This window comes from Salmo salar, chromosome 02, assembly GCF_965601325.2.
Source record: "Salmo salar chromosome 02, fSalSal1, whole genome shotgun sequence".
Classification (NCBI taxonomy): domain Eukaryota; kingdom Metazoa; phylum Chordata; class Actinopteri; order Salmoniformes; family Salmonidae; genus Salmo; species Salmo salar.
The window spans coordinates 71,420,490-71,492,578 of record NC_138292.1 but is presented as its reverse complement, the minus strand read 5'-3'; the positions used below and the strand labels follow the sequence as shown (position 1 = coordinate 71,492,578).

At 41.2% G+C, this 72,089-nt stretch overlaps 3 protein-coding genes and 2 long non-coding RNA genes across 5 annotated transcripts in view; all 5 read left to right on the top strand.

Annotated features, from left to right (window-relative positions):
- The first annotated feature begins 10,605 nt into the window (after window positions 1-10,605).
- LOC106591235 (sialic acid-binding Ig-like lectin 13) lies at window positions 10,606-18,080 on the top strand. Its single transcript, XM_014182453.3, has 11 exons — window positions 10,606-10,684; window positions 11,246-11,323; window positions 11,605-11,925; window positions 12,127-12,345; window positions 12,574-12,903; window positions 13,067-13,321; window positions 13,529-13,792; window positions 14,000-14,090; window positions 14,198-14,252; window positions 14,338-14,552; window positions 14,884-18,080. The coding sequence occupies exons 2-10, from the start codon at window positions 11,269-11,271 to the stop codon at window positions 14,512-14,514; spliced, it is 1,767 nt and encodes a 588-aa protein (XP_014037928.3). The 5' UTR covers window positions 10,606-10,684; window positions 11,246-11,268; the 3' UTR covers window positions 14,515-14,552; window positions 14,884-18,080.
- Window positions 18,081-22,518: 4,438 nt separating this feature from the next.
- On the top strand, window positions 22,519-30,277 carry LOC145862447 (uncharacterized). The gene is made up of 5 exons (XR_014381908.1): window positions 22,519-22,565; window positions 23,921-23,998; window positions 27,146-27,248; window positions 28,396-28,529; window positions 28,689-30,277. It is a non-coding gene; the product is annotated as an uncharacterized LOC145862447 (long non-coding RNA).
- A 1,942-nt stretch (window positions 30,278-32,219) lies between these two features.
- Window positions 32,220-41,584, top strand: LOC145864337 (uncharacterized). The gene is made up of 4 exons (XR_014382901.1): window positions 32,220-32,284; window positions 40,147-40,221; window positions 40,804-40,881; window positions 41,162-41,584. It is a non-coding gene; the product is annotated as an uncharacterized LOC145864337 (long non-coding RNA).
- Window positions 41,585-46,163: 4,579 nt separating this feature from the next.
- LOC106601635 (B-cell receptor CD22-like) lies at window positions 46,164-49,281 on the top strand. Its single transcript, XM_082969416.1, has 8 exons — window positions 46,164-46,168; window positions 46,284-46,531; window positions 46,647-46,910; window positions 47,017-47,280; window positions 47,441-47,531; window positions 47,642-47,696; window positions 47,780-48,015; window positions 49,096-49,281. Exons 1-8 carry the CDS (start codon window positions 46,164-46,166, stop codon window positions 49,154-49,156), a joined length of 1,224 nt encoding a protein of 407 aa, XP_082825542.1. The 3' UTR covers window positions 49,157-49,281.
- An 18,655-nt stretch (window positions 49,282-67,936) lies between these two features.
- The window catches only part of LOC106595102 (B-cell receptor CD22-like), a 6,229-nt gene continuing 2,076 nt past the window's right edge, over window positions 67,937-72,089 (top strand). The window contains exons 1-5 of the mRNA XM_082966657.1: window positions 67,937-67,992; window positions 70,720-70,797; window positions 71,082-71,420; window positions 71,584-71,838; window positions 72,025-72,089. The exon at window positions 72,025-72,089 is cut by the window's right edge and continues 199 nt beyond it. Of these exons, the coding sequence (XP_082822783.1) occupies window positions 70,743-70,797; window positions 71,082-71,420; window positions 71,584-71,838; window positions 72,025-72,089 (714 nt within the window). The 5' untranslated portion in view covers window positions 67,937-67,992; window positions 70,720-70,742. The remainder of the gene's footprint in view (window positions 67,993-70,719; window positions 70,798-71,081; window positions 71,421-71,583; window positions 71,839-72,024) is intronic.

Genomic DNA, 72,089 nt, shown 5'->3' with positions numbered 1-72,089 from the left:
GATGGGATGTACATTGTATATGTGCTTTCATATAAAGACTTGTGCTTGCTATTTTAAGGGCTCTGAGAGTAATAGATTGTGGAGACATTTTGAAAATGGCCTAAAGCAAGAGTGACAGTAAGATTAAGAGAGATTGAGTGGATGCTTCGTAAGAGCTTTAGGAGTAGTATTAACATGAGACACAGTGATGGTGGGTTGTGTTTAGAAGTAGTATTAACATGAGACACAGTGATGGTGGGTTGTGTTTAGGAGTAGTATTAACATGAGACACAGTGATGGTGGGTTGTGTTTAGGAGTAGTGTTAACATGAGACACAGTGATGGTGGGTTGTGTTTAGGAGTAGTATTAACATGAGACACAGTGATGGTGGGTTGTGTTTAGGAGTAGTATTAACATGAGACACAGTGATGGTGGGTTGTGTTTAGAAGTAGTATTAACATGAGACACAGTGATGGTGGGTTGTGTTTAGGAGTAGTATTAACATGAGACACAGTGATGGTGGGTTGTGTTTAGGAGTAGTGTTAACATGAGACACAGTGATGGTGGGTTGTGTTTAGGAGTAGTATTAACATGAGACACAGTGATGGTGGGTTGTGTTTAGGAGTAGTATTAACATGAGACACAGTGATGGTGGGTTGTGTTTAGAAGTAGTATTAACATGAGACACAGTGATGGTGGGTTGCGTTTAGGAGTAGTATTAACATGAGACACAGTGATGGTGGGTTGTGTTTAGGAGTAGTGTTAACATGAGACACAGTGATGGTGGGTTGTGTTTAGGAGTAGTATTAACATGAGACACAGTGATGGTGGGTTGTGTTTAGGAGTAGTATTAACATGAGACACAGTGATGGTGGGTTGTGTTTAGAAGTAGTATTAACATGAGACACAGTGATGGTGGGGTGTGTTTAGGAGTAGTATTAACATGAGACACAGTGATGATGGGTTGTGTTTAGGAGTAGTATTAACATGAGACACAGTGATGGTCGGTTTTGTTTAGGAGTAGTATTAACATGAGACACAGTGATGGTGGGTTGTGTTTAGGAGTAGTATTAACATGAGACACAGTGATGGTGGGTTGTGTAAAGGAGTAGTATTAACATGAGACACAGTGATGGTGGGTTGTGTTTAGGAGTAGTATTAACATGAGACAGTGATGGTGGGTTGTGTTTAGGAGTAGTATTAACATGAGACAGTGATGGTGGGCTGTGTTTAGAAGTAGTATTAACATGAGACACAGTGATGGTGGGTTGTGTTTAGGAGTAGTATTAACATGAGACACAGTGATGGTGGGTTGTGTTTAGGAGTAGTCTTAACATGAGACACAGTGATGGTGGGTTGTGTTTAGGAGTAGTATTAACATGAGACACAGTGATGGTGGGTTGTGTTTAGGAGTAGTATTAACATGAGACAGTGATGGTGGGTTGTGTTTAGGAGTAGTATTAACATGAGACACAGTGATGGTGGGTTGTGTTTAGGAGTAGTATTAACATGAGACAGTGATGGTGGGTTGTGTTTAGGAGTAGTATTAACATGAGACACAGTGATGGTGGGTTGTGTATAGGAGTAGTATTAACATGAGACACAGTGATGGTGGGTTGTGTTTAGGAGTAGTATTAACATGAGACAGTGATGGTGGGTTGTGTTTAGGAGTAGTATTAACATGAGACCAGTGATGGTGGGTTGTGTTTAGAAGTAGTATTAACATGAGACACAGTGATGGTGGATTGTGTTTAGGAGTAGTATTAACATGAGACACAGTGATGGTGGGTTGTGTTTAGGAGTAGTATTAACATGAGACACAGTGATGGTGGGTTGTGTTTAGGAGTAGTATTAACATGAGACGACACAGTGATGGTGGGTTGTGTTTAGGAGTAGTGTTAACATGAGACACAGTGATGGTGGGTTGTGTTTAGGAGTAGTATTAACATGAGACACAGTGATGGTGGGTTGTGTTTAGGAGTAGTATTAACATGAGACACAGTGATGGTGGGTTGTGTTTAGAAGTAGTATTAACATGAGACACAGTGATGGTGGGGTGTGTTTAGGAGTAGTATTAACATGAGACACAGTGATGATGGGTTGTGTAGGAGTAGTATTAACATGAGACACAGTGATGGTCGGTTTTGTTTAGGAGTAGTATTAACATGAGACACAGTGATGGTGGGTTGTGTTTAGGAGTAGTATTAACATGAGACACAGTGATGGTGGGTTGTGTATAGGAGTAGTATTAACATGAGACACAGTGATGGTGGGTTGTGTTTAGGAGTAGTATTAACATGAGACAGTGATGGTGGGTTGTGTTTAGGAGTAGTATTAACATGAGACAGTGATGGTGGGTTGTGTTTAGAAGTAGTATTAACATGAGACACAGTGATGGTGGGTTGTGTTTAGGAGTAGTATTAACATGAGACACAGTGATGGTGGGTTGTGTTTAGGAGTAGTCTTAACATGAGACACAGTGATGGTGGGTTGTGTTTAGGAGTAGTATTAACATGAGACACAGTGATGGTGGGTTGTGTTTAGGAGTAGTATTAACATGAGACAGTGATGGTGGGTTGTGTTTAGGAGTAGTATTAACATGAGACACAGTGATGGTGGGTTGTGTTTAGGAGTAGTATTAACATGAGACAGTGATGGTGGGTTGTGTTTAGGAGTAGTATTAACATGAGACACAGTGATGGTGGGTTGTGTATAGGAGTAGTATTAACATGAGACACAGTGATGGTGGGTTGTTTTTAGGAGTAGTATTAACATGAGACAGTGATGGTGGGTTGTGTTTAGGAGTAGTATTAACATGAGACAGTGATGGTGGGTTGTGTTTAGAAGTAGTATTAACATGAGACACAGTGATGGTGGGTTGTGTTTAGGAGTAGTATTAACATGAGACACAGTGATGGTGGGTTGTGTTTAGGAGTAGTGTTAACATGAGACACAGTGATGGTGGGTTGTGTTTAGGAGTAGTATTAACATGAGACACAGTGATGGTGGGTTGTGTTTAGAAGTAGTATTAACAAGAGACAGTGATGGTGGGGTGTGTTTAGGAGTAGTATTAACATGAGACACAGTGATGATGGGTTGTGTTTAGGAGTAGTATTAACATGAGACACAGTGATGGTCGGTTTTGTTTAGGAGTAGTATTAACATGAGACACAGTGATGGTGGGTTGTGTTTAGGAGTAGTATTAACATGAGACACAGTGATGGTGGGTTGTGTATAGGAGTAGTATTAACATGAGACACAGTGATGGTGGGTTGTGTTTAGGAGTAGTATTAACATGAGACAGTGATGGTGGGTTGTGTTTAGGAGTAGTATTAACATGAGACAGTGATGGTGGGCTGTGTTTAGAAGTAGTATTAACATGAGACACAGTGATGGTGGGTTGTGTTTAGGAGTAGTATTAACATGAGACACAGTGATGGTGGGTTGTGTTTAGGAGTAGTCTTAACATGAGACACAGTGATGGTGGGTTGTGTTTAGGAGTAGTATTAACATGAGACACAGTGATGGTGGGTTGTGTTTAGGAGTAGTATTAACATGAGACAGTGATGGTGGGTTGTGTTTAGGAGTAGTATTAACATGAGACACAGTGATGGTGGGTTGTGTTTAGGAGTAGTATTAACATGAGACAGTGATGGTGGGTTGTGTTTAGGAGTAGTATTAACATGAGACACAGTGATGGTGGGTTGTGTATAGGAGTAGTATTAAAATGAGACACAGTGATGGTGGGTTGTGTTTAGGAGTAGTATTAACATGAGACAGTGATGGTGGGTTGTGTTTAGGAGTAGTATTAACATGAGACAGTGATGGTGGGTTGTGTTTAGAAGTAGTATTAACATGAGACACAGTGATGGTGGATTGTGTTTAGGAGTAGTATTAACATGAGACACAGTGATGGTGGGTTGTGTTTAGGAGTAGTATTAACATGAGACACAGTGATGGTGGGTTGTGTTTAGGAGTAGTATTAACATGAGACGACACAGTGATGGTGGGTTGTGTTTAGGAGTAGTGTTAACATGAGACACAGTGATGGTGGGTTGTGTTTAGGAGTAGTATTAACATGAGACACAGTGATGGTGGGTTGTGTTTAGGAGTAGTATTAACATGAGACACAGTGATGGTGGGTTGTGTTTAGAAGTAGTATTAACATGAGACACAGTGATGGTGGGGTGTGTTTAGGAGTAGTATTAACATGAGACACAGTGATGATGGGTTGTGTAGGAGTAGTATTAACATGAGACACAGTGATGGTCGGTTTTGTTTAGGAGTAGTATTAACATGAGACACAGTGATGGTGGGTTGTGTTTAGGAGTAGTATTAACATGAGACACAGTGATGGTGGGTTGTGTATAGGAGTAGTATTAACATGAGACACAGTGATGGTGGGTTGTGTTTAGGAGTAGTATTAACATGAGACAGTGATGGTGGGTTGTGTTTAGGAGTAGTATTAACATGAGACAGTGATGGTGGGTTGTGTTTAGAAGTAGTATTAACATGAGACACAGTGATGGTGGGTTGTGTTTAGGAGTAGTATTAACATGAGACACAGTGATGGTGGGTTGTGTTTAGGAGTAGTCTTAACATGAGACACAGTGATGGTGGGTTGTGTTTAGGAGTAGTATTAACATGAGACACAGTGATGGTGGGTTGTGTTTAGGAGTAGTATTAACATGAGACAGTGATGGTGGGTTGTGTTTAGGAGTAGTATTAACATGAGACACAGTGATGGTGGGTTGTGTTTAGGAGTAGTATTAACATGAGACAGTGATGGTGGGTTGTGTTTAGGAGTAGTATTAACATGAGACACAGTGATGGTGGGTTGTGTATAGGAGTAGTATTAACATGAGACACAGTGATGGTGGGTTGTTTTTAGGAGTAGTATTAACATGAGACAGTGATGGTGGGTTGTGTTTAGGAGTAGTATTAACATGAGACAGTGATGGTGGGTTGTGTTTAGAAGTAGTATTAACATGAGACACAGTGATGGTGGGTTGTGTTTAGGAGTAGTCTTAACATGAGACACAGTGATGGTGGGTTGTGTTTAGGAGTAGTATTAACATGAGACACATTGATGGTGGGTTGTGTTTAGGAGTAGTATTAACATGAGACAGTGATGGTGGGTTGTGTTTAGGAGTAGTATTAACATGAGACAGTGATGGTGGGTTGTGTTTAGAAGTAGTATTAACATGAGACACAGTGATGGTGGGTTGTGTTTAGGAGTAGTATTAACATGAGACACAGTGATGGTGGGTTGTGTTTAGGAGTAGTCTTAACATGAGACACAGTGATGGTGGGTTGTGTTTAGGAGTAGTATTAACATGAGACACAGTGATGGTGGGTTGTGTTTAGGAGTAGTATTAACATGAGACAGTGATGGTGGGTTGTGTTTAGGAGTAGTATTAACATGAGACACAGTGATGGTGGGTTGTGTTTAGGAGTAGTATTAACATGAGACAGTGATGGTGGGTTGTGTTTAGGAGTAGTATTAACATGAGACACAGTGATGGTGGGTTGTGTATAGGAGTAGTATTAACATGAGACACAGTGATGGTGGGTTGTGTTTAGGAGTAGTATTAACATGAGACAGTGATGGTGGGTTGTGTTTAGGAGTAGTATTAACATGAGACAGTGATGGTGGGTTGTGTTTAGAAGTAGTATTAACATGAGACACAGTGATGGTGGGTTGTGTTTAGGAGTAGTATTAACATGAGACACAGTGATGGTGGGTTGTGTTTAGGAGTAGTCTTAACATGAGACACAGTGATGGTGGGTTGTGTTTAGGAGTAGTATTAACATGAGACACATTGATGGTGGGTTGTGTTTAGGAGTAGTATTAACATGAGACAGTGATGGTGGGTTGTGTTTAGGAGTAGTATTAACATGAGACACAGTGATGGTGGGTTGTGTTTAGGAGTAGTATTAACATGAGACAGTGATGGTGGGTTGTGTTTAGGAGTAGTATTAACATGAGACACAGTGATGGTGGGTTGTGTTTAGGAGTAGTATTAAGATGAGACACAGTGATGGTGGGTTGTGTTTAGGAGTAGTATTAACATGAGACACAGTGATGGAGGGTTGTGTTAAGGAGTAGTATTAACATGAGACACAGTGATGGTGGGTTGTGTTTAGAAGTAGTATTAACATGAGACAGTGAGAGTGGGATGTGTTTAGGAGTAGTATTAACATGAGACACAGTGATGGTGGGTTGTGTTTAGGAGTAGTATTAACATGAGACACAGTGATGGTGGGTTGTGTTAAGGAGTAGTATTAACATGAGACACAGTGATGGTGAGTTGTGTTTAGGAGTAGTATTAACATGAGACACAGTGATGGTGGGTTGTGTTAAGGAGTAGTATTAACATGAGACACAGAACTCACACTTACTGTAGGCTACTTGTTTCTCTGCACTGCCAGTAAGTGTTGTTGGTTTAGATGCTGAGTCAGCATCACCTTCCTGTTAACCAGGGTAGGGAGTAGTGTTGACATCTATACTGTGTAGGATGTGTGTTTTAACTTTTCTACATCCTTAACAACCAGCTCTCTAGACTTTGATTCATACTCCATAAACCTCATATACGGCATCTAGCAGACACTTCTATCCAAAGTCATTCACTCAGTCATTACAGTCATGGTGCATAAATCCTTCATATGTGTAGTCCCAGCAGGAATGGAACCCATTCACTCAGTCATTACAGTCATGGTGCATAAATCCTTCATATGGGAAGTCCCAGCAGGAATGGAACCCATTCACTCAGTCATTACAGTCATGGTGCATAAATCCTTCATATGGGAAGTCCCAGCAGGAATGGAACCCATTCACTCAGTCATTACAGTCATGGTGCATAAATCCTTCATATGTGTAGTCCCAGCAGGAATGGAACCCTTGAGTCACGCTGTACAAACTGAGTCACACAGGACTACTCTTTTCACACTTAGAGTAGGAGTGCTGATCTAGGGTCAGTTTTGCCTTTTAAACTATGATGAATAAGAAATGAACTTTGTAAATATTTAATAAGTAACTATTTTTTTTGTAATATTTTTTAAGTTACAGCAAACTCGGAATCTGATTACAAGAACTTTTGACAAAAACGTTTTATATCTGAATTAGGCAGCCTTGAGGTTCAGTTATATTTTACATAACTATTATTTTGTTATATGTTATCTGTCTGAAAGAATCATCAGACTTGTGAGACTAAATATGAATTACTGTAATACTTCATATGGTCCTGTAACATGATACACATAACATAAGTTTCTGTGATTTTTTAAATAGTTTTTATGACAAAGTTAAGGCACAATTTTTCCTCAATTTACAGGAAAGAGTTCTGCTTGATGCAACGTTTCTTATCGCTTAAAAAAAATTATGTGTGAAGTGTGATATTTTTTGTAATCAACTTTTCAGAATAAACTTCATTGTCATTGTTTCACCTTGTTATAACAGTATCTTCAGTGGAGAGAAAATGAAAAGCTTTCAACATCACACCTCTTGTACTGTACAGTACATACAGTAACTACAAATAATACATTTACATTGGTTTGTAGAGCAATAGTGGTTTATTCACCTTCATCATCATCATCAGTACAAAATAAACACAGACACTTTCAGAAGGAGCAATGTCCTGTTACATGAAATATTATTTATTACCATTTTAAAACACATCATGCAGACACAATATGACATCATGGATGTTTGGAGTGTTGAAGGTAGTTCCGTCAGCGAGGGCATTCCACTCCGGAACACAGAAAGATGGAACATACCGGAATGTTCAATGATTGATAATATTACATCTCACAGTTAACAAGTTCAGATTATTTCTTGATTTAAAGCCTTTGTCCTTAGATGAATATCCACCATTTTGTCCAACTAGTAGTTAGAGAATAGAATTCATCATTGTTTAGTGAGAATGTGATGTCATATGTTTCTTGATCCCCTAACTAGTGTCAAACTTTCCCAGGTAGGAAGAGAGGGGTTAGGGGTGGATGGGAGAGTGGAGATCCAATGGAGAGGTATCGTTTACCCCCCTGACAGCCCCATTGAGTCTGTTTTTGGGAGAGAGCATGGGCGGTGGCAGTGGGGGTAAATATGGGCATCTCTTCTGATAGGCCACACCCACAGGAAGTGTCACTAAAACACGTTGTTGAACAGATGCATGGACTGCATGATGTAATCATCCTGGACGGGAGGCAGGAAGGGACAAAAAGCATAACGGATAAGAAGCAGATGGAGAGAAGTTTTCATTCTATTTCCATGTATCTCTTTCCTCCTAGAAACCCTGTTGTATAAGAACCCAAAGTGAACCGGAGGGCCTTGTTGTGGTCACAATAAAACCCTTTGTCAGACGTCCCTGTGGTTCTTCACACATTCCTGAGTCAGTACCTAGGGATTAGTAGAGGTCATCCAGACCGTTTTTACATGTATAAACAGCTGGAGCTCGTCTGAGCGGTTAGCTGACAATGCGGAGACCCGCTACGTACTTAATGCTGATTGGTTTATGTTCTGTCCACTATAGTGCTGTCTGGTCAGAACATGGTGTTGAGGCCCGTCACTCTACTCTTGATGGTCACCACCACCACATACATGCAGACACAGCTGTTTCCTTTTGAAGATGTTTTATATTATTGTGTGGTTATATTCTCTGGTCTCACACTTCAGTAAGGAACTGCATGTCAAAAGTCTGTCAGCAACACAACACTTCTTCTCAAGACTGAAGATGCCGTGCACTAACTAAAGGTGAGGGGAGGCGCTGTCCTGCAGCGCATCCAAGCACTCTGATTGGTTGGATGAACAGCGGTGCAAAGGGTGATTGACAGGGCTGCAGGCCAGTCAAGTTGAGAGGGCATGCAAACGCACACAGTCATACCATGCCCATAGAGCTCTGGTCAAAGGTAGTGCACTATATAGGGATCAGGGTGTCATTGTAACAGAATGATAGTGGTATGTTGTACTACTACAGACATCAGTGTTTGTGTGATTAAATGTGACTTTGTCAAGTAGTTAGTGTTGTGTTTCACAATTCTATCTGATGTATTGTCAGTTTGTTATGTTGTTATTAGTCCAACATTATTGAGGACATTATTAATTAGGATGGTGCAGTAATGTTGAGATGCCAGTAGGGAGAGCTCTAGTCTAGAACACTGGAACCTTCAGTACCACTTTGATGCAGCTGATGAGGAGTGTCCATTGAATGTGTTTGTAGAATAGAAGGAAAATCTAATGAAAGGTGTAGACCATGAAATGATTACTTACAAGTCCATGGAACTGGCCAACTGTTAGCAGCATACCACCCTGCATCCCACTGCTAGCTTGCTTCTGAAGCTAAGCAGCGTTCACCCTGGTCAGTCCCTGGATGGGAGACCAGAAGCTACTGAAAGTGATGTTGGAGAGCCAGAAGGAGGCACTCTTTCCTCTGGATTAAAAAAATATACATCCCAATGCCCCATGGTAGTGATTGGGGACGTTGTCCTGTGTAGGGTGCTGTCTTTTGGATGGGATGTTAAACGGGTGTCCTGACTCTCTGTGGTCACTAAAGATCCCGTGGCACTTATTGTAAGAGTAGGGGTGTTAACCCTGGTGTCCACTGCTAAAATTCACAATCTGGCCCTCATGCCACCTAATCATGCCCAGATTTGAATTTGCTCATTCATCCCTCTTTTAAATATTCCCCAGATTGTTGCTGTAAATGAGAACGTGATCTCAGTCAACTTACCTGGTAAAATAAGGCTTAAATAAATAATAATAAATATATAGAACTTTGACCTGTTCCATGTAGAACTGAGAGGGGCAAGGCAACACATTCTAAGATATTATAAACATTTCAAATAGTAGACTATAGTAAACACATTCTAAGATATTATAAACATTCTAAATAGTAGGTTATAGTAAACACATTCTAAGATATTATAAACATTCCATATAGTAGGCTATAGTAAACACATTCTAAGATATTCTAAACATTCTAAATAGTAGACTATAGTAAACACATTCTAAGATATTATAAACATTCCATATAGTAGGCTATAGTAAACACATTGTAAGATATTATAAACATTCTAAATAGTAGGTTATAGTAAACACATTCTAAGATATTATAAACATTCCATATAGTAGGCTATAGTAAACACATTGTAAGATATTATAAACATTTCAAATAGTAGACTATAGTAAACACATTCTAAGATATTATAAACATTCTAAATAGTAGGTTATAGTAAACACATTCTAAGATATTATAAACATTCCATATAGTAGGCTATAGTAAACACATTCTAAGATATTATAAACATTCTAAATAGTAGGTTATAGTAAACACATTCTAAGATATTATAAACATTCCATATAGTAGACTATAGTCAACACATTCTAAGATATTATAAACATTATAAATAGTAGGCTATAGTAAACACATTCTAAGATATAATAAACATTCCAAATAGTAGACTATAGTAAATACATTCTAAGATATTATAAACATTCCATATAGTAGGCTATAGTCAACACTATTCTGACGTGCTGTTCTGGTCCTCATGCATGTTAATGACATAAAGAGGAAGGAAAGGACAGTTCTGCATCAGCTACTTGTGTTCTGACTACTATAAATATGTATCAACCACAGAACACACACTTACTAGCAGTTCCCACTCACTACCAGCCAGTTGACTCACTGTACAGACCTCTCCCCTTCAGTCTGTAAGTACTCTTGATATCTTGAAATATAGTTGTTTGTTTTTAGCCACAAGTCATGTACTGAAGGGTCTCAGACTTGGAGTGCTGATCTAGGATCAGGTCCTCCTGGTCCATATAATTATGATCTAAATGGGAAAACGAATCCTAGATCCTACTCTGAGACACTTTGGTATGTGTGACTTGCTGTTTAGCATCACAGCTTGGGGATAGGAGTTATCATTCAAGCTGGATGTAACTGCCTTGCTCAAATTGGCAGATTTTTCCACCTTGCCAGGTCGGGGATTTAAACCAGCAGTGTTTTAGTTCCCGGCCCAACTCTCTTAACCGCTATGCTACCTGCCGATACCGCTGACACAGACCATATTACCAAACTATTATGATGATGTTATTTACACACCATCCACTCAAGGCTGTGGTGATGATGTGTTGTTAATCTGCATCCCAAATGACACCATATTCCCTATAGGGTGCACTACTTTTGACTAGAGCCCTACCTGCTGCCCCTGATGGTATGTATGTAGTTATTCACCAGCTATAGAGTGAGTTGTTGTTTATGTTTCTAAGACTGCAGGGTGGGAGATGCAACAATGGCCTTGAGAACAACAGGAAGTGTGTTGGTGGTCTTTCTCTGGTCTGTAGCAGGTATGGTCTCATTCTTATCTTTTAGTTGCCCTGTTTAATAATCTACAGACATTTCTAAAAGGATATGAATCATAATGTTATTCTGGTGTGTTCTGTTAGGAGTCTCCACTTCACTATAAATAGTTATCTTTCACACCTCACTGAGTGATGCTTATCTGTGGTTTCCATTCACACTCAACTCAGCAACTATGGCAACAAAGTGTTAACAAACCCTACTGTCAGTGTGAACCAATAGGTTTGTGCTTAATGTAAGGTGCTTGTGTTGTCTAACTGTGTTTTAGTGGTACTCGGGAAAGATGGCTGGAGTGTGACTTACACCAAGAAGAGTATCTGTGCCTTGAAGGGGTCAACAATGGATATGTCCTGCTCTTACACATATCCCAGAGGTCATACAGTCACAACCACATGGTATAAATGGAAGAGTTTAACTTGGACTCAAATCCAAGATAAATATGAGGATCGTATAGAGTACCGTGGGAATAAGGAGAATGACTGCACCCTGAGAATCACAGACCTGAGAGAGGAGGATTCAGCATCATATTACTTCTCATTTACAACAGGCTCATGGACGTCTGGCTCAGATGTCACTCTCTCTGTCACAGGTTCTGTAATCTTTCATAAAGAGCATAGTTACCACTTCTAATGATTTATTACATTTTCAATGAGAACCTTGGAATGATGCTGACTGACAGATGTTCTCCATTGTTGTTTCATAACTTTCAAAGGCACCCTGTTTATTTTTTATTCCATCCATAATACCTGATTGGTTTAATTACGTTATTGTCATTTACCTCTGCATTCAGACCTGCAGGTGAAGATGACTCCTGGAACAGAGGAACAAAGGAGAACACTGACCTGTATCACCACCTGTACTCTGACTGACAAGCCCACCTACATCTGGTACAAGAACGGACACAAAGTAAAGGAGGACTCTTCCAGCCTGTACTCAGACTACTTTAGTGATGCAGACAGTTACTCCTGTACTATAAAATACCATGATGATCTCCTCTCTCCTGCAGTGTGTGAGTCTGGACTTTTACATTAAGATGTTATATAAATGCAGTTTAGTTCAGGTTGTGAGACTAATGTCAATTAATCAGTAAATATGGATCATTATTTAATAATTTGGGTTTTCACTACTGTAAACAGTAACTGGTTTTCTTCTACTTTACAAACAACACCAGTAGATATTGGTAGATATTGTAATTTAAGATGTATACAAGGTGTTATATGGTATTTTTGTCTTTCAGGTAAGAACTGTTGGAGTGTGACTTACACCCATCAGAGTATCTGTGTCTTGAAGGGGTCAACAGTGGACATATCCTGCTCTTACACATATCCCAGGTATCATGAGATCAAAAAAGCTTTCTGGTTTACTAAATGGGAGTCTGGTATGGATGCTGAAGATCTGAGCTCAGTGCCAGGGTATGAGGGTCATATAGAGTACCTTGGGGATAAGGAGAGTAACTGTACCCTGAGAATCACAGACCTGAGATTGAGTGACTCTGCTGGGTACAGGTTCAGATTCATAACATCTGGAGGAAAGTTTTCTGGCTCACCTGTCTCCCTGACTGTCACAGGTAATCTGTCACACATCTCACATCTATAACTGTAATTACCTTATTAAGGGCAGTCATACAGACACAGTAGTGGATGGATGTGATGGAAATATACCAAATGTAGTATTTCACATAAGAGGACATATATAGGAGGAGAATAATGATTTGTTTCCTTTAACTCTAGATGTTGTGTTGGAGATGGATCCTACATCTGTGTCAGAGGGGGAGAGAGTCACACTGAGATGTCACACCAAATGTACGCTGGACCCAATCACAGCCTACAGTTGGTATAAGAATGGACAGCCTATACCAAACAGCAACACCTACTCTCCTGTCTATAGCCTATTCTCAGTCAGCAGTGAGGATACAGGCAGATACTCCTGTGCTGTAAAAGGCCATGAGGATCTCCCCTCTGCTGAAGAGACTCTCACTGTCAGATGTAAGTACATGGGGTTTAAACCTTTAGCTTGCTATATTAACATTACAGTGACAGATATTAGCTCCAATGATCATTTAATTGATCATCTTCAATAAGAGGATGGATCTAAAGGTCATTGTGTGGAAAAGTACATTTGTGGAAAATGTATATAATATTTTTAACTGACCTAATTTGTAGTCTTACTAAATCCATTGTCTTTTACATCAGATGGACCAAGGAACACCTCAGTGTCAGTCAGTCCCTCTGGTGAAATAGTGGAGGGCAGTTCAGTGACTCTGACCTGCAGCAGTGATGCCAACCCACCTGTGGACAAATACACCTGGTACAAGAAGAATGTAACCTCACCAAAAGCATCAGGACAGAGTTTCAGCATCACTAACATCAGCTCTGAGGACAGTGGAGAATATTACTGTGAGGCCCAGAATGGAAGAGGATCTATGAACTCTACAGCTCTGATGATCATTGTAGCAGGTAAAGTTACATCTTCAATACTTCAATATAAAACTACATGTTTCAATCTGTTAATCACTATACTTTGTCTTATTACACCTTCGTTTATAACTATACATTTGGTTATAAGATCCCTTAACAAGTATTGCATTAATGTCCTGTATTATAGTTTATTTTTAGTTTATTATTTCATGCCATGTAATTCATATCATCCATATGTTATTATAGTGAAACAGACCTCAGTTATGACTGCAGCTGTAGGAATCATAGTGGTTGTTCTGGTTCTCATCCTCTGTCTCTCTGGACTCATGTGGTTCAGGTGAGTTAAAATGCATATTATTATGTTCATTATTTAAATGTTGTGCTCTGATTTATTGTTAACTTCATTCATTAAGTCATTTATTTATTAATTAATGTGTAAAACAGGAAGAAGGTTTCCAAATCCACCTCTGACACAAGACACACAGCAGACGATGGACAGGTTAGTCTGTTGGAATCAGAAGATGACTGTGTATTCTTTGTGGAACATTTCCTTCCTCATGTTGTCTGTCCTCTCTTCCCATCAGGGAGACTCTAGTCCAGTGTATGACAACGTCTCAAGCGTGGCCATGAGCCCCACAGACAACCAGGATGACATTCACTACGCCAGCGTCCACTTCTCTCACTCCAAAAAACAGGAAGTGCTTCCGTACTCCACTGTCCAAATGTCTCAAACCCAGAAACAGGAAGAAGATGTCCAGTAATCTGCTCTGAAATTCAACCGCCCCACTGCTGCCACCTGGTGAGCTTAACTGCATTAAGGTCATTCACATGCTGCTGCTTATTGTAGGAGATGTCATCAATATGTAAAACAGTTGACCCCTAGTGACCACTAGAGATGTCATTTCCTAAAACTACCAACCCAACAATGGACATCTCAATACAATTACTATGCCATGTCTATAATGAGGTAGTGATGTGATGATGATTTTTCTGCCTGTGTTCCAAATGGCACCCTATTCCCTATTTAGTGAGCCCTATAGGCCTTGGTCAAAGGTAGTGGACTATAAAGGGTATAGGGTGCCACCATTTGGGATGCATTCTTTGTTTCATTTCTGTTTCTCTCTCCTCAGACCCGCAGCAGCACAAGCAGCCGAGGAGGACCCCTCTGTGCTCTACAGTACAGTAAACATACCCAGAACCAAGAAGACCTGAACATAACATACCCAGAACCAAGAAGGCCTGAACACAGCAAACCCAGAACCAAGAAGGCCTGAACACAGCAAACCCAGAACCAAGAAGGCCTGAACACAACATACCCAGAACCAAGAAGGCCTGAACACAACAAACCCAGAACCAAGAAGGCCTGAACACAACATACCCAGAACCAAGAAGGCCTGAACGCAACATACCAAGAAGGCCTGAACACAACATACCAAGAAGGCCTGAACACAACATACCCAGGAGTCCTGAACACAACATACCCAGAAGGCCTGAACACAACATAACCAGAAGGCCTGAACACAACATAACCAGAAGGCCTGAACACAACATACCCAGAAGGCCTAAACACAACATACCCAGAAGGCCTAAACACAACATAACCAGAAGGCCTAAACACAACAAGTTAAACCAAAACCTTGTACACTATATATAAAAAAGTATGTGGACACCCCTTCATATTAGTGGATTTGGCTATTTCAGCCACACCGGTTGAATTGAAGACACAGCCATGCAATCTCCATAGACAATTGGCAGTAGAATTGCCTTAATTAAGAGCTCAGTGACTTTCGACGTGGTACCGTCATAGGATGCCACCTTTACAACAAGTCACATTTCTGCCCGTCAACTGTAAGTGCTGTTATTGTGAAGTGTAAACTACTATGAGAAACAATGACTCAGCCGCGAAATGGTGGGCCACACAAGCTCACAGAACGGGGCCGCTGAGAGCTGAAGCAGGTAGTCCGTAAAAATCATCTGTCCTCGGTTGCAACACTCAGCACAATAACGGTTCTTTGGGAGCTTCATGAAGTGGGTTTCAATGGCCGAGCAGCCCCACACAAGCCTAAGATCACCATGTGCAATACCAAGCGTCGGCTGGAGTGATGTAAAGCTCGCCGCCATTGGACTCTGGAGCAGTGGAAACACATTCTCTGGAGTGATGAATCACTCTTCACCATCTGACAGTCCCACGGACGAATCTGGGTTTGGCTGATGCAAGGAGAACGCTAACTGCCCCAATGCATAGTGCCAACTGTTAATAATGGTCTGGGGCTGTTTTTCATGGTTCGGGCTAGGCACCTTCATTCCAGTGAAGGGAAATCTTTACGCTACAGCATACAATGACATTCTAGATAATTCTGTGCTTCCATCTTTGTGGCAACAGTTTGGGGAAGGCACTTTCCTGTTTCAGCATGACAATGCCCCTGTGCACGAAGCGGGGTCCATACAGAAATGGTTTGTTGAGATCGGTGTGGAAGAACTTGACTGGCCTGCATAGAGCCCTGATCTCAACCCCATCGAACACCGACTGCGAGCCAGACCTAATTGCCCAACATCAGTGTCCGACCTCACTAAGGAGAAGCAGAAGCAGGTTCTTAATGTAACTGTCTGGTGAAAATCTCCCTTTTATAAGTTAATATTCTGTTATCTCATACCCAAATGAAGTTGTTGACTTGTCCTGTACTCATATTTGTGGCCAAAGCATGAATTGGAGAAAAAACACTGGCCAATCAGCGGTCTAGAGGAGGATGAGCTGGCCAATCAGCGGTCTACAGTACATTAATATTGTTTTATGACCAGTATACGCCCACACCATTCTGTTGTTGGGGTACACCCACAGCTTTCTGTTGTTGGGGTACGCCCACAGCTTTCTGTTGTTGGGGTACGCCCACACCATTCCATCACAGAAAAGCTGCTTTTTTAACATACTTAATTATAATTATTTAGTATGAAAACTATTTCACTTATATTGTAAGTAATTATAGGTCATATTTCATAGAAATCTGGAAACACTGGACAGTTACTTTAAATTGTGATGATTTAGATGTCAATCAAATCATGTCATAAATAATCATATCTTATAGAATCATGCTGAAATATCACACTCACGGACGCACGCATGCACGCTCACACACAAACACACAAACCCACCTTTTGACAGGACTCTAGGAACTCTTCAATGGTGACCACTCCGTCATTGTTCTTGTCCATTTTCTGACAGAGTGAGACACAGAGTAAAGGATTAAAGGTACTGTAACTTTAAGGCTGAGTCCCAAATGGCAACCTATTCCCTGTAAAGTGCACTACTTTGGCTTTTTAATTGTGAGAGATAGTCGTCGTGCCTACTCCTTACTAAATAGCTTGGTGAAGAATTTGTTTAGAAATCTGATCCTAGATCTGTAGTTATGTGTTACTTAGAAGAAGTTGTTGACATGCTCCTTGGCGGTGTCATTCTGCATACAGGGGTACGTACACGTTCCCATCTTATCATGGAGCGCATGATATCAGTCATCTCCTGGAATGCACACACACACCACAGGAAGTTGGGGAGAACAGACATGTGGTACTGACTGGAGCTTAATCAGTGGAATGGTATCAAATACATCAAACACATGGTCTCTAGGTGTTTGATGCCATTCCATTTCCTCCGTTCCGGCCATTATGATGAGCATGCACATGAACACACAGTCATACACATGCACACACATAGACACGCATGTTTATATGTGCCTTTGCTGATCATTTGTTAGCATGACCTGGCTAGCCTGCTAAATGTTTGTAGCTCACCGCTAATGATAATGCTAAGGCTACATGGGGGCTGTTCAGTCTGATGTTTGCTGAGTATTTGTTAACATGACCTAGCTAGCTTGCTAAATGTTTGTAGCCCACCACTAATGATAATGCTAAGGCTACATGGGGGCTGTTCAGTCTGATGTTTGCTGAGTATTTGTTAACATGACCTAGCTAGCTTGCTAAATGTTTGTAGCCCACCACTAATGATAATGCTAAGGCTACATGGGGGCTGTTCAGTCTGATGTCTAGCCATAAATGTTCATTGATATGTGATTCAGGAACTGCAATATTATATTATGTTTAGCTTTTTAAATGTTTAGCTTTATAATGTTCAATTGAGAACATTATTTATTGTATTTGTGATGCAGTAGTGTGAATATCTTTCGGCCTAATTGTCTTGTATAGCATTGTGTGTGTAATTTTACATGGTTAATTCTATTTCCATGTATCTCTTTCCTCCTAGAAACCCTGTTGTATAAGAACCCAAAGTGAACCGGAGGGCCTTGTTGTGGTCACAATAAAACCCTTTGTCAGACGTCCCTGTGGTTCTTCACACATTCCTGAATCAGTACCTAGGGATTAGTAGAGGTCATCCAGAGGTCTTTCAGATCCTTGCAGTTTTTTACATGTATTAACAGCTGGAGCTCGTCTGAGCGCTTAGCTGACAATGCCGAGACCCGCTACGTACTTAATGCTGATTGGTTTAGGTTCTGTCCACTATAGTGCTGTCTGGTCAGAACATGGTGTTGAGGCCCGTCACTCTACTCTTGATGGTCACCACCACCACACATGCAGACACAGCTGTTACCATTTGAAGATGTTTTATATTATTGTGTGGTTATATTCTCTGGTCTCACACTTCAGTAAGGAACTGCATGTCAAAAGTCTGTCAGCAACACAACACTTCTTCTCAAGACTGAAGATGCCGTGCACTAACTAAAGGTGAGGGGAGGCGGTGTCCTGCAGCGCATCCAAGCACCCTGATTGGTTGGCTGAACAGCAGTGTGAAGGGTGATTGACAGCGCTGCAGGCCAATCAAGCACACGCACACAGTCATACCATGCCCATAGGGCTCTGGTCAAAGGTAGTGCACAATATATGGATTAGGGTGTCAGTGTAACAGAATGATAGTGGTATGTTGTACTACTACAGACATCAGTGTTTGTGTGATTAAATGTGACTTTGTCAAGTAGCCAGTGTTGTGTTTCACCATTCTATCTGATGTATTGTCAGTTTGTTATGTTGTTATTAGTCCAACATTATTGAGGACATTATTATTAGAATGGTGCAGTAATGTTGAGATGCCAGTAGGGAGAGCTCTAGTCTAGAACACTGGAACCTTCAGTACCACTTTGATGCAGCTGATGAGGAGTGTACATTGAATGTGTTTGTAGAATAGAATGAATGACATCGTGGAACTGACCAAATGTCAGCAGCATAGCCCCCTGTGTCCCACTGCTGGCTTGTCTCTGAAGCTAAGTAGGGTTGGTCCTGGATGGGAGACCAGATGTTGCTGGAAGTGGTGTTGATGGGCCAGTAAGAGGCACTCTATCCTCTAGTTGTAAAAAATATATATTCCCAAAGGGTTGTGTTTGGGGATGTTCAGGGTGCTGTCATTCAGATGGGACATTAAATGGGTGTCCTGACTCTCTGTGGTCACTAAAGATCCCTTTGGCATTTATTGTAGGGTTATTAACCCTGGTGTCCTAGCATAATCTGCCCCTCATGCCACCTAATCATTCCCAGCTTCTAATTGTCACTTTTAACTATTCCCCAGGTTATTGCTGTAAATGAGAATGTGTTCTCAGTCAACTTACCTGGTAAAATAATATATATATATTATATATATATATATATATATATATATATATATATATATATAGACCTTTGACCTGTTCCATGTAGAACTCAGAGGGTCAAGGCAACACATTCTAAGATATTATAAACATTCCAAAAAGTAGACTATAGTAAACACATTCTAAGATATTATAAACATTCCATATAGTAGGCTATAGTAAACACATTCTAAGATATTATAAACATTCTAAATAGTAGGCTATAGTAAACACATTCTAAGATATTATAAACATTCCAAATAGTAGGCTATAGTAAACACATTCTAAGATATTATAAACATTCCATATAGTAGGCTATAGTAAACACATTCTAAGATATTATGAACATTCCATATAGTAGGCTATAGTAAACACATTCTAAGATATTATAAACATTCCATATAGTAGGCTATAGTAAACACATTCTAAGATATTATAAACATTCCAAATAGTAGACTATAGTAAACACATTCTAAGATATTATAAACATTCCATATAGTAGGCTATAGTAAACACACTGTCTAAGATGATTATGAACATTCCATATAGTAGGATCCATAGTAAGCACACATTCCAATGGCGACAGCTAGTCTTACTTTGTTCCGACACCTAATATGATTCTGTATGTAGTCAATGGAATAAAATAAAAATTGTCAAAGTCTTGGCCATTTAAAAATGTGTAGCACACTCAAATTAAGAAAGGCAACTAGATATGCAGTCTGTTGTACATTTTCTATTGAAATACAGTAACACCCCTTTCTGACTTGCTGTTCTGGTCCTCATGCATGTTAATGTCTTAAAGAGGAAGGAAATGACAGTTCTGTATCAGCTACTTGTGTTCTGACTACTATACAGGGTCGAAAATCTGATATCAACTTTGGAGGGGACAATTACATGAAATTTTCTCAAGAGCAATTCCTGAGGGGGACACCAAAAGTAATGCTGTAACACATAGCCTACGTTGTCATATGGTAAATGTATATTGAGGAACCAAAGAAATAAGGTGTTTGCCGTACTCCTAACTACCGGTACCCAAAACTACACAACTAATCACAACAGCAATAGCATTGCCTTTAACAAATCTTAGTTCAGTCACCAGTTTAAGTTGAGAGTGGGGGTATCCATGGCATTTTCCAATTATGTTCCTATTTTACAAGTCAAAAAAATTGAGAACCTTTCATAATGTTGCCAAACAAAGACTCAACAAACTTACCTGAGACTCCCTGTCTCTGCCAGTCTGTCCCTGCATATCTGTCCCCAGCTTTGCTGTCTGTGTGCCATCTGTTGCCTGCTCTGCCTAATGACATCATTGTGAAACATTTCCATTAGTATTTCACTTCTTTCTTATGAACATTTTATCAACTAGTCTTTGAGATATTAGGCTACTAGGGTTCTTACTTTGCGTTTTGGTATACTGAAAAATACTCTGATGTCCGTCTTTTTTCTGCCATTTTTCTACCTGGCTGGCTACACACACACACACACACACACACTTTGTAACAGTGTAGGTTCCATCCCTCTCCCCAACCCGGGCTCGAACCAGGGACCCTTGCACACATCAACAACTGACACCCCACGAAGCATCGTTACCCATCGCGCCACAAAAGCCGCGGCCCTTGCAACGCAAGGGGAAACCCTACTTCAAGTCTCAGAGCTAGTGACGTCACTGATTGAAATGCTATTAGCGCGCACCACCGCTAACTAACTAGCCATTTCACATCGGTTACACTCACCCCCCTTTTGACCTCCTCCTTTTCCGCAGCAACCAATGATCCGGGTCAACAGCATCAATGTAACAGTGTAGGTTCCGTCCCTCTCTTCGCCCCAACCCGGGCTCGAACCAGGGACCCTTGCACACATCAACAACTGACACCCCACGAAGCATCGTTACCCATCGCGCCACAAAAGCCGCGGCCCTTGCAACGCAAGGGGAAACCCTACTTCAAGTCTCAGAGCTAGTGACGTCACTGATTGAAATGCTATTAGCGCGCACCACCGCTAACTAACTAGCCATTTCACATCGGTTACACTCACCCCCCTTTTGACCTCCTCCTTTTCCGCAGCAACCAATGATCCGGGTCAACAGCATCAATGTAACAGTGTAGGTTCCGTCCCTTTCTTCGCCCCAACCCGGGCTCGAACCAGGGACCCTTGCACACATCAACAACTGACACCCCACGAAGCATCGTTACCCATCGCGCCACAAAAGCCACAGCCCTTGCAACGCAAGGGGAAACCCTACTTCAAGTCTCAGAGCTAGTGACGTCACTGATTGAAATGCTATTAGCGCGCACCACCGCTAACTAACTAGCCATTTCACATCGGTTACACACACACACACACACACACACACACAGTGTGCAGGTTATTTACAGTAGGAGATGGGCTTCTACCATCTTATCTTCTATCATTCTATATGGGCTTCGATCTAAAAGGTAGCTAGCAAATGTGAAACGGATTGCAGTGACAAGAGTTGACAGCTGTATGAGTTCACCATTTACACAACATATGCTGCAACCTTTTGTAATTTTAATCGTTTGTTTCATATTGGCTAGCTTCCAACAAAAGCTGAATTTGCAAAGCTAGCGAGCACCAATTCCGTTTCAGTGGTGTTTGCTATAATCTTTGCTACCCGGGTTAAATAAAAGTGAAATAAAATAAATCAATAAAAGTTCCCTTGCGACAATTTAGCTTTTGCAACGAGACCATGAAATATATTTCAGACAATGGTAGAACAGAGTGTAGTTCTGTTCAGTTTGGACTTCAGTTTATCACTAACCTTATCACAGGGACTTTGAAGCACTAATTTACAGTAGATACGAACCCTCTGTTACCTTGCCAACTAAGGAACTGGCAGTGGATCAAACCATTGTGAGGCAAAGGGTGGGGGGGGGTGCAATCTTTTGAAACTTAAAAACGAGCTATTAAGTGTCTATAATCAGCACAATTGCTTTCATTGCATATTAGTAATATTAATTAAATTACATAGTTATGTTTACAGTGATATATTGGGGGGGACAAATCATATTTTTCCCAGGATGGGGGGGTCGTGTCCTCCCCCGTCCCCCCTGGGATTTCCGCCCCTGCTACTATAAATATGTATCAACCACAGAACTGACTTACTAGCAGTTCCCACTCACTACCAGTCAGTTGACTCACTGTACAATACCTCTCCCCTTCAGTCTGTAAGTACTCTTGATATCTTGAAATAGGGTTTTTAGTTTTTAGCCGCAAGTCATGTACTGAAGGGTCCCAGACTTGGAGTGCTGATCTAGGATCAGGTCCTCCTGGTCCATATAATTATGATCTAAATGGGAAAACGAATCCTAGATCCTACTCTGAGACACTTTGTGAATATGGACACTGTCATATAATGATGATATAAAAGTAGTGTGTGACTTGCTGTTTAGCATCACAGCTTGGGGATAGGAGCTATCATTCAAGCTGGTGGTAACTGCCTTGCTGAAGTTGGCAGATTTTTCCACCTTTCCAGGTCGGGGATTTAAACCAGCAGTGTTTTAGTTCCCGGCCCAACATTCTTAACCTCTAGGCTAACTGCCAATACCGCTGACACATTCCATATTACCAAACTATTATGATGATGTTATTTACACACCATCCACTCAAGGCTGTGATGATGATGTGTTGTTAAAACTGCATCCCAAATGACACCATATTCCCTATAGAGTGCACTACTTTTGACTAGAGCCCAACCTGCTGCCCCTGATGGTATGTACAGTTGAAGTCGGAAGTTTACATACACCTTAGCCAAATACATTTAAACTCAGTTTTTCACAATTCCTGACATTTAATCCTAGTAAATATTCCCTGTTTTAGGTCAGTTAGGATCACCACTTTATTTTAACTTTTTAGTGACGGGGCAGTATTCGGAAATTCGGCTTGCAAGTTTCCCCCTTTTTCCTCCAAACATAACGATGGTCATTATGGCCAAACAGTTATATTTTTGTTTCATCAGACCAGAAGACATTTCTCCAAAAAGTATGATCTTTGTCCCCATGTGCAGTTGCAAATTGTAGTCTGGCTTTTTTTATGGCGGTTTTGGAGCAGTGGCTTCTTCCTTGCTGAGCGGCCTTTCAGGTTATGTCGATATAGGACTCGTTTGTCTGTGGATATAGATACTTTTGTACCTGTTTCCTCCAGTATCTTCTCAAGGTCCTTTGCTGTTGTTCTGGGATTGATTTGCACTTTTCGCACCAGAGTACATTCAACGCTAGGAGACAGAATTGTGATACAGTGAAATAATCTGTCTGTAAACAATTGTTGGAAAAATTACTTGTGTCATGCACAAAGTAGATGTCCTAACCGACTTGCCAAAACTATAGTTTGTTAACAAGAAATTTGTGGAGTGGTTGAAAACGAGTTTTAATGACTCCGACCTAAGTGTATATAAACTTCCCACTTCAACTGTATGTAGGGAATAGGGTGCCATTTAGGTTGCATACATAATGTTGTGGTGTTATAATGTTGCTCAAATGAATGTGTTTTTCACCATGGTCCCCTTCTCTCCTCTTGTCCTCAGGTCCCCCTGTCCCTCTCTCTGGGTGGGGAACGTCACCGTGGACCTTACTGAGAAACACATATGGGACCTTTTCAAAACGTACGACCATCATGCCCCATTTCCATCTGTTTTTGTTCAGTAGCTGCATCTATCTATCTATCTATCTATCTATCTATCTATCTATCTATCTATCTATCTATCTATCTATCTATCTATCTATCTATCTATCTATCTATCTATCTATCTATCTATCTATCTATCTATCTATCTATCTATCTATCTATCTATCTATCTATCTATCTATCTATCTATCTATCTATCTATCTATCTATCTATCTCCATATCCACTGCTTAGGCTTCTCTTGCTGTGAGTTTCTTTGTTTCTTACATGGTGTGTGGTGATAATCATCAAGAAACATAACATTACAGTTTTTCTCAGTCGCTTTGGTGCATTTTTCACATCATCCCTAACATGTGCAAAATAATAAGTGCATTTCTCAGAACAATTTGTACAAACTGCAATATACAATAGATGTGTTTCTAAAGCTAGTCAGTCACTAAAAATCCTTAGTACATCTCTCAAAAGTAAATATTCATGCCAATGATCATGTCAGTGTCATCAGAATGATAAGTCATTGAGTCATTGTTCACGAACAAGGTCGTCAAAATGTTTAGGCATGTTGTCAATGGAACTGTGTACTTTGACAGTATTACCTGATGTAAACTTAAGCTACAGTTTGGATGACAGTTACTGTATTGAAAATGCACAAGGCTGCACTTCTATGGCATATATCAATTTCAAAAGTACTATTTAAATATTACTGTATGTGGGTTATTGATTGAAAGAGACTGGACAACCCAAGGGGCACAAAGGAAAAAAAACTAAATTAGAAAGAAACACAGGAAACCACGCCTAAGGCACAACTTTGCCCGCAGTACTGTTCTAGTGCTGTCTCTACACATCCAGACGTTCCTGTCTGTCGGCCCACATATTCTCATCAACATCACACCAGATATTTTCCCTGCCAATGTAACGTGGAAAGAATCTTTTGGAATGCCTTATCCATCCTCTGCAGGCGTCTACTGTGATGTCCTCACATGCTGCATCCATTGCAGCCAGCAGGGTCATCTGTGTGTGTGGCTGACGATCGTACCCCTTCCACCTCCATGCTGAAAAGAACTCCTCAATTGGGTTAAGGAATGGTGAATAAGATGGGAGGAATTCTATGAGCATCCTCGGGTGGGTCACAAACCATTGCCTTATGATGTTTGATCGATGGAAACTCACATTATCACAAATGACCACATACTTTGGAAAATCCTCTCTAAACAGACCCCTCTCATCATCAGGGATGAGAGCCCTGTAGAGAGTCTCTAAAAAGTTGAGTAGATGCTGGGTGTTGTATGGCCCTATAAGGGGGATATGGGTTAGGACACCATGCTCCGAAATAGCAGCACACATGGTGATATTTCCTCCCCGTTGGCCTGGCAAATCCACAGTAGCTCTGTGACCGATGATATTCCGACCCCGCCTTCTGCATTTGGTCAGGTTGAAGCCAGCCTCATCCACGTATACAAAGTTGTGAGAGGGTTTACTTGATTCCAACTCCATTATACGCTATATCCCAGAACACACAGTTGAATTTGTTTTGGTAAGGAAGAGTGACATAAAATGTACATATATTGCATGTTCCTTCCACAGCAATGGAAATGTGTGCAGTTTATGCTTACTGTACTATGTATCACTATAAAATGTTGCTGTAAAGTAGTTACATAGATATATGTTTTACCTGTACATACTGGTACCGTAGCTCCTTAACTCTGTCCTCATTCCTTTGGAATAGTACACGGTACAGCTGTTTCATACTCATCTGGTTTCTATGCAGCACCCTGTCGGTGGTTGAGATGCTAACTGTATGGATGTTTTCAAAGACATCGTTGTCTTCTATAATGGTCCTTTGTATTTCCCTGAGTCTCACGGCATTGTTTGCTCGGACCATGGTGCAAATAGCCTCCTCCTGTTGAGGTGTGAAAAGGCGTCCTCTGCCACCGGTTTGAGGTAATCTTGCAGTCCTATGTGGGGAAAAATGCAGTGATGCATCGCACACTTTCACATAGACAAAAACTATGCGAACACACATTTTACTGTAAAACATACAGGTGGGTGCATGTAAGGTGCAGTATGTATCTGTATATAGTATATTTCTGTATGCTGTGAAATACAAGTGGACTACTGTAATATGAAGCATTGTAGGAAGTAAACAGTATACTGCTTATATACAGTAACTGTGCACTGTACATTGGTGGACATACCTGTTCTCTCTTCGAAACGTTTGAACTATTGAGGACACGGTTGATCTCCCAATATTCGGCTGCACCCTTCGACCCGCCTCAGCCATTGTAAGGCCATGATTGACAACATGGTCTACAATAGTGGCCCTTATGTCATCAGATATGCGCCTATGTCCTCTTCTGCCTCTTCCTCTGTTTTGCCTTCCACCACGCATCCTTGCTCCTCTTCTTCCTCCTCTTGGCTGTTGACCCTGTTCGTTTCCTGGTCCATCCATTATTGGAAAATTGCAACTCTGTGTTGTGGTCTGTCTATATATGCTTGCCAATTGATTCTTCATGAGATGCACCTTTGAGAAATTTAGACAACTGGTTGATTGTTGGTTGAACTAACACTTTACTTTCCTTCATGAGTGAGGGTCAATTTCACCTGCACCATTCATCAATTCACCTTTTTGTACAAAAGGTCTAATAGAAATGTGTAAAACTATGCTTGACAGTTTATGACAAATAGTTCAACAATTTTGCATGTAATGACTTATGCAAGGAACTAATGCCTAGATGTTTTGAGGGGTAAGACTATTCAACAGAGAACCATCTGCTATATTTTGATCAACATGACATGAGCAATTGAAAATGTGGAAAAAAGCTGACACTTGTACATTATCAATTGCAATATGTACAAAAGCAATTGCAATTTGTTCAAAGGAATACGAAATTGCTTTAATGATGTACACAAGTGACTAGATGATATGGAATTTGTACAAGTAGTATCAAGAATGGCACTTTTGATCTAAGAAATGCACCAAAGCGACTGAGAAAAACTGTAACACTTTAAATGTTTCACTCAAAATGGCCGCTGGTCCACCATTCTAATACTATGACATTTATCTGTTTGTTGAGTTGGAATGGTGATCATTATTCTTTTACGTTCTAATTCTATGTTCTTTACTGTAGGTGTGGGGAAATAGAGAGTATCAGAGTTCTACATGAGAGATTCTGTGCCTTTGTCAACTTCAAGAATGCCAACATGGCTGCTCGCGCCTTGGAGAGGCTCCAGGTGAGTGGTGGGATGAAACATAATGCTGTCTAAATGGCTTTAACTATGTGAGATGTGCTTTCAATTCCTGCGCTTGAACTTTAGAAGTGTGTACTTTTGGGACTATGCTTTTGGTTCTATTGTAATTTTGGGACTATGGTATTGGTTCCATTGTACTTTTGGGACAATGTTTATTTAACCTTTATTTAACCAGGCAAGTCAATTATTAATAACAAAATATTATTTACAATGATGGCGAGGCTAAAGGCCTCCTGTGAGTATGGATAACCCCCCAAAAATCGAATTAACATAATAATCCAACATAATAATAAGCCTAAATATTAACATAATAATCCGAATCGCCTAAAAATCTGTCCGTTCAAGATAGAGATATCAGTCCACTGCATCCTCCGATGTCGCACTTGCGCATCTGCGGTGAAAGGTGGCAGAGCGAGAGCGATGTTTGTCAGACCTACCGAAAAAACGAAAACATCTGTACAAAAACACGATTAAAAATAAGTTTGACTAAAAGGACAACACAGACAGAAGACACTGGCAACAGCTCAAAATCACCAGCAAACAAACAATGTGTGTGTAGTGTAAAACAACAGGCTTCCTTACATAAGGCAATGCAAACTAGTGTCATGTGGTGACAACTAGAAACAGCTACATGTCTCAACGACCTGTTCATCTATTTGTCCTTTTAGGTTGGCTTGGAGGCAATTCTAGATCAGGGGGCTGAATAATGAAAGGGACTATGAGCATAAAACAAGATTTGAGATCTGAGCTTGTATTATGTGTTCTCATTTTGAGCTAGAAGAGCAGGTTTTCTTAAATGAATAAGAATGTACCAGTGTTTGAGCCTGCGTGTTGCTACTGATGTCCACCTGACAGCACTGTAGAGATCACAATGGTGAGTTAGACGTCTCTGCATGACACACAGAGTCAAGAGCCTTCAGTGGAGAGCTTGAGTCTTGCACATAAATAGTATCACCACAGAGAGAAAAGTACAACGATTCAACTCTTTTCTGGCTGCAAAGGAAAAACTATCTTTATGCCGGTAATAAAACCCAATACGTTGTTATTGGTTCCATTGTACTTTTGGGACTATGCTATTGGTCATATTGCATGTATTTTGAATGTGCCTGCTGTTTGTCCTCCTGTCCAGGGTGTGGAGCTGGAGAGCACCAGGCTGGTAATCAGGTACCCAGACCGCTGGATGCAGAGAACCCCTCCATCTCCTCAGAGGACCAACCCTATAGGCCTCAACACTTCCTCAGCCTCCCAGTACGACTCCACAGGGTAAGGACATCCGTCTGTCATTCAAAACATCATTATGAGTTTTTCTAAAGTGTTACAAATCAACTCATATCAACTTTTGAAATGTTCAAAGTGATGGAAGCAGGAGCACAGGTGCAGGTGCTTGTGTTTTCATACTGTTTGTCTCTCTCTCTCTCCCAGGACCAGGAGGATGGCTCCCATCAATGGGGACGAGTGTTTCTTCTGGAGGACCACCGGCTGTTTCTATGGGGAGAAGTGTCACTTCAAACACAAGCTTGACCAGAGAGGAAAAGACAGGAAACCATGGCAACCCTGACCACCACGCAGCGACTGGATAGTAGAGAGGGAGGAGAATGATGAGGATGCAGGACTGTGTCCCTGCTTTGAAAGGGAACAGGAGGCTTGGGGGTGGTGTCACCTCATTTGTAGTCCTCTGGCACAGACCACATATCCCAGACAGAACACTACACATATATAATGACTGTGTGAAGTGTCAGTCAAAGTGAAGAGGAGTGCACCTCTGATTTCCTTCCCCCTCTCCCTCGGCCTGAGCTGTGAAACATGGAAATGACATCATCATTAGAACCTTGAAGGGATCTTTGCCCAGTGAACCTCCTCTATGATGACCATGTTGTAGACACTAAGGGGACTGACATCTGTTGTTATCATGTGTTTTACTGTGTATGTATGGATGGTCATGTGACTGGACATGTGACCTGAATCTGTGACCCCTTGTGATGTCACTGTGAGACTCACTGCCAGCCTGATGCCATAGGGTGTTTAGTAATAGCCCCTACAGGGGATAAATAAACAATGCTTTTTAATTGAATATGGGGCATGTTCCAGGCAGACTAAATTGCAGTCACCTGCCTTCTCTCACAACACCTGGTTAGGTGTTTGTTTAAGATGTCAGCTAACCCAATCATGATATAGCAATCTGATGCCCTACTGCACAGTCAGTGACGTGGCACGCAACCGTGAGTCAGCCTGGAACGTCACCAGTGTCCATGGGGTGTTCTAACATCCACACTAGACCACCTTAAATGAAACAAGTAGTGTGCTACTGTGGATATTGGAACAAGACTTGTAACACCTTCCTAATATTGAGTTGCGCCACCCCCTTTTGCCCTCAGAACAGCCTCAATTCGTCGGGGCATGGACTCTACAAGGTGTCAAAAGCGTTCCACGGGGATGTTGGCCCATGTTGACTCCAATGCTTCCCACAGTTGTGTCAAGTTTGCTGGATGTCCTTTTGGTGGTGGACCATTCTTGATACAAGCGGGAAACTGTTGAGCATGAAAAACCCAGCAGCGTTGTAGTTCTTGACACACTCAAAGCAGTGCGCCTGGCACCTAATACTGTACCCCATTCAAAGGCACTTAAATCTTTTGTCTTGCCCATTCACCCTCTGAATAGGCATACATACACAACCCATGGCTTAAAAATCCTTCTTTAACCTGTCTCCTCCCCTTCATCTACACTGACTGAACTGTTTAACAAGTGACATCAATAAGGGATCATAGCCTTCACCTAGTCAGTTAATGTCATGGAAATAGCAGGTGTTCCTAATATTCTGTACACTCAGTGGACTAATACAATTGAAGTTGACTCAAGTGACAATATGAAGAGTACAGAATGACTGAGAGCATCAATGTAAAATGACAATCTGTCTGTATCCTCTCAGCATGTGGGGGAGCTGGGTGTACAAATGACTGTTTTATTATGTCAATCAGTTGTACTAATTCATAATAAAATTCAGTTTTATCAAATCAGATGAAGTTTCATTATTAAATGTCATTTTTATCTGTATCTTTATCCGGTGCCACATGGCGTATATTTACGTTTCCCTCTGATTGGATTGTCTGAATTCTCTTGGACAAGTGACAATTAAAGAAAAAAAACGACATTGATGAAAGATGTGAATCCCTCTACTCTGGAAAAGACATAGACCATATCTAGGAAAACGATTTAGGCTTTGACTGTTTCTCTCTGCCCCTGTTCCTGTTCGCAGTCGGCGTTCCAATTCATCCCACAGGTTTTCGATGGGGTTGAGGTCTGGGCTAATGCCCTCAATCTTCCACACCGATCTCGACAAACCATTTCTGTATGGATCTTGCTTTGTACACGGGGGAATTGTCATGCTGAAACAGGAAAGTGTCTTCCCCAAACTGTTTCCACAAAGTTGGAAGCACAGAATCATATAGAATATCATTGTATGCTATAGCGTTAAGGTCTCCTTTCACTGGAACTAAGGGATCTAGACTAAACCACGAAAAACAGCCCCAGACCATTATTCCTCCTCCACCAAACTTTACAGTTGGCAGTGAGCATTGCGGCAGGTAGCGTTCTCCTGGCATCCACCAAACCCAGATTCGTCCGTCTGACTGCCAGATGGTGAAGCATGATTCATCACTCCAGAGAATGGAGTCCAATGGCGGCGAGCTTTACACTACTCCAGCCGACGCTTGGCATTGCGCACATTGATCTTAAGAAATGGAAACCAATGAAGCTCCCGACGAACAGTTCTTGTGCAGAAGTTGCTTCTAGCCACAGTTCGGAAGTCGGTAGTGAGTGTTACAGACGATTTCTACGCGCTTCAGCACTCAGCGGAGCCCGTTCTGTGAGCTTGTGTGGGCTACCACTTCACGGCTGAGCTGTTGTTGTTCCCAGACGTTACCACTTCATAATAACAGCACTTACAGTTGACCAGGGCAGCTCTAGCAGGGCAGAAATTTGACAAACTGACTTGTTGTAAGGTGCCATTTTGAAAGTCACTGAGCTCTTCAGTAAGGCCATTCTACTGCCAATGTTTATGGAGATTGCATGGCTGTGTGCTTGATTTTATTCATCTGTCAGCAACAGGTGTGGCTGAAATAACCTAATCCACTAATTTGAAGGGATGTTCACATACATTTGTATGGTGTATGTGTCCAAAAAAACACATTTTGTTATATCCCCTAGATATAGGACAGTCACTTCAAAACATTAGTCCTTATGATACATTTTTTCACTGTCTTTTTTTTTTTTAACCATTTATGAATGTGTTGGCTAACTATAGGGTCTTGCTGTAATTCAGCGGCAGCTTATCGTATTGTTCACAATCCAGTCCATTCAGAGTAGCTGTGTGATGCACAGAAATGCTTGTTTATCACTGAATAACAGCAGCTTCATGTAGCTAACAAGCTAGCTGAGCTCACTAATTCACTCAATTCAAACACCAGTTCAACATAAGTCCCAATAACACAGTATTTGTAAGTGCCTGCCTGGTTTATTCTATATATATTTTTAACATTTCCAAATGTTATTTGACCTTCTATTTTGTATATTTTTATCGGACTAGCAGGGACATATGAAGCCTGGAAGCTGCAGTAATGTTGAGATGTCAGTAGGGAGAGCTCTAGTCTAGAACACTGGAACCAAAGATACTCCCCTTTCATCTGTTCTGGAACCTTCAGTACCAGCTGATGTGGAGTGATGGGAATGGGTCACATTTTGTCTCTTGTAAAACATGTAGGCACACTCCTCAAATAAAGAAATGCAACTACAGTATGCTGACTTTAGACCATTTTCTATTTAGATCAGTAACGTCCCTTATGTGACATGCTGCTCATGCATGTTAATGCCCTGACTAGGCTACTTTTAAAATGTATCAACCACAGAACTCACACTTAGGCTACGCCTGCTTCTACTAACACTTACAGTAGACTACTTCTTGTTTCCACGCAGTGACAGTACGTTCACTAACTGTTCAAGACCTCTCCCCTTCACTTTACTCTGTAAGTACACTTGACAATATTTTGGAATATAGTTTTAGTTATGATGTATTTAGTCATACATCAGATGACTTACTGTATCTTTGTACTTGTTGGTTTATATTGAACTGTGTTTTGGTTGTTACATCAGGGCCTGTATTCATAAAGTGTCTCAGACGGTACATATAAATATGATCTAAAAGGCTAAACTGATCCCAGATCAGCACTGCTACTCTGATACACTTTGTGAATACAGACTCTGGACTGTGGTTTCATGTGTTTAGTTTAGTTCAGTTTATTCATTTACATGTTTAAAACATGATCAGTAGAGTATGCCAGTAATACCCAGATCTCCATTCAATAGGGTCATGTTCACTGTCAAAGTAAAACAGGGTCAAGTATAACTGTGTGTGTGTGTGTGTGTGTGTGTGTGTGTGTGTGTGTGTGTGTGTGTGTGTGTGTGTGTGTGTGTGTGTGTGTGTGTGTGTGTGTGTGTGTGTGTGAGACTGTAAATGTATTTGTACATATTAATCTGATAGTGGTATGTACAGTCACAACCAAAATCATTGGGCCCCTGACAAATACTGAGCTATATTGTATGCTACAAAAGATGGGATGTACGTTGTACATGTGGTTTCACATAAAGACTTGTGCTTGCTATTTTAAGAGCTCTGAGAGCAATAGATTGTGGAGACATTTTGAAAATGGCCTAAAGCAAGAGTGACAGTAAGATTAAGAGAGATTGAGTGGATGCTTCGTAAGAGCTTTAGGAGTAGTATTAACATGAGACACAGAGATGGTGGGTTGTGTTTAGGAGTAGTATTAACATGAGACACAGTGATGGTGGATTGTGTTTAGGAGTAGTATTAACATGAGACACAGTGATGGTGGGTTGTGTTTAGAAGTAGTATTAACATGAGACACAGTGATGGTGGGTTGTGTTTAGGAGTAGTATTAACATGAGACACAGTGATGGTGGGTTGTGTTTAGGAGTAGTATTAACATGAGACACAGTGATGGTGGGTTGTGTTTAGGAGTAGTATTAACATGAGACACAGTGATGGTGGGTTGTGTTTAGGAGTACTATTAACATGAGACACAGTGATGGTGTGGTGTGTTTAGGAGTAGTATTAACATGAGACAGTGATGGTGGGTTGTGTTTAGGAGTAGTATTAACATGAGACACAGTGATGGTGGGGTGTGTTTAGGAGTAGTATTAACATGAGACAGTGATGGTGGGTTGTGTTTAGGAGTAGTATTAACATGAGACACAGTGATGGTGGGGTGTGTTTAGGAGTAGTATTAACATGAGACAGTGATGGTGGGTTGTGTTTAGGACTAGTATTAACATGAGACACAGTGATGGTGGGGTGTGTTTAGGAGTAGTATTAACATGAGACACAGTGATGGTGGGTTGTGTTTAGGGGTAGTATTAACATGAGACACAGTGACGGTGGGTTGTGTTTAGGAGTAGTATTAACATGAGACAGTGATGGTGGGTTGTGTTTAGGAGTAGTATTAACTTGAGACACAGTGATGGTGGGTTGTGTTTAGGAGTAGTATTAACATGAGACACAGTGATGGTGGGGTGTGTTTAGGAGTAGTATTAACATGAGACAGTGATGGTGGTTTGTGTTTAGGAGTAGTATTAACATGAGACACAGTGATGGTGGGGTGTGTTTAGGAGTAGTATTAACATGAGACACAGTGATGGTGGGTTGTGTTTAGGAGTAGTATTAACATGAGACACAGTGATGGTGGGTTGTGTTTAGGAGTAGTATTAACATGAGACAGTGATGGTGGGGTGTGTTTAGGAGTAGTATTAACATGAGACAGTGATGGTGGGTTGTGTTTAGGACTAGTATTAACATGAGACACAGTGATGGTGGGGTGTGTTTAGGAGTAGTATTAACATGAGACACAGTGATGGTGGGTTGTGTTTAGGGGTAGTATTAACATGAGACACAGTGACGGTGGGTTGTGTTTAGGAGTAGTATTAACATGAGACAGTGATGGTGGGTTGTGTTTAGGAGTAGTATTAACTTGAGACACAGTGATGGTGGGTTGTGTTTAGGAGTAGTATTAACATGAGACACAGTGATGGTGGTGTGTGTTTAGGAGTAGTATTAACATGAGACAGTGATGGTGGGTTGTGTTTAGGAGTAGTATTAACATGAGACACAGTGATGGTGGGGTGTGTTTAGGAGTAGTATTAACATGAGACACAGTGATGGTGGGTTGTGTTTAGGAGTAGTATTAACATGAGACACAGTGATGGTGGGTTGTGTTTAGGAGTAGTATTAACATGAGACAGTGATGGTGGGTTGTGTTTAGGAGTAGTATTAACATGAGACACAGTGAGAAACATGAGAAACATTAGACTATACAGAATATGGTCCTCTGTAGCTCAGTTGGTAGAGCATGGCACCTGCAACGTGATGGGTTTGGTTACCAGGACCAGCCATATGTAAAATATATGCACACAGGACTGTAAATTGATTTGGATAGTTGAGTCTACTAAACTGCATTATTTATGGACAGCAGACTACAATAGACTACACAGGTAATACAGCAGACTATGGTGATGTTCATTGATGCCTCTGATAGATAAAGCTACTACCAGTACTGTACAACAGAGGATGCTGGTGGGCAGAGATATAGGAGGATGGACTCATTGTAATGGCTGGAATGAATGGAACACCCTCCATTAATTGTATTCCTATTACTGCCCAAATGAATGAGGACGTAATATGAAGGCTGGAGGCTGCAGTTATGTTGAGCTGCCAGTAGGGAGAACTCTTGTCTAGAACACTAGTACCTTCAGTACCACTTTGATGCAGCTGATGAGGAGGGATGGAAATGGGTTATATTTAGCTTCTTTATAAAATGCAGACCCACTCCTCAAATAAACAAATGCAACTATTTTCTGATATGTTGCTTATGCACGTTAATGTCTTAACATCCTGACAAGGCTACTTTTAAAATGTGTCAACCACAGAACTCCCACTTACTGTAGGATACTTCTTATTTCTCTGCACTGCCATTAAGTGTTGTTGGTTTAGATGCTGAGTCAGCATCACCTTCCTGTTAACCAGGGTAGGGAGTAGTGTTGACATCTATACTGTGTAGGATGTGTGTTTTAACTTTTCTACATCCATAACAGCCACCTCTCTAGAATTGATTCATACTCCATAAACCTCATATACGGCATCTAGCAGACACTTCTTATCTGCTAGAAATGAACCTTGTAAATATTTAATAAGTAACTATTTGTTTTCTAATATTTTTTAAGTTACAGCAAACTCAGAATCTGATTACAAGAACTTTTGACAAAAACGTTATATATGTGAATTAGGCAGCCTCGAAGTTCAGTTATATTTTACATTACTATTATTTTGTTATATGTTATCTGTCTGAAATAATCATCAGACTTGTGAGACTAAATATGAATTACTGTATTACTTCATATGGTCCTGTAACATGATACACATAACATAAGTTTGTGTGATTTTTTAAATAGTTTTTATGACAAAGTTAAGGCACAATTTTTCCTCAATTTCCAGGAAAGAGTTCTGCTTGATGCAACGTTTCTTATCGCTTAAAAAAATAATGTGTGAAGAGTGATATTTTTTGTAATCAACTTTTCAGAATAAACTTCATTGTCATTGTTTCACCTTGTTATAACAGTATCTTCAGTGGAGAGAAAATGGAAAGCTTTCAACATCTCACCTCTTGTACTGTACAGTACATACAGTAACTACAAAGAATACATTTACATTGGTTTGTAGAGCAATAGTGGTTTATTCACCTTCATCATCATCATCAGTACAAAATATACACAGACACTTTCAGAAGGAGCAATGTCCTGTTACATGAAATATTATTTATTGCCATTTTAAAACACATCATGCAGACACTATATGACATCATGGATGTTTGGAGTGTTGAAGGTAGTTCCGTCAGCGAGGGCATTCCACTCCGGAACACAGAAAGATGGAACATACCGGAATGTTCAATGATTGATAATATTACATCTCACAGTTAACAAGTTCAGATTATTTCTTGATTTAAAGCCTTTGTCCTTAGATGAATATCCACCATTTTGTCCAACTAGTAGTTAGAGAATAGAATACATCATTGTTTAGTGAGAATGTGATGTCATATGTTTCTTGATCCCCTAACTAGTGTCAAACTTTCCCAGGTAGGAAGAGAGAGGTTAGGGGTGGATGGGAGAGTGGAGATCCAATGGAGAGGTATCGTTTACCCCCCTGACAGCCCCATTGAGTCTGTTTCTGGGAGAGAGCATGGGGTGGGGGCAGTGGGGGGGTAAATATGGGCATCTCTTCTGATAGGCCACACCCACAGGAAGTGTCACTAAATGACTTTGTCGAACAGATGCATGGACTGCATGATGTAATCATCCTGGACAGGAGGCAGGAAGGGACAAAAAGCATAACGGGTAAGAAGCAGCTGGAGAGAAGGTTTCATTATATTTCCATGTTGTAAGGGCTGTCGTCATGGAGAGAAGAAGACCAAGGTGCAGCGGAGTTAGTGTTCATGATTTAATTCAAAAAGAACACTGGAACACTACAAAACAAGAAAACACTGACAGCTCAACAGTACTGACAGCATAACACACTGAACAGAAACAATTACCCACAACCACAAGGAAAAACACACACTACTATATAGGACTCCCAATCAAAGGCAACTCAACACACCTGCCTTCAATTGGGAGTCCAACAACCAACTCACACGTAACACAAAATCTCTGCCACGTCCTGACCAAAACTAATACAATTGCTCCCTCTGCTGGTCAGGACGTGACAGTACGCCCCCCCCCCCCCTAAAAAAGAAAACACAAAAAATCCTCGGGCTGGGCCGGAGGACAGGCGGGCCACTCGGGCTGGGCCGGAGGGCAGGCGGGCCACTCGGGCTGGGCCGGAAGGCAGGCGGGGCCACACGGGCTGGGCCGGAGGGCAGGCGGGCCACTCGGGCTGGGCCGGAGGGCAGGCGGGCCACTCGGGCTGGGCCGGAGGGCAGGCGGGCCACTCGGGCTGGGCCGGAGGGCAGGCGGGCCACTCGGGCTGGGCCGTAGGGCAGGCGGGCCACTCGGGCTGGGCCGGAGGGCAGGCGGGCGGCTCTGGCGGCTCCTGACTGGCGGGCCGCTCTGGCGGCTCCTGACTGGAGGGCCGCTCTGGCGGCTCCTGACTGGCGGGCGGCTCTGGCGACTCCTGACTGGCGGGCGGCTCTGGCGACTCCTGACTGGCGGGCGGCTCTGGCGACTCCTGACTGGCGGGCGGCTCTGGCGACTCCTGACTGGCGGGCGGCTCTGGCGACTCCTGACTGGCAAGGCTGGGTTGACGCATTAGACGCCTGATGCGTGGGGCTGGTACAGGACGTGCCAGCCTGCAGACACGCACCTTAGGGCTAGTGCGGGGAGCGGGAACAGGCCGAGTCAGAGCTGGCCTGGGGCTTCATCCTCGCCCCGCCAAACAGCCCCTGTGCCCCCCCCCAAAAAAAATCTTGGGGCTGCCTCTCGGGCTTCCTTCCCAGCTGTGTTCCCTCATACCGTTGCCGTTGGTCCTTCTCTCCTGCTGCCTCCAATCTTCTGAGTGCCACTACCTGTTCCCATGGGAGGCAATCCCTTCCGACCAGGATCTCCTCCCAAGTGTAGGATCCCTTGCCGTCCAGGATGTCCTCCCATGTCCAGTCCATCACGCTGTTCTCCTGTAGCTCCTTCCTCCTCCGCTGCTTGGTCCTTTTGTGGTGGGTAATTCTGTAAGGGCTGTCGTCATGGAGAGAAGAAGACCAAGGTGCAGCGGAGTTAGTGTTCATGATTTTATTCAAAAAGAACACTGGAACACTACAAAACAAGAAAACACCGACAGCTCAACAGTACTGACAGCATAACACACTAAACAGAAACAATTACCCACAACCACAAGGAAAAACACACACTACTATATAGGACTCCCAATCAAAGGCAACTCAACACACCTGCCTTCAATTGGGAGTCCAACAACCAACTCACACATAACACAAAATCTCTGCCACGTCCTGACCAAAACTAATACAATTGCTCCCTCTGCTGGTCAGGACGTGACACATGTATCTCTTTCCTCCTAGAAACCCTGTTGTATAAGAACCCAAAGTGAACCGGAGGGCCTTGTTGTGGTCACAATAACAACCCTTTGCTGTGACGTCACTGTGGTCCTTCAGACATTCCTGAGTCAGTACATAGGGATTAGTAGAGGTCATCCAGACCGTTTTTACATGTATAAACAGCTGGAGCTCGTCTGAGCGCTTAGCTGACAATGCCGAGACCTGCTACGTACTTAATGCTGATTGGTTTAGGTTCTGCCCACTATAGTGCTGTCTGGTCAGAACATGGTGTTGAGGCCCGTCACTCTACTCTTGATGGTCACCACCACCACATACATGCAGACACATCTGTTTCCATTTGAAGATGTTTTATATTATTGTGTGGTTATATTCACTGGTCTCACACTTCATTAAGGAACTGCATGTCAAAAGTCTGTCAGCAACACAACACTTCTTCTCAAGACTGACGATGCCGTGCACTAACTAAAGGTGAGGGGAGGCGGTGTCCTGCAGCGCATCCAAGCACTCTGATTGGTTGGATGAACAGCGGTGCAAAGGGTGATTGACAGGGCTGCAGGCCAGTCAAGTTGAGAGGGCACACACATGCACACAGTCATACCATGCCCATAGTGCTCTGGTCAAAGGTAGTGCACTATAAAGGGATCAGGGTGTCATTTGGGATGCATTCAGTGTAACAGAATGACAGTGGTATGTTGTACTACTACAGACGTGTGTTTGTGTGCTTCAATCTGACTTTGTCAAGTAGCCAGTGTTGTGTTTCACCATTCTATCTGATGTATTGTCAGTTTGTAATGTTGTTATTAGTCCAACATTATTGAGGACATTATTATTAGGATGGTGCAGTAATGTTGAGATGCCAGTAGGGAGAGCTCTAGTCTAGAACACTGGAACCTTCAGCACCACTTTGATGCAGCTGATGAGGAGTGTCCATTGAATGGGTTTGTAGAATAGAAGGAAAATCTAATGAAAGGTGTAGACCTTACCATGAAATGATTACTTACAAGTCCATGGAACTGGCCAATTGTTAGCAGCACACCACCCTGCATCCCACTGCTAGCTTGCTTCTGAAGCTAAGCAGCGTTCACCCTGGTCAGTCCCTGGATGGGAGACCAGAAGCTACTGAAAGTGATGTTGGAGAGCCAGAAGGAGGCACTCTTTCCTCTGGATTAAAAAAATATACATCCCAATGCCCCTTGGTAGTGATTCGGGACGTTGTCCTGTATAGGGTGCTGTCTTTTGGATGGGATGTTAAACGGGTGTCCTGACTCTCTGTGGTCACTAAAGATCCCATGGCACTTATTGTAAGAGTAGGGGTGTTAACCCTGGTGTCCACTGCTAAAATTCACAATCTGGCCCTCATGCCACCTAATCATCCCCAGATTTGAATTGGCTCATTCATCCCTCTTTTAAATATTCCTCAGGTTGTTGCTGTAAATGAGAATGTGTTCTCAGTCAACCTACCTGGTAAAATAAGGCTTAGATAAATAATAATAAATATATATATAGAACTTTGACCTGTTCCATGTAGAACTGAGAGGGGCAAGGCATCACATTATAAGATATTATAAACATTTCAAATTGTAGCGTATAGTAAATACATTCTAAGATATTATAAACATTCCATATGGTAGGCTATAGTCAACATTATTCTGACATGTTGTTCTGGTCCTCATGCATGTTAATGTCTTAAAGAGGAAGGAAAGGACAGTTCTGTATCAGCTACTTGTGTTCTGACTACTATAAATATGTATCATCCACAGAACTGACACTTACTAGCAGTTCCCACTCACTACCAGTCAGTTGACTCACTGTACAAGACCTCTCCCCTTCAGTCTGTAAGTACTCTAGATATCTTGAAATATAGTTTTTTGTTTTTAGCCACAAGTCATGTACTCAAGGGTCTCAGACTTGGAGTGCTGATCTAGGATCAGGTCCTCCTGGTCCATATAATTATGATCTAAATGGGAAACTAATCCTAGATCCTACTCTGAGACACTTTGTGAAAACAGACACTATCATGTAATGATGATATAAAAGGTAAGTGTGGCTTGTTGTTTAGCCTCACAGGTTGGGGATAGGAGCTATCATTCAAACTGGTGGTAACTGCCTTGCTCCAATTGGCAGATTTTTTCACCTTGCCTGGTCGGGGATTTGAACCAGCAATGTTTCAGTTACTGGCCCAACTCTCTTAATCGCTATGTTACCTGCCGATACCACTGACAACTATTATGATGAGGTTATTTACACACCATCCACTCAAGGCTGTGATGATGATGTGTTGTTATAGCTGCATCCCAAATGACACCATATTCCCTATAGTGTGCACTACTTTTGACTAGAGCCCTACCTGCTGCCCCTAATGGTATGTATGTAGTTATTCACCTGCTATAGAGTGAGTTGTTGTTTATGTTTCTAAGACTGCAGGGTGGGAGATGCAACAATGACCTTGAGAACAGCAGGAAGTGTGTTGGTGGTCTTTCTCTGGTCTGTAGCAGGTATGGTCTCATTCTTATCTTTTAGTTGCTCTGTTTAATAATCTACAGACATTTCTAAAAGGATAAGAATCATAATGTTATTCTGGTGTGTTCTGTTAGGAGTCTCCACTTAACTATTAAAAGTGATCTTTCACACCTCACTGAGTGATACTTATCTGTGGTTTCCATTCACACTCAACTCAGCAACTACAACAACAAAGTGTGGACAAACCCTACCTTCAGTGTGAGCCAATAGACCTCGTCTTCATTCTGATACCAGTGTTGTGTGACTGTGTTTCAGTGGTACTGGGTCAGGATGGCTGGAGTGTGACATACACCACTCAGAGTATCTGTGTCTTGAAGGGGTCAACAGTGGGTCTGTCCTGCTCTTACACATATCCCAGGGTACAGTCAAAACAACCCTCTGGTTCACTGAATGGGGGACTGGTGTGGAACCTGAAGATCTAGGTCAGGACCCAGAGAATGCAGGTCGTCTGAAGTATCATGGGGATAAGAAGAATGGTCACAACCTGACAATCACAGACCTGAGAGAGAGTGACTCAGCTACGTACAAGTTCAGATTTATAATAGATCAGACTGTAGGGAAATATACTGGCTATCCTGGAGTCACTCTGTCTGTCACAGGTACAGTGATATTATGCAGTGGGAGAAAAAAAGTATTTGATCCCCTGCTGATTTTGTACGTTTGCCCGCTGACAAAGAAAGGATCAGTCTATAATTTTAATGGTAGGTTTATTTCAACAGTGAGAGACAGTATAACAACAAAAATATCCAGAAAAACACATGTCAAAAATGTTATAAATTGATTTGCATTTTAATGAGGGAAATAAGTATTTGACTCCCTCTCAATCAGAAAGATTTCTGGCTCCCAGGTGTCTTTTATACAGGTAACGAGCTGAGATCAGGAGCACACTCTAAAAGGGAGTGCTCCTAACCGCAGCTTGTTACCTGTATAAAAGACACCTGTCCACAGAAGCAATCAATCAATCAGATTCCAAACTCTCCACCATGGCAGACCAAAGAGCTCTCCAAGGATGTCAGGGACAAGATTGTAGACCTACACAAGGCTGGAATGGGCTACACGACCATCGCCAAGCAGCTTGGTGAGAAGGTGACAACATTTGGTGCGATTATTCGCAAATGGAAGAAACACAAAAGAACTGTCAATATCCCTCGGCCTGAGGCTCCATGCAAGATCTCAGCTCGTGGAGTTGCAATGATAATGAGAACGATGAGGAATCAACCCAGAACTACACGGGAGGATCTTGTTAATGATCTCAAGGCAGTTGGGACCATAGTCACCAAGAAAACAATTGGTAACACACTACGCCGTGAAGGACTGAAATCCTGCAGCGCCCGCAAGGTCCCCCTGCTCAAGAATACATATACATGCCCGTCTGAAGTTTGCCAATGAACATCTGAATGATTCAGAGGACAACTGGGTGAAAGTGTTGTGGTCAGATGAGACCAAAATGGAGCTCTTTGGCATCAACTCAACTTGACGTGTTTGGAGGAGGAGGAATGCTGCCTATGACCCCAAGAACACCATCTCCACCGTCAAACATGGAGGTGGAAACATTATGCTTTGGTGGTGTTTTTCTGCTAAGGGGACAGCACAACTTCACCGTATCATTTGACGGGGCCATGTACTGTCAAATCTTGGGTGAGAACCTCCTTCCCTCAGCCGGGGCATTGAAAATGGGTCGTGGATGGGTATTCCTGCATGACAATGACCCAAAACACACGGCCAAGGCAACAAAGGAGTGGCTCAAGAAGAAGCACATTAACCTCTCTAGGCTAGGTGGCACCAAATCGTCCCACCTACGTAACAGCCAGTGTAATCCCGTGGCGCATTATTCAAAAACCTCAGAAATGCAAAAACTTCAATTTTTCAAACATATGACTATTTTACACCATTTTAAAGACAAGACTCTCGTTAATCTAACCACACTGTCCGATTTCAAAAAGGCTTTACAACGAAAGCAAAACATTAGATTATGTCAGCAGAGTACCCAGCCAGAAATAATCAGACACCCATTTTTCAAGCTAGCATATAATGTCACATAAACCCAAACCACAGCTAAATACAGCACTAACCTTTGATGATCTTCATCAGATGACAACCCTAGGACATTATGTTATACAATACATGCATGTTTTGTTCAATCAAGTTCATATTTATATCAAAAACCAGCTTTTTACATTAGCATGTGACGTTCAGAACTAGCATACCCCCCGCAAACCTCCGTTGAATTTACTAAATTACTCACGATAAACGTTCACAAAAAACATAACAATTATTTTAAGAATTATAGATACAGAACTCCTTTGTGCAATCGAGGTGTCCGATTTTAAAATAGCTTTTCGGTGAAAGCACATTTTGCAATATTCTCAGTAGATAGCCCAGCCATCACGGCTAGCTATTTAGACACCCACCAAGTTTAGCCCTGACCAAAGTCAGATTTACTATTACAAAAGTTTGATTACCTTTGATGTTCTTCGTCAGAATGCACTCCCAGGACTGCTACTTCAATAACAAATGTTGGTTTGGTCCAAAATAATCCATCGCTATATCCAAATAGCGGCGTTTTGTTCGTGCGTTCAAGACACTATCCGAAGTGTAAATAAGGGTCACGAGCATAGCGCAATTCGTGACAAAAAAATTCTAAATATTCCATTACCGTACTTCGAAGCATGTCAACCGCTGTTTAAAATCCATTTTTATGCCATTTTTCTCGTAAAAAAGCGATAATATTCCGACCGGGAATCTGCGTTTAGGTAAACAGAGGAAAGAAAACAAAGCATTCGGTCGACGCGGGCACGCGCCTGAGTCTCACAGTACTGTAACCAGCCACTACCCAAATGCGCAACTTTTTTTCAGCCAGAGCCTGCAAAGCCACGATTCAGCTTTTTGCCGCCTTCTGAGAGCCTATGGGAGCCGTAGGAAGTGTCACGTTATAGCAGAGATCCTCAGTCTTCAATAAACAGAAGCAAGAAGAACGACACCTTGTCAGACAGGACACTTCCTGCATGAAATCTTCTCAGGTTTTTGCCTCTCATATGAGTTCTGTTATTATACTCAGACACCATTCAAACAGTTTTAGAAACTTTAGGGTGTTTTCTATCCAAAGCCAATAATTATATGCATATTCTAGTTACTGGGCAGGAGTAGTAACCAGATTAAATCGGGTACGTTTTTTATCCGGCCGTGTCAATACTGCCCCCTAGCCCTAACAGGTTAACCTCTATGGGCTAGGTGGGACGCAGGCGTCCCACCCGTGGTGCACTCCATCAACAGCAGGTGCATTTCAAGAGCGGCAAATTTGAATCCAAATAAATGTCAAAATTCAAATTTTTCAAACATACAACTATTTTACACCCTTTGAAAGATAAACATCTCCTTAATCTAACCACGTTTTACGATTTCAAAAAGGTTTTACGGCGAAAGCATAAATTTAGAGTATGTTAGGACAGTACATTTACAAGAGTTGTGTGTAATGTTTTGTCAATTCAAAGACAGGGTCACCAAAACCATAAAACCAGCTAAAATGATGCACTAACCTTTTACAATCTCCATCAGATGACACTCCTAGGTTTTACTATGGCGTTGATGTTGAGGAAATCGTTTCCCTCCAATAACCGGCAGTCAAGTCAACACCACAAATTAAATAATTAAAATTAGAAAACATTGGTAAAATATTATATTGTCATTTAAAGAATTATAGATTTACATCTCTTGAACGCAATCAACTTGCCAGATTTAAAAATAACCTTACTGGGAAATCACACTTTGCAATAATCTGAGCACTGCGCCCAGAAAAATACGCGTTGCGATACAGACTAGTCGTCATGTTGGGGAGATCTAAAATCGAAAATACTATGTAAATAATCAATTACCTTTGATTCTCTTCATCAGATGTCACTTCCAGGTATCACAGGTCCATAACGAATGTAGTTTTGTTCAAAAAAGCTCATCATTTATGTCCAAAAATCTCCGTCTTGTTAGCACATGATCTAAGCCCGCCGGACTTCACTTCATGAACGAGGGGAAAAAATATATTTACGTTCGTTCAAACATGTCAAACGTTGTATAGCATAAATCATTAGGGCCTTTTTTAACCAGAACATGAATAATATTCAAGGTGGACGAATGCATTCTCTTTTATAACGTATTGGAACGAGGGTACCCAACATGAACTCGCGCACCAGGTGTCTAATGGGCCATCATCGTTCCATGGCTCTTGTTCGGTCAGATCTCCCTCCAGAAGACTCAAAACACTTTGTAAAGGCTGGTGACATCTAGTGGAAGCAATAGGAAGTGCCAAAATATTCCTCAGCCCCTGTGTTTTTCAATGGCATAGGTTTAAAGGTAATACAACACATCAGGTATCCACTTCCTGTCAGAAAATGTCTCAGGGTTTTGCCTGCCAAATGAGTTCTGTTATACTCACAGACACCATTACAAACAGTTTTAGAAACTTTAGAGTGTTTTCTATCCATATATAATAAGTATATGCATATTCTAGTTACTGGGTAGGATTAGTAACCAGATTAAATCGGGTACATTTTTTTTATCCAGCCGTGCAAATACTGCCCCCTAGCCCTAACAGGTTAATGACTTGGAGAAGATCTGCAAAGAGGAGTGGGACAAAATCCCTCCTGAGATGTGTGCAAACCTGGTGGCCAACTACAAGAAATGTCTGACCTCTATGATTGCCAACAAGGGTTTTGCCACCAAGTACTAAGTCATGTTTTGCAGAGGGGTCAAATACTTATTTCCCTCATTAAAATGCAAATCAATTTATAACATTTTTGACATGCATTTTTCTGGATTTTTGTTGTTGTTATTCTGTCTCTCACTGTTCATATAAACCTACCATTAAAATTATAGACTGAACATTTCTTTGTAAGTGGGCAAACGTACAAAATCAGCAGGGGATCAAATACTTTCCCCCCCACTGTATATAGTGTTGATCTGTTTAATCACTGTCTGTTACAGGTACAGTAACATTCTATATACTGGTGATCCTGGATTCTGTCTGTAACAGGTACAGTAACATTCTATATACTGGTGATCCTGGAGTCACTCTGTCTGTCACAGGTACAGTAACATTCTATATACTGGTGATCCTGCAGTCACTCTGTCTAACAGGTACAGTAACATGCTTTATACTGCTAGTCTGTTTAATTAATATCTACTGTCCATTTAGGTCTAGAAATTGGATTTGTATATATGAAACAGATTTAAGAATTAAATGTGTTTGAGAATGTCTTGCTTGAGAATGGGGTCATAGTTTCCCAGGAACAACTCTCTCTGTCACAGGTAATACTACACTGTATGATACAACTGTAAATCATATTGAATTACAGGAGAAAATAAATGAACCATCCTGTTAACACAGAGGTGTATGTGGTTTTATACATATTGTTTCAGGTCTGCAGGTGAAGGTGACTCCTGCTGCAGAGGGACAGAAGACACTGACCTGTAGCACCACCTGTACTCTGACTGACAACCCCACCTACATCTGGTACAAGAACGGACAACGTCTAGATGAGCCCACTTCCCAGCAGTACTCTGTCAATAGTTATTATTCAGACAGTTACTCCTGTGCTGTAGAAGGCCATGAGGATCACCACTCTCCTGCAGTGTGTGAGTACAGTACAGTAGTAGCATTCAGGCAAAATAGTCTTTCTTCATCAGTCATGAATTAGCAAAACTTTTTTTAAATCATAACTTTGACTACATCCACTGTCTTTAACATCAGTTAAACCGAAGAACATCGTGGCGTCAGTCAGTCCTTCTGGTGAAATAGTGGAGGGCAGTTCAGTGACTCTGACCTGCAGCAGTGATGCCAACCCACCTGTGGACAAATACTCCTGGTACAAGAAGAATGGAGCTTCATTGACAGGTTCTGAAAAGACATACAATTTCACGACCATCAGCTCTGAGGACAGAGGAGAATACTACTGTGAGGCTGAGAATAAATATGGACGTCTCAACTCTTCTTCTGTGTCTGTGGACGTTCAGTGTTAGTTCACCTAACCATCTTTTGATCAGAGGATCACATTTTAATTCATATTTCAATTACAAGTAAAACACTATTTAAAACACTGTTGTTACATTTTGTCCACCAGACGGCCCAAAGAACACCTCAGTGTCAGTCAGTCCCTCTGGTGAAATAGTGGAGGACAGTTCAGTGACTCTGACCTGCAGCAGTGATGCCAACCCACCTGTGGACAAATACACCTGGTACAAGAAGAATGTAACCTCACCAAAAGCATCAGGACAGAGTTACAGAATCACTAACATCATCTCTGAGGACAGAGGAGAATACTACTGTGAGGCCCAGAATGGAAGAGGATCTATGAACTCTACAGCTCTGATGATCATTGTAGCAGGTAAAGTTCCATCTTTTATATATTTCAACACAAAATGATGTTTCAAACTAATATTAATAATTATAATTTGGCTTATCATACTTTGTTTTATGATTATATATACATTGAGATTAGATCAGTTAACAAATATTGTACTCATATCATCCATATTTTATTATAGGGAAACAAACCTCAGTTGTGACTGCAGCTGTAGGAATCACAGTGGTTGTTCTGGTTCTCATCCTCTGTCTCTCTGGACTCATGTGGTTCAGGTGAGTGATCTTTTAAAGATTATTTCACTAACTCCTTTTTATTAACTTACTTTGTTCATTGATTCGTTCATTCATTGAAGAATAAATTCATTCATTAATGTGTAAACCAGGAAGAAGTCCTCCAAATCCACCTCTGACACAAGAGACACATCAGAGAATGTACAGGTGAGTCTGTTACAATCAGATTATTTGTATTGCTTTGTGGAACATTTCTACTCATTATGTTGTCTGTCCTCTCTTCCAATCAGGGAGACTCCAGTCCAGTGTATGACAACATCTCAAGCATGGCCATGAACCCTACTGCAGCACAGATAGCAGGCACCGTCGACCAGGATGACGTTCACTATGCCAGTGTCCACTTCTCTCGCTTCAAAAACCAGGAAGGGCCTCTATATTCCACCGCCCAGCTGCATCAACCCCAGAAACAGGAAGAGGATGTCCAGTACGATGCTGTGAAACTCAACCGCTCCAGTAATGCCAACCGGTGAGCTTATTCTGCCATTACAGCAACAGTCAATTCTAGAGAATTGTGGATACACCACATTAAAGGAGAAGTTGGGGTTTTTTTACAACCAAATTTCAATTTTTTATGTAAATGCCATGTTACAGAACGGTCCAGAAAAACATTTTTTTTGCGATTTCACTTGTTTTAGAGAAACTTGCCCCAACCAGAAATTCACTTCCTCATCCTCATTGTGCAGTACGGAGGCTCTGAAAAAACATGAACAAATGCTCCAAAAACACATCTGTCTTTTAGAAACAGAATGCTCTCAGTATAGTGATGCAGGTCTTTAGATGTAACAGTTGTACACATGAAGTTGTCATTCCAAACTTTATCCACAACGTTATATTCCATTTTGTGTGACTCGTGCTATTTCCCCGTCCAACTGTTCTATTCTCTGTGTAGCCGGCTGCTAGAATGGACGAGAGGCATCGTTCAAGTCTCAACAACATGGAACATAACGTTGCGGATTAAGTTCAGAATGACACAATTTCATGTATACAACATCTAATGACATGCATCACTACAGACTACTTAGAGCTTTTTAGTTTCTTAAATATGTTTTGGGGTGTTTTTGGAGACCATTTCCTGAACAACGAGGATGAGGAAGTGAATAGCTGGTTGGGGATAGTTTCTCAAAAACGAGTGAAATCACAAAGAAATATTCTGACCCTCCTATAACATACCATTTACATATAATGTTTTTAGATTTGGTTGTAAACAAGCTATATTCTTGATTACAGCTCACTCCTATGCTGCTGCTTATTGGATGAGAAGACCATGATGTCATTAATAAGCAAAATAGTTTACCCCTAGTGGCCACTAGTGATGGCATTTCCTTAAACTACAAAACCAGCAATGGAAATCAAGACAATTCCTGTCTATAATGAGTGGTGGTTTTGAGTAACTGTTCTGTGTTCCAAATGGAACCCTATTCCCTATTTAGTGCACTACTTTTCACCAGAACCATATAGGCCTTGGTCAAAGTAATGCACTATAAAGAGTATAAGAAGGTTTTTTTGGCATGCAGATTCTGTTTCATTTCTGTTTCTCTCTCTTCAGACCCACAGCAGCACAAGCAGCTGAGGAGGACTCCTCTATTCTCTACAGTACAATCAACTAACCCAGAACCGAGAAGACCTGAACATTACAATCCCAGAACCAAGAAGGTCTGATCACAACAAACCCAGAACCAAGAAGACCTGAACACAACAAACCCAGAACCAGGAAGACCTGAACACAACAAACCAAGAAGACCTGAACACAACAAACCCAGAACCAAGAAGACCTGAACACAACAAGTTTGACAGAAACCCTGTATATCTGGACCTGTATAGCCAAACTAAGTGTTATAATAATGTATCATAAGATATGCCATTTAGAAAATGCTTTTATCCAAAGCGACTTATAATTATGTGTGAATAGATTTTATGCCGGTGGCCCCATTGGGAATGGAAACCATGCGCCACGCTCTACCAACTGAGCCACACAGGACTACTGTCACGTCCTGACCAGTATAAGGGTTATTTGTTATTGTAGTTTGGTCAGGACGTGGCAGAGGGTATTTTGTTTATGTGGTTCGGGGTGGTGATTTATTTAGTAGGGTGTTGGTTTAGTTAGTTCCGGGTTTTATGAAAATGTATGCATTCACTACTGTAAGTAGCTCTGGATAAGAGCGTCTGCTAAATGACTAAAATGTCAATTTAAAAATGGTTAGAGCCATTTTGCACTGTTCTGTGAAGGGAGTAGTACACAGTGTTGTACGAGATCTTCAGTTTCTTGGCAATTTCTCACATGGAATAGCCTTCATTTCTCAGAACAAGAATAGACTGATGAGTTTCAGAAGAAATTTATTTGTTTCTGGCCATTTTAAGGCTGTCATCAAACCCACAAATGCTGATGCTCCAGATACTCAGCTAGTCTAATAAAGGCCAGTTTTATTGCTTCTATAATCAGGACAACAGTTTATCTGTGCTAACATAATTGCAAAAGGGTTTTCTAATGATCAATTAGCCTTATAAAATTGTAAACTTGGATTAGCTAACCCAACGTGCCATTGGAACACAGGAGTGATGGTTGCTGATAATGGGCCTCTGTACGCCTATGTAGATATTCCATAAAAAAAAACGTCATTTACAACATTAAATGTCTACACTGTATTTCTGATCAATTTGATGTTATTTTAATGGACAGAAAATGTGCTTTTCTTTCAAAAACAAGGACATTTCTAAGTGACCCCAATAATCTCCTAAATTTGATTATAAGTGTATATATAATTTTTTTCAATATATATACAGTGGGGAGAACAAGTATTTGATACACTGCCGATTTTGCAGGTTTTCCTACTTACAAAGCATGTAGAGGTCTGTAATTTTTATCATAGGTACACTTCAACTGTGAGAGACGGAATCTAAAACTAAAATCCAGAAAATCACATTGTATGATTTTTAAGTAATTAATTTGCATTGTATTGCATGACATAAGTATTTGATCACCTACACACCAGTAAGAATTCCGTCTCTCACAGACCTGTTAGTTTTTCTTTAAGAAGCCCTCCTGTTCTTCACTCATTATCTGTATTAACTGCACCTGTTTGAACTCGTTACCTGTATAAAAGACACCTGTCCACATAATCAAACAGACTCCAACCTCTCCACAATGGCCAAGACCAGAGAGCTGTATAAGGACATCAGGGATAAAATTGTAGACCTGCACAAGGCTGGGATGGGCTACAGGACAATAGGCAAGCAGCTTATTGAGAAGGCAACAACTGTTGGTGCAATTATTAGAAAATGGAAGAAGTTCAAGATGACGGTCAATCACCCTCGGTCTGGGGCTCCATGCAAGATCTCACCTCGTGGGGCATCAATGATCATGAGGAAGGTGAGGGATCAGCCTAGAACTACACGGCAGGACCTGGTCAATGACCTGAAGAGACCTGGGACCACAGTCTCAAAGAAAACCATTAGTAACACACTACGCAGTCATTGATTAAAATCCTGCAGCGCACGCAAGGTCCCCCTGCTCAAGCCAGCGCATGTCCAGGCCCGTCTGAAGTTTGCCAATGACCATCTGGATGATCCAGAGGAGGAATGGGAGAATGTCATGTGGTCTGATGAGACAAAAATAGAGCTTTTTGGTCTAAACTCCACTCGCCGTGTTTGGAGGAAGAAGAAGGATGAGTACAACCCCAAGAACAACATCCCAACCGTGGAGCATGGAGGTGGAAACATCATTCTTTGGGGATGCTTTTCTGCAAAGGGGACAGGACGACTGCACCGTATTGAGGGGAGGATGGATGGGGCCATGTATCACGAGATCTTGGCCAACAACCTCCTTCCCTCAGTAAGAGCATTGAAGATGGGTCGTGGCTGGGTCTTCCAGCATGACAATGACCCGAAACACACAGCCAGGGCAACTAAGGAGTGGCTCCTTAAGAAGCATCTCAAGATCCTGGAGTGGCCTAGCCAGTCTCCAGACCTGAACCCAATAGAAAATCTTTGGAGGGAGCTGAAAGTCCGTATTGCCCAGCGACAGCCCCGAAACCTGAAGGATCTGGAGAAGGTCTGTATGGAGGAGTGGGCCAAAATCCCTGCTGCAGTGTGTGCAAACCTGGTCAAGAACTACAGGAAACGTATGATCTCCGTAATTGCAAACAAAGGTTTCTGTACCAAATATTAAGTTCTGCTTTTCTGATGTATCAAATACTTATGTCATGCAATACAATGCAAATTAATTACTTAAAAATCATACAATGTGATTTTCTGGATTTTTGTTTTAGATTCCGTCTCTCACAGTTGAAGTGTACCTATGATACAAATTACAGACCTCTACATGCTTTGTAAGCAGGAAAACCTGCAAATTCGGCAGTGTATCAAATACTTGTTCTCCCCACTGTATATAAAAATGTATCTATAAAAAATATATACACTTATAATCAAAGTTATGAGATTATATATGAAGGCTAAGAACATTAAATATTTTTTTGTTACTTGTTGACGTTTGTTCTCTGGATTTCTATTCTGTTTCTATTCTATGACGCTATACAGTACTGTACTATTCTATTACGTTATATAGTACTGTACAATGATACACATATACAGTGCATTCAGAAAAGTCTTTATACCCCTTGACTTTTTCCACATTTTGTTACGTTACAGCCTTGTTCTAAAATTGATTAAATAAAAACAAATCCTCATTTAACTACACACACTGCATCATAATGACAAATCGAAAACAGGTTTTTAGACATTTTTGGCAACTGTATTAAATATAAAAAACAGAAATACCTCATTTACATAAGTATTCAGACCCTTTGCTATGAGACTTGAAATTGAGCTCAGGTGCATCCTGTTTCCAATGATCATCCTTGAGATGTTTCTACAACTTGGAGTCCAGCTGTGGTAAATTCAATTGATTGGACATGATTTGGAAAGGCCCACGCCTGTCTATAAGGTCCCACAGTTGACCGTGCATGTCAGAGCAAAAACCAAGCCATGAGGTCGAAGGAATTGTGTGTAGAGCTCCGAGTCAGGATTGTGTTGAGGCACAAGGGTACCAAGGGTACCAAACAATTATGCAGCATTGAAGGTCCGCAAGAAGACAGTGGCTTCGCCCATTCTTAAATAGAATAAGTTTGGAACAACCAAGACTGGCCGCCCAGGCCAAACTGAGCAATCGGGGAAGAAGGGCTTTGGTCAGCGAGGTGCTGAAGAACCCGATGGTCACTCTTACAGAGCTCCAGAGTTCCTTTGTGGAGATGGAAGAACCTTCCAGAAGGACAACCATTACATTTACATTTTAGTCATTTAGCAGACGCTCTTATCCAGAGCGACTTACAGTTGTGAATGCATAATATTATTTTTTTTGTACTGGCCCCCCGTGGGAATCGAACCCACAACCCTGGCGTTGCAAACACCATGCTCTACCAACTGATCCACAGGGAACCATCTCTGCAGCACTCCAAAAACCAGGCCTTAATGGTAGAGTGGCCTGATGGAAGCCACTCCTCAGTAAAAGGCACATAACAGCGCGCTTGAAGTTTGCCGAAAAGCACCCAAAGGATTCTCAGGTCTGAGAATTTTTTGGCTTGAATGCCAAGCGTCACATCTGGAGGAAACCTGGCACCATCCCTACGGGGAAGCATGGTGGTGGCAGCATCATGCTGTTGAGATGTATTTCAGCAGCAGGGACTGGGAGACTAGTTAGGATCGAGGGAAAGATGAACGGAGCAAAGTACAAAGAGATTCTTGATGAAAACCTGCTCCAGAGCGCTCAGGACCTGACTGGCGCGATGGTTCACCTTCCAACAGGACAACGAGCCTAAGCACACAGCCAAGACAACGCAGGAGTGGCTTCGGGACAAATCTCTGAATGTCCTTGAGTGGCCCAGCTGCTCTGGACCTGAACCTGATCAAACATCTTTGGAGAGACCTGAAAATAGCTGTGCAGCGACGCTCCCCAACCAACCTGACAGAGATTTAGAGGATCTGCAGAGAAGAATGTGAGAAACTCCCCAAATACAGGTGCCAAGCTTGTAGCATCATACCCAAGAAGACTCAAGGCTGTAATCACTGCCAAAGGTTCTTCAACAAAGTACTGAGTAAAGGGTCTGAGTACTTGTGTCAATGTGATATTACCGTTTTTGCTTTGTCATTATGGGGTATTGTGTGTAGACTGATGAGGAAAAAAACAATTTCATCCATTTTAGAATAAGGCTGTAACGTAACTAAATGTGGAAAAAGTCAAGGGGTCTGAATACCTTCCGAATGCACTGTATATACAGTACCAGTCAAAAGTTGACACACCTACTCATTCACGGGTTTTTCTTTATTTTTACTATTTTCTACATTTTAGAATAATAGTGAAGACATTAAAACAATGAAATAACACATATGGAACCATGTAGTAACCAAAAAAAAGTGTTAAATCAAAATATATTTTATATTTGAGATTCTTCAAAGTAGCCACCCTTTGCCTTGATGACAGGTTTGCGCAGTCTTGGCATTCTCTCAACCAGCTTCACCTGGAATGCTTTTCCAACAGTCTTGAAGGAGTTCCCACAAATGCTGAGCACTCGTTGCCTGCTTTTCCTTCACTCTGTGCTCCAACTCATCCCAAACCATCTCATTTGGGTTGAGGTTGGGGTGATTGTGGAGGCCAGGTCATTTGATGCAGCACTCCATCACTCTCCTTCTTGGTCAAATAGCCCTTACACAGTCTGGAGGTGTGTTGGGTCATTGTCCTGTTGAAAAACAAATGATAGTCCCACTAAGCACAAACCAGATGGGATGGCGTATTGCTGCAGAATGCATATATTTTATAGTTTTTATGCTACATAAAATCAAACTTGTTAGATTTGATATGAAGACTAAGAACATTATATGTTTTAATTACTTCTTGATGTTTGCTCACAGGAACAATACATTTCTTATATTCTGTTTATATTCTATTACATTATACAGTACTGTACTATTCTATTACATTATACAGTACAGTACTGTACTATTCTATGACATTATACAGTACTGTACTATTCTATTACATTATACAGTACTGTGCTATTACATTATACAGTACTATTACAGTATACAGTACTATTACAGTATACAGTACTGTACTATTACAGTATACAGTATTGTAAGATGATACATAATATTTACTTGGTATGTTCATATACATTTATTATTGGTTTTATGACAAAGTTATGGTAACATTTTGCCTGTGTCCTGATGTAACGTCTCATCACTTTTATAAAAATACAAAATATTGGAAACTATCAGTGTAGATTGTGTTTAATAAACTGTTCAGATTAAACTTAATTGTCATTGTTTTCACCTTGTTATAACAGTATCTTCAGAGTAGCTTTCAAAATCACACCTCTTGTACTGTACATACAGTAACTACAAATAGTACATTCACATTGGTTTGCATAGCAATCGTGGTTTATTCACTTCCATTATCATCACATCATGCTAATCATCATGTCAGTACAAAATATACAGACACTTTCAGAAGGAGCAATGTCCAGCACATACAGTACACACACAACCAGTTACATTAAATATTACTTATTGTCATTTTTAAAACACACATCATGCAGACACTATAGATGCTGTGAAGAGGTTAATGGAACACAGACCGTGGGGGATATAAGAGGAACACCGGATTGGTGCACATTAAACATATCTGATATAACAAAGTGGATATTCATCAATTCGTCATGATTGATGTATTGTAAACAGGCCCACAATGTGGTTACTAAAGTTTGATTTGAATATATTTGGCTGTTTTTGCTGCATCATTTAGAAGTTGTCCCTTTTCAGGTTTAGAAGGAGTGACTGATAAATGCTAACTCACCTTCATATAAGCTGGTAGCATAGCTAGCATACAGAAATCTGTGGTGTAGTCAAAGTAGTTTTTAACTGTAATGTAGTTAGTTGGTGACAATGACCTGAACATTGGGGTTGACATCACAGGAGGCTGCTGAGGGGAGGACGGCTCATAATAAAGACTGGAACGGAGCATGTGTTTGATGCATTTGATACCATTCCAACTATTCCGCTTCAGCCATTACCACGAGCCCATCCTCCCCAATTAAGGTGCCACCAACCTCCAATGGTTGACATCCATACAAGCGTTACACTGATTTTTACCACAACATAGTACACATACTGTAAATAATAGCCTAAATGTAGGTTCATTTTGCTGGGAGGAAATTTGATTTGGGATCTTTTCCCCACGTGTTTCCATGGCAATTAGATTGTTTTGGTTGAGTTCCATTGACTTCTTCACCACATCGTTTAAATGCTTTGAGCCAAAGCGACTCCTTTTCCTTAGGAGGTGGCTGCAAATCAAAAGGCGCCTCACAACTGCACTCGCTCCTCAAAAAGGTTTGGTGGTCAAACACTCCTGCTCCATGAACAGCTTCTGTTAATTATTGTGGCAACCCCTTACAGAACATAAAATGAACATTTTCCATGAATCCATGTTTGGAAAGTTGTGAGAAGCGATACTGAGTTAGTTAGCTAGCTGTGAACTATTGGCCGGAAGCGCTTAACCAGAAGTCCCCCACAAAAAAACCTAAACAGACCCAACCCATATTTCCATAGATAATGAGGTGAATAGGACACAATATGGATGATTGGAGGGTTGTGGGTAATTCCGTCAGCCAGGAGATTCCATTCCAGAACATTGAGAAATGGAACATTCCGGAATGTTCGATGATTGATAATAATACATCTCACAGTTCAGACCAGGCAGTGAGATTGGTCCTTAGAAGAATAAGAGTCCACCTTTTGTCCAACTAGTAGTTAGAGAATAAATTACATTATTGTATAGTGAGAATATGATGTCATATAGAATGAGTGCTATGGTCTCCAACATGGCGTGGCTCTTGAGCCCCTAACTGTTGTCTGACCATCCCAGGTAGGTGTTTCTTTTGGGGAGCAGAGATGGGCTAGAGGTATTGCCCAACTAATGGTTTTCTGATCTTCCCAGGTAGGGGTGTCTCTTTTTGGGGTGGGGCCAGGGCCTAGGGACAGATGGGAGAGTGGAGATCCATGGAGGGGTACGTTTTACCCCCCCGACAGCCTTAATGAGTCTGTGTTTGGGGATAGAGGGGGAACTAGGGATGGAGGCTGTGGGGCTAAATATGGGCACCCTGTCCTTTAGGCCACACCCACAGGAAGTGTCACTAAATTATATTGTCAAACAGATGCATGGACAGCATGATGTTCTGGCAGGAAGGGACAAAAAGCACAACGGGTAAGAAGCAGTAGGAGAAAACACTTAAACCGTTCAAAAGCAGAAACATGTTCTTAAACAAATAAAGAGTTTCTTTCCAAAACACTATATATCAATTAATAGAAATGTTTGAAAATTACCTTTTTTGTTTCAATAACTTAATTTATTTAACCAGGTAAGTTGACTGAGAATACATTCTCATTTACAGCAACGACCTGGGGAATAGTTACAGGGAGAGGTGGGGGATGAATCAGCCAATTGGAAGCTGGGGTTGATTAGGTGACCGTGATGGTATGAGGGCAAGATTGGGAATTTAGCCAGGACACCAGGGTTAACACCACTACTCTTATGATAAGTCCCATGGGATCTTTAGTGACCACAGAGAGTCAGGACACCCGTTTAACATCCCATCCGAAAGAGGGCACCCTACACAGGGCAATGTCCCCAATCACTGCCCTGGGGCATTGGGATATTTTAAGACCAGAGGAAAGAGTGCCTCCTACTGGCCCTCCAACACCACTCCCATCCAGGGACCAATCCTGCTTAGCTTCTGAAGCAAGCCAGTAGTGGGATGCAGGGTGGTATGCTGCTGGCAAACATGTTCCCATCATATTGTATCAGATGGAGTGGATTAATAAACATTGTAAGACTCCAACCATCTGCATCTGGGTCTCACCTTGTGCCTTGATAATATCAGTCATCCCCTGGAACAAAACACTCACACACCCATATATAGAGCAATACTTTTGACTATGGGCTCTGGTCAAAAGTATAGCACTATATTGGGATTAGGGTGCCATTTGAGACAGAAACAGTGTAACAGAATATGACATTGGTATGTTGTACCAATACAGACATCAGTTTGTAGCGGTACTGTTAGAGAGAGGTAAAGATAAAAGGTTATGTTCAGGCGCCAGACAGGTATTAACCCTGCTGAACTGGAAAGAGTAGGATAGACAGAGAACCACTACCAGACATCAGCAGAAGAGACTGCCTATAGGGTAGCCTGTTGGCCAGATAGCCAGTGGAGGAAAATACACCATATAAAAACACACGTCACAGCACAGGGGTAACCCAACCAATAATACCTCACACAAAATAAATGTCAAAGCAATTCAAAAGCAACTTCCTATAAACAATGGACAAGAAAGAACTGTTAAGTTGCGTCAATTCGATCTGGTATCGGAACAAAATAGTCAGCACATAGTAACTTCTGATTTCTTTGTACTTTAAATAATGCAAACTCTTGAAGGGTAAATAGGTGGTTCGTATATACCGGCTCCCTGTAACACCTCGCAGGGCAAAACAGAGAACTGGAATAACATCACAAGTTTTACTTTAAATACTTCTTGACAGACTTAGTTCCCTCTCCCTGAGGGCCTGTCATAGTAGAGGCTTGGGTGTGGTTTAGACTTACTCCAGCCCATCGTTGGCGTGCAGGCTGGTCCCAGCCTCTAGACGCATCTTTGTTGCCAGGCATAGTTGTCTTCTAGCTTATCTTCGTGTGTGTAACCGAGAGTCAGACACTCAAGGACAGTGCCTGTTTTTATGCTACAGCCATTCTCCCCTCTATCAGTTCCTCACATACACCTGTCCGTGAGCGGCCCCACAACCAGGCATTGTGTGTGTGTGTGTGTGTGTGTGTCAAGAGTCTACTCAGCCTACACTCCTACTAGCCAGCAACCCTCCAGTTAGTCATGTCTATTATATGTTGCTCAATCTATGTTAATACAATATAAACCACTCATGTTTAGCATTAGTATTCATAAGTTATGCACCACAACTAATTTTATTATATATGTTTAAATAGTTGTATTATATTGGTTATGCAAACAAATAGTTGGTCAAACCCTAACAATCCCCCTTTTCACATCTGATAGGTGTGAATACATAAGTTCTTAAATTTCAGGGACATTTTGAGATTCCCCTTTTGACACCCCCTAGGGTGTCACTCAACACAATTTTTAATTCCCATTTTAATGATTAGTTTAAAAAACCTCAAGTCCTTCCGGCTACACCTCACTTGTACTAGGTTGACTACCAGCCACCCAGGAACTTCAAACCTTCACATAAGGAAAGACAAATAGTACACAGGATAAATTCAGAACATATTATTTAAAAAACGTATAAAAAGAAGACCTTCCTGCGGCAGTGGCTACACCTAACAGGTATGGGACAGACTTTTTGTCCCAGTACTTAAAACCTTCACCTGCCACTACATTCAATACATATGAGAACATTTTGGATAAGCTTTATTCAACCACTTCCCCAACAGCAAACCAAGGATCGTCCTCAGACAGACCCGTCTTTTGCCCAGAGCTGGATTCAGTGTCCTCCGAGGTCACTTCCCTCAAAGGCATCATTCCGGTTGCTCTGACAACATCTGTAAGATATTTTCTCAAGCAAGGGATTATACAGGCAGCACAACACATCAATAATAGGAACATAAGCACTAGGGTCAGAAATCCAGTAACCACCATAGATGTGTACTTACCAAAAAAGGTATTCAGCCAATTCTCATCGTATACCCCCGCTACACCCTTCATTTCAGCAGATAGCTTGGCAAGTCCCAGTAGGGCTTTGGTAATGCTACCATAGGGCTGGTGTTATTAGGGATAAAAGTACAGCATTGTTCACCAAACGTTTTATACACCCCCCATTATTAGCCAATATCATACCCAACTCCAATCTATTTTGTCTAGCGGTTCTAGTGGTAGCCACTAGTTGCTCAGCCATACCTGTCAATGCAGTGCGAGTATAGTTAACAAATCTCTGTTACACACACATCAGTAAAGAACTCAACCCAGCTTTAGGCAGCTGTATTTTTCCCACAGTACACATACATTCCTTATCAACCTTGCCTCCTGTCTTCTAATCTCCTGCCCACTAGCCGTTCCCAGGCCGTTGTTACTCTCCCTAACTTAGGGAGGCTTCTTCTCCTGTTCCGTTCCCAAGGTCGTCTTATCAACTCTGCCCTGCTCAATCTGGTAACAGTGTCTTACTCACACAGTATTGGAATATAATTTTTAACCCATTATTATAGCTGTATTTCGAATATATTTCAACAGGTTATAAGGTTTCTGAGTGAAATATTTTGTCAAACCTTTCATTACATCCACCCGATTGGCTAAATATTTCACATACATTATAACACATCTATTTTTATTGGATTCAGAAATTTCACACAAAATCAAACTAATTCAGGAAACTCTAAAGATGGTCTCATCTTATCATGGGCTCCTCATAATTGAATGAATCATCCACCAGGCTCGGCGGTAGGTAGTTGTCGTCCCACTGGTCTGAACTTTGACTCGGTCCGTATCTCACAATCTGCTCCGTTATCGATCACTCTAGAGTTCTGGAAATGAGACCTCTCGCACAAGGGACCAAACAACAACCACACAACACAAACACACTCATACAGGTGAAAGCAGCCCATAATACAGTTCTTACAACACTTTTCCATTTCCCAAAGATGAGCTGTGTTATCAGGAATGTACGTACAGCAATGAACCTAATCATTCTACCTACACCATCCTCTTTTGCCAGTAACATATCGAGAGTCAGTCTATTTTACCAGGTTATGAGGGAGGTGGCGGATAATTGGTCAGAGAACCTCTTTACTGCATCCCCGGTTTCATTCATGAATCTCTGTTGATTATAAAAGATGTCATTAATCCAATCCACATTTTTATTTATTGTCAACCACCAAAATAATGTAGTGTTAAATCCTTCACATATTTGATTCATAGCTTTGTATTCATCTGGAACTTCCCTGAGGATGCCAATAGCATCCATCTAGACAAAGCTACTCCCATCCTGGTCAAAACTCCTCCTGTGAATACTTTAGCCTCCTATAACTGGCCTCTGATGACTAACTCGAACTGGTTGGACCAATAACCCCAGGGCGCAAGTTAACCACCCTTCGTGGTAATTTCTATCGTATGTGTCCTTTGCTGGTACTAGCCCACCCTACATCAGTTATAGGTGCTGTGAGGTTAAGAATGTTCTATTCATCTTTCAAACCTAAGTCAGTCACATTAACAATTACTTTCCAGCTATTAAAATCATCCAAGTTCTCGGTGCCATTCTTGTATCTATAACACTGGTGCTCATCAGGAATTTAGGTGAACCGAGGTGGGTTGGCTGAGTACTTCAATCTGGCCAACCCCAATTCCTGTACAGTTGTCTGCTTCCCCAGGAAATTGTTTAATGTTTACCTTAAATTCGACATCTTGATCTTCTTTGATTCCTTATTCTGTATGTCACTCATCAGTGTATTATATAGTTTATCTTCTCAATGACAACGGTATTGTATGATTAGTACCGGAAGGTGGTGGATCTGAATGTATCAGAAAGGTTACCAAAACTATGATGCAGCTCAGAGTCTCTACTCTTCCCAAAAACCGCCAACCCTCTCCTGCCCTTAGTCTCTCTGCTAGGTACCACCCCATACTCACACCTCTAGGAGCACACACAGTGATGAACGGTCGGGATAGGAAATCTTCGTTAAGGACGTAACCCCCGGACCCTGTTGGTACTCGGTTCTTCTCCCAACTCTGTGTGTGATCAGCAGTGCTCATATGTGTACATACCTTCTTGCAGTGGATAACGTGGACCCAAGTGACTCTCACAGCTTTTCTAATGGCAAAGGCAGTGGTTTAACAGAACCTGGTATGGGCCTTCCCAATGGGGCTGCTTCCAGTCTTTTCTCCTCAGGGACTGGATCCACACCCAGTCTCCTAGTTGGATTGAGTGAATCACCTTCTCCTGTAATTCACCTGTTGGACACAAAATCTTGGACATACGGGTTTGGTTAACAAACAGTCTTTTCATGTGCTCTGCTAGTATTTCTTCAACTTCTATGTCTACCTGTTCTGGTATCTCTATTCTCCCTAACTCTGGCATTCTATAGGCTTTATCTGATTAGCTGAAATGTCATCCATCATTTAAAGAGATAGATCCCAGTAAACCAACTCTAGGAATAATATCTTGACCTAATATTCTAGCTACCATAATCATGTCCACCAAGTAAGTTGGGAACGCTTCTACCCATTTGCTATACTTATCTATTATTGTTAAACACCCCTTCTTCCCCTCAATTCGGAATAGTTCACTAAGTCCATTTCCAAATGTTGGAATGGATATTCTACAAAAAATGTTTTTGTTTAAGTAATTATCCTAACCTGTTCTATCGCCTGCCCTACCATACTCCCCCTATTTATACATGGCTCAAGCCATGTATCAATATTGCTGCATATCTAAACAAATTATCCTTATGTCAGCCCTTCTCTTGTAGGATTGCCCCCTTTTATTTTCCACATGTCCAATTCTCCCTGGGGCCTTCATCCTCGGCTATTCTGTAACAATTCTCTGTCAAGTGTTTTATCTTCTTTAAGATGTATCTGTGCTGTTTTGTATGGTTTTAAATGTCTATGTGCTTGTCTGTGTAAATAGTAACTTTTCTCTCCTTTCTTATTTCACCGGTTCTAGTCAATGCTACTATTTCGGCCTACTGTGCAGAATAGTGTCTGGGCAATGGTTCAGTGTCTAACACCTGAAACCAACTAAGCTTTCATTGCCCTTTTAGTTAGGGTAACAATAACTTTCAACAAAATGATCATATCTCCTCCTAGCGAATTTACCAAACATAAACTTAAAATCAAAACTAAAATATATGCCTGCCAACGGAGCCGATAGTCTCTCCATGAATTAATATCCTAGAGCTAAGTGAACCAAATTCTCTTCCTATCTACTCCTGCTGGCCCCCCTCCTTTCTTCCTGCTACTCCCCAACCCTCAAGGTTTCAGCAGTGCAGGGGAGGATTTCTCCGTCTGCCCTTCTATCTGTCTCCAGCTTTTTCTCATAATATGGGTTGTTTCCAAATATTGACTAAATGTCTCATTGTCTCCTTGGTTGCACTCCTGAGTTTTAGAAAAATCAACCTGTCTAGATTTTGCATATCTACTTAAATTTATCACAATACCCTCAATGATCCTAGATCACCTACAGATGTCATATATCTCTGTCCTGTTGACATAAGTCTACCATTATTAAACTTATTCACAACAAAATATAATACTATTATATCAATTCCACAGTCTTGTTGTGTTAAATCTCTTACACTGAATTCAACAACAGCTGACTTCCTAAGGGAAAATAAACGTATCTAGATCATGTAAAAAATACCCCTGCTACTGGTCAAAATATTTTCAAATAACATAATCAGATCAAAATGACTAATCTGATTTACTCCACCAAGAAAAATAATTTTACCCTTATTGTTCTAGGAAAATAGACTTAAGGAAGCCTACCCTTAGTCTAAGGCTTTTCCCTTTTAGTCTTCTCATTGGTTCAAATTATCAATTGTGTCTAAGAACTTTAACTCCATCATAATTATCAGTTCTACAAATTCCCTTAAAATCAATATCACCAATGACCTTAAATTCACCATCCAAATGGATTTTCAATGTGGCTGATCAGACCACACAGGAAAAGTCACCAGAGGGTTCAAAAGTCATACCACCCTTTCAGAACCGTGTTTCTTACTACATTAAACAAATTAAGGCTAAGAACTTTATCTACATTTCGTATCCCAGGTTCCCAGAACATTCCCTATCAAAAGAATTTCACGTGTTTAATTAAACTAAGAAAACAAAACTTCCAAAATGCCATGTGTGTATAGCCCTTTAAGATATCATGTCCCTAGGAATTTTTTATTTATTTATTTTTTCCAAAGAGAGCTAAGCGCTTCTTTTTCCATAAAATAACCACTTGGTCAGCGTTTCATCCTACCACACTGATTCAAAAACCCCAAAGTTGACTATAAACAAAACCTAACAATACTTATAATTCCATTGTACTCCCCCCCCATAATTCGTTTTAAACTTCCTCAATGGTTTATGTGATTGAATATGCCTTTCTGTGGGCGCCTGACCTTCTTCTCTTTGTATCTGTCTCTACTCCCTCTCTGGCCTTGCTCCTGGCTACCCAAACATTCATTCTTAGTAACTCCCTTACTCTTGGCCCCCTTCGCTCTCTTTCTAGCTTCTGCCAGCCATACCCGAGCAGTGTCAAGGCCCTCTGTGCGCTGCTTTTCTGTCTTATCCCCACAGACCCTATGTATTTGTTTTACCATTAATTCCAATCTTTCAACATTTAAACATCCATCAAAATCGCATTTCTTCCTCCATTTCAGGCCAAAATAAATGTTCCTCTTATCTTTTCCCAGCATAAAACGTTCATCTCCCGTCAATACCGGGATCTCCTTAGAGGATTTACTACCCATGTTGTTAAAGTACACTCGTATTTATTCTGCTACTTCTCCCAATCTAGAATTTTAGAAGGATTATTCGTAAGAACCTTAAACTATCTATTATTCTATGTGCTTTAATTGATAAAACTCTGATTCAATTACAATCCGTGTGTACTTGCTATTGATCTCTATGTGTGTGCTGTATTTTCCTTTGTCCATGTCCTACTGGTAATTTCCTCTAGGGTCCCAGAATAATTTCTTTCATGACTTTTGATAGGTCCATTATCCATCTCACACGCAATTATCCTCTTACCCCTGTGGAAACTTCCCAATGTGTCTATGTGTTGTACAATCTATGTGTATCTCTTTCTTGAAACTTTATCTATAGCGGTGACTTTTGATCGGACATTAGGTCGCATACGTATGCAACTATCTGTTGCTCCTTGTAACTTTTGACAATAATATCTGTATCTCACTCCGCCATATTAGGTTTCCCTTCTTCAATGGATAATCAGACCTAGATTTGCTCCTCCGGAAGATCTGACCATCCCCTCCTTTTCCACTCTTTCTTCTTTTGATGCCATTTTGTTAATAAATTCAATCAGTTCAATATCTCCTTTATTCTACACCTAATTTGGACATATAATTTTATCTCCAGCCTTTTTATTGTCCTATTACTATTTTATCTTTAACCTTCTAGTTTACTAAATTCAACCAGCTAAATATCTCCTTTTATTTTACACCTAAAGTAGGCATATAATCTTAACTTTAACTGCTCTTATGTTATCCTTCCCTTGCCTTTAAGTTCCTAATTTATTAGCCCCCTTTTATCACGCCTACAACCTCACCTCCTTTCCTAAGAATTACTCCGCCGTCTCGCCGGTCACCCAGTATTCTTATCTAAAATTTTCCGACCCCAGTCGTACTCTCGTAGTTACAAACCTCGCCGGCAGCAATTGCTATTTAAATTATTCCCTATATCCCCGGGTCGCACCCTCCAAGTTACGATCCCAGCCGGAGATTTCAGTATTTTCTCCGGTCCTAATCGTGCCCTACAGAGTCACGGATCTTGCCGGTAGAACAATACTCCAAGTTACAAAGGTAATAACAACACATTCACCATGGGTTTGCATGTCACAATAATGACTCTATAATATTTCTTATCTACTCATAATAATTCATAATTTGGTTCACTTACATCGAACAGGTGCTTCACAAAATTAATTTGGTTAAAGCCAATATGCAGATTTTTAGTTATTATAACAATAGGTGTCTGCTTACCTGTTTTTAGTTGTCCGGACTCATTGTGAAACACCCCGTTCCCCGAGAGCGATGTCCAATTGGCTGATCAATGCTCAGCGAAGTCCCTCTACCAGAACGTCGGGGTCACCATGTTAAGTTGCGTCAATTCGATCTGGTATCGGAACAAAATAGTCAGCACATACTAACTTCTGATTTCTTTGTACTTTAATTAATGCAAACTCTTGAAGGGTAAATAGGTGGTTCGTATATACCGGCTCCCTGTAACACCTCGCAGGGCAAAACAGAGAACTGGAATAACATCACAAGTTTTACTTTAAATACTTCTTGACAGACTTAGTTCCCTCTCCCTGAGGGCCTGTCATAGTAGAGGCTTGGGTGTGGTTTAGACTTACTCCAGCCTATCGTTGGCGTGCAGGCTGGTCCCAGCCTCTAGACGCATCTTTGTTGCCAGGCATAGTTGTCTTCTAGCTTATCTTCGTGTGTGTAACCGAGAGTCAGACACTCAAGGACAGTGCCTGTTTTTATGCTACAGCCATTCTCCCCTCTATCAGTTCCTCACATACACCTGTCCTTGAGCGGCCCCACAACCAGTCATTGTGTGTGTGTGTGTGTGTGTGTGTGTGTGTGTGTGTGTGTCAAGAGTCTACTCAGCCTACACTCCTACTAGCCAGCAACCCTCCAGTTAGTCATGTCTATTATATGTTCCTCAATAAATGTTAATACAATATAAACCTCATATGTTTAGCATTAGTATTCATAAGTTATGCACCACAACTAATTTTATTATATAGGTTTAAATAGTTGTATTATATTGGTTATGCAAACAAATAGTTGGTCAAACCCTAACAGAACCCAGTCATAAAACGTAGATAATTTGCAATATTCTGTATTACCTCCAAGTGGAGGAGGTAGGGGGTATGAATGGGTGTGTTCATAGACAAACAAAAGGCCTTAAAAATGTCCAAATGTCAGTTGTCCCACACAAAATCAATAAAGTTCAAAACAATACACTCACGCAACCTCCCTCTAACTAAAATGTCAAACAGTACTACAGTGAATTATTAGTTCACTGAAGGCAGTTTACATAAAAAGGAGCGCAGCACAAAGAGAGAACATATTTCACTGTAAAGCACTGAAGAAGGAGATAGAAAGTGAGATGGGCTTAGCTGTTGTGTCCAGGCTTGAACGTGCATTTGTCCGTCCGACACAATACTTGGTTGTTCGTTTGACAAAAGCTTGCACAAATGTTGCTAGTAATCGATGAGATCAGAGACCAGAACGCTTCCAACTCGTCAGGAGTAGCGCGACAAAAGGCGACCAAACTTGGAAACGTTATAACTAAGCACATTGAAATTAAACAAGACTTTTTCGGAGTTGCACACACCTGTCAAAACTACCGCGCCAATCGAGAGCTCCTAACAGAGCTGGAAGAGCCGTCTTGATTTCCTCCTTCCTGACTGCTGCTGCGCTCTTAAAGTGGCAGTGCACGGTGACGGCTCCGTGTAGAATTTCGTTACTAGTGTTTGTGTGCTTAACTGTTGCTTTGTCAAGTAGCCAGGGATGTTTTTCACCATTCTGTCTGATTAATTTACAGTTTGTAATGTTGTTATTAGTCCAACATTATTGAGGACGTTAATATTTGACGGCTGCAGTAATGTTGCTATGCCACTAGGTGGAGATCTAGTCTAGAACAATATTCCGTCAGTAGCACTTTGATGAGAGTAAATTGAATGTGTTTGTAGAATAGAATGAATGACATCATGGAACTGACAAAATGTAAATGGAACTTTGACCTGTTCCATGTAGAACTCAGAGGGACAAGGCAACACTGTCTTGTTTTGCACACTTTGTACAAAATAATAAAATGCAGTACTACAGGATATTTCTTAACGTAGCTCTTTATTAGCTAGCTACAACTGCATGTTCACTTATCTCCAACCATGATCAACTGACCATGACCTCACCATCTGGGTGGTCTTAACCAATCATAGCACAGTATGATACAGCGGTAAAATGCATCCAATTACAATTCAGTATGTTTACACATATGAATATTACATCCCCCTTCTTTTAAAACATAACACAAATGTTTACATATTCTAAGCGTTTCTTTTGAATACATGCTCTGTAGTTTGAAATCAAGGTAAGTAACCATTTATATTGCATACTACACCAACTGAATCAACAGACTCTGAAACAATGATCCAACATGACCTAACCATTTGGGTGGTCTTAACCAATCATAGCACAGTATGATACGGTGGTAAAATGCATCCAATTACAATTCAGTATGTTTACACACTTGAATATTACAAACACATTCTGAAATATTATAAACATTCCAATTAGTAGGCTATAATAAACATGATTCTGTATTTAGTCAATGGAATACATTGGAAATGGGCCACATTTAAAAATGTAAACCCACTCCTCAAATGAAGAAAGGCAACTAGATATGCAGTCTGTTGTACGTTTTCTATTGAAATAAAAATACCTACCCTTTCTGATGTGCTGGTCTGGTCCTCATGCATGTTCATGACTTAAAGAGGAAGGAAATGAAGTTCTGCATCAGCTATTTGTTCCCACCCAACTACTTTAAATATGTATCAACCATATAATTCACACTTACTGTCAGTTTCCATGCACAACCAGTAAGTTGACTCATTGTACAAGACCTCTCCCCTTCACTTCACTCTGTAAGTACACTTGACAATATCTTGAAATATAGTTTTGGTTATTTGTATTTAGTCATAAGTCATATACTTGAGGGTAATGTATCATCTTACTACTTATGTTTTGAGCTGTGTTTTGGTTGTTACATCAGGGCCAGTATTCATAAAGTGCCTCATTGCCACAGTGTTGATCTAGGATCAGGGCCCCCAGTCCATATAATTATTATGTAAAAGGTGTGTGTGCGTGTGAGTGAGAGTCACTTGCTGTTTATCCTCACAGCTTGGGGATAGGAGCTCTCATTGAACCTGGTGGACAGTCTTTAGGCTGCTGTACAGCTTGACGGACCGTAGAGGATTGAACAGTTATCCTCCTATATTTGTGGATCTGTGAAAAAAAAATGCTTCAGAACAATCAATGTAGAAATTTGTGTTTACAGTACTACAGATCTGTTCAATAAGTTGTTGATGATGGTAATGATGATGATGGTGACTACTTTATTGTATCCATTAGGAAATTGTTTTTACATCATGTCATCTTAAATAGACAGACATGCAACACATCACACACCTTACATACAGTCGTGGCCAAAAGTTTTGAGAATGACACAAATATACATTTTCACAAAGTCTGCTGCCTCAGTTTGTCTGATGGCAATTTGCAAATACTCCAGAATGTTATGAAGAGTGACCAGATGAATTGCAATTAATTGCAAAGTCCCTATTTGCCATGCAAATTAACTCAATCCCCCAAAAACATTTCCACTGCATTTCAGCTCTGCCACAAAAGGACTAGCTGACATGTCAGTGATTCTCTCGTTAACACAGGTGTGAGTGTGGACGAGGACAAGGCTGGAGATCACTCTGTCATGCTGATTGAGTTCGAATAACAGACTGGAAGCTTCAAAAGGAGGGTGGTGCTTGGAATCATTGTTCTTCCTCTGTCAAACATGGTTACCTGCAAGGAAACACATGCCATCATCATTGCTTTGCACAAAAAGGGCTTCACAGGCAAGGATATTGCTGCCAGTAAGATTGCACCTAAATCAACCATTTGTCGGATCATCAAGAACTTCAAGGAGAGCGGTTCAATTGTTGTGAATAAGGCTTCAGGGCGCCCAAGAAAGTCCAGCAAGCGCCAGCAGTGTCTCCTAAAGTTGATTCAGCTGCAGGATCTTGGCACTACCAGTACAGAGCTTGCTCAGGAATAGCAGCAAGCAGGTGTGAGTGCATCTGCACACACAGTGAGGCGAAGACTTTTGGAGGATGGCCTGGTGTCAAGAAGGGCAGCAAAGAAGCCACTTCTCTCCAGGAAAAACATCAGGGACATATTGATATTCTGCTAAAGGTACAGGGATTGGACAGCTGAGGACTGGGGTAAAGTCATTTTCTACGATGAATCCCCTTTCCGATTGTTTGGGGCATCCGGAAAAAAGCTTGTCAGGAGAAGACAAGGTGAGCTCTACCATCAGTCCTGTGTCATGCCAACAGTAAAGCTTCCTGAGACCATTCATGTGTGGGGTTGCTTCTCAGCCAAGGGAGTGGGCTCACTCACAATTTTGCCTAAGAACATAGCCATGAAAAAAGAATGGTACCAACACATCCTCCGGGAGCAACTTCAAATCAAATCAGTTTATTTGTCACATGCGCCGAATACAACAGGTGTAGACCTTACAGTGAAATTCTTACTTACAGGCTCTAACCAGTAGTGCAAAAAAGGTGTTAGGTGAACAATAGGTAAGTAAAGAAATAAAACAACAGTAAAAAGACAGGCTATATACAGTAGCGAGGCTATAAAAGTAGCGAGCAGTAGCAGTAGCGTAAAAGAGAGGGTGGTGGGTGGCGGGACACAATGCAGATGTGCGGGTGCACTGGTTGGTCGGCCCAATTGAGGTAGTATGTACATGAATGTATAGTTAAAGTGACTATGCATATATGACAAACAGAGTAACCATCCAGGAACAGTTTGATGACGAACAATGCCTTTTCCAGCATGATGGAGTACCTTTTGGGTCCATGGCCAGGAAACTCCCCAGACATTAATCCCATTGAGAACTTGTGGTCAATCCTCGTGGTGGTGGACAAACAAAAACCCACAAATTCTGACATACTCCAAGTATTGATTATGCAAGAATGGGCTGCCATCAGTCAGGATGTGGCCCAGAAGTTAATTGACAGCATGCCAGGGCGGATTGCAGAGGTCTTGAAAAAGAAGGGTCAACACTGCGAATATTGACTCTTTGCACCAACTTCATGTAGTCCCACTGTAGCTCAGTTGGTAGAGCATGGCGCTTGCAACGCCAGGGTTGTGTGTTCGATTCCCACTGGAGGCCAGTATGTAAAAATGTATTCCATCTACTGTAAGTTGCTCTGGATAAGAGTGTCTGCTAAATGACTAAAATGTAATGTAATTGTCAGTAAAAGCCTTTGGCACTTATGAAATGCTTGTAATTATACTTCAGTATTCCATAGTAACATCTGACAAAAAAATCTAAAGACACTGAAGCAGCAAACTTTGTGGAAATTAATATTTGTGTCATTCTTAACTTTTGGGCACGACTGTACATATTGCAATAGACTTACAGACAGACAGTATTCACATAGACAACCATATAGCACAATACAACACAACACAATATGATCCTGCTTCATTTTCAGTAATGAGGCCATGTACACCATTTACAGTTTCTACTTGAATGTATCAGGTGGAGTTATTCACCAGCAATAGAGTGAGTTGTTGTTTATGTTTCTAAGACTGCAGGGTGGGAGATGCAACAATGACCTTGAGAACAACAGGAAGTGTGTTGGTGGTCTTTCTCTGGTCTGTAGCAGGTATGGTCTCATTCTTATCTTTTAGTTGCTCTGTTTAATAATATACAGACATTTCTAAAAGGATAAGAATCATAATGTTATTCTGGTGTGTTCTGTTAGGAGTCTCCACTTTACTTTAAATAGTTATATTTCATACCTCACTGAGTGATGCTTATCTCTGGTTTCCATTCACACTCAGCAACTCAGCAACTATGGCAACAAAGTGTGAACAAACCCTACTGTCAGTGTGAACCAATAGGTTTGTGCTTAATGTAAGGTGCTTGTGATGTCTAACTGTGTTTTAGTGGTACTCGGGAAAGATGGCTGGAGTGTGACTTACACCACTCTGAGTATCTGTGCCTTGAAGGGGTCAACAGTGAACATATCCTGCTCTTACACACATCCCAGTAATCATGAGATCAAAACAGCTTTCTGGTTTACTAAATGGGAGTCTGGTATGGATCCTGAAGATCTGAGCTCAGTGCCAGGGTATGAGGGTCATATAGAGTACCTTGGGGATAAGAAGAGTGACTGTACCCTGAGAATCACAAACCTGAGATTGAGTGACTCTGCTGGGTACAGGTTCAGATTGATAACATCCGGAAGCAAGATTGCTGGCTCACCTGTCTCCCTGACTGTCACAGGTAATCTGTCACACATCTCACATCTATTACTGTAATTACCTTATTAAGGGCAGTAATACAGGCACAGTAGTGGATGGATGTGATGGAAATATACTAAATGTAGTATTTCACATAAGAGGACATATATAGGAGGAGAATAATCATTTGTTTCCATTTACTCTAGATGTTGTGTTGGAAATGAATCCTACATCTGTGTCAGAGGGGGAGGGAGTCACACTGACATGTAGAACCAAATGTACGCTGGACCCAATCACAGCCTACAGTTGGTATAAGAATGGACAGCCTATACCAAACAGCAACACCTACTCTCCTGTCTATAGCCTATTCTCAGTCAGCAGTGAGGATACAGGCAGATACTTCTGTGCTGTAAAAGGCCATGAGGATCTCCTCTCTGCTGAAGAGACTCTCACTGTCACATGTAAGTGCATGGGGTTTAAATCTTTAGTTTGCTATATTAACATTGTAGTGACAGATATTATTGATGTATTGTGTAATTTTAGTTATCTGAGAATGTAATTTTGAGAATGTAATTTTGACATGAGATATCATGTGTATTTGTAATATAACTACTGTCTTAATGCTCTGGAAAATGATATTTTACCAGATGGCTCAAGGAACACCTCAGTGTCAGTCAGTCCCTCTGGTGTAATAGTGGAGGGCAGTTCAGTG

Coding starts and splice junctions, on each gene's coding strand:
- LOC106591235 (XM_014182453.3), top strand. CDS start 11,269: ATGGCCTTGAGAACAACAGGAAGTGTGTTGGTGGTCTTTCTCTGGTCT. Junction 11,324..11,604: donor CTTTCTCTGGTCTGTAGCAG/GTATGGTCTCAT, acceptor ACTGTGTTTTAG/TGGTACTCGGGAAAGATGGC. Junction 12,346..12,573: donor TCTCCTCTCTCCTGCAGTGT/GTGAGTCTGGAC, acceptor TTTGTCTTTCAG/GTAAGAACTGTTGGAGTGTG.
- LOC106601635 (XM_082969416.1), top strand. Junction 46,532..46,646: donor TCACCACTCTCCTGCAGTGT/GTGAGTACAGTA, acceptor CTTTAACATCAG/TTAAACCGAAGAACATCGTG. Junction 46,911..47,016: donor TGTGTCTGTGGACGTTCAGT/GTTAGTTCACCT, acceptor TTTGTCCACCAG/ACGGCCCAAAGAACACCTCA.